General features: G+C 35.8%; 3 protein-coding genes across 4 annotated transcripts in view; 1 reads left to right on the plus strand and 2 right to left on the minus strand.

Annotated features, from left to right (window-relative positions):
- Window positions 1–9,444: 9,444 nt before the first annotated feature.
- Window positions 9,445–23,949, minus strand: LOC113234081 (THO complex subunit 1). Of its 2 annotated transcripts, XM_026469326.1 has the most exons (11): window positions 23,900–23,949; window positions 23,095–23,769; window positions 20,524–20,783; window positions 19,795–19,967; window positions 15,478–15,607; window positions 14,930–15,015; window positions 13,969–14,132; window positions 12,648–12,740; window positions 12,539–12,559; window positions 11,402–11,482; window positions 9,445–9,857 (listed from the first exon to the last, which is right to left on the minus strand). In XM_026469326.1, exons 1-11 carry the CDS (start codon window positions 23,942–23,944, stop codon window positions 9,537–9,539), a joined length of 2,049 nt encoding a protein of 682 aa, XP_026325111.1. In that variant the 5' UTR covers window positions 23,945–23,949; the 3' UTR covers window positions 9,445–9,536. The 2 variants fall into 2 exon arrangements, with proteins under 2 accessions (XP_026325111.1, XP_026325112.1); XM_026469327.1 differs by lacking the exon at window positions 12,539–12,559 and having other exon boundaries at window positions 9,447–9,857.
- A 564-nt stretch (window positions 23,950–24,513) lies between these two features.
- Window positions 24,514–33,211, plus strand: LOC113234083. Its single transcript, XM_026469330.1, has 3 exons — window positions 24,514–24,672; window positions 27,290–27,464; window positions 30,731–33,211. The coding sequence occupies exons 1-3, from the start codon at window positions 24,653–24,655 to the stop codon at window positions 30,884–30,886; spliced, it is 351 nt and encodes a 116-aa protein (XP_026325115.1). The 5' UTR covers window positions 24,514–24,652; the 3' UTR covers window positions 30,887–33,211.
- Window positions 33,212–51,698: 18,487 nt separating this feature from the next.
- Window positions 51,699–72,089, minus strand: part of LOC113234032 (opsin-3-like) — a 42,916-nt gene continuing 22,525 nt past the window's right edge. The window contains exons 4-6 of the mRNA XM_026469257.1: window positions 53,843–54,036; window positions 53,492–53,593; window positions 51,699–52,465 (exon numbers count right to left, since the gene is read on the minus strand). Of these exons, the coding sequence (XP_026325042.1) occupies window positions 52,348–52,465; window positions 53,492–53,593; window positions 53,843–54,036 (414 nt within the window). The 3' untranslated portion in view covers window positions 51,699–52,347. The remainder of the gene's footprint in view (window positions 52,466–53,491; window positions 53,594–53,842; window positions 54,037–72,089) is intronic.

Raw genomic sequence — 72,089 nt, forward strand, 5'->3', positions numbered from 1 at the left:
TTTTTATTCTAATGACAATTGTCCATGTTGGCACTTAAGTTATACTGTACATTTTTGTTTTGATAATCACTACCTATAATTCGAAGATTCGATAACTACTTATGAAGTTGCTTATGTTGAGATGTTAGATAGTGTTTTAGCAACGAATGATACAATATATTACTATATTACCTATGATTTTATTATGAGGCTTCGACAAAGAACCTTCGGCGATTTTCGGATATAAAGGTACATACCTAAAGCACGAGATTCGCTGTAAAAAACCTCTTCAATATCTAGCTCGACAGACAATAATGTACCTATTGGCGAGGGAAAATACAAAATAGGTTCGATAAGCCTGTTCAGTGTTCACGTAATATTTGTCTCTATGAATAAGCATTTAACTACTTAAATATTATGTATAGGTGTAATCTTTGTTTGTCTATAATTTCGCGTTTGAAAAAAACTACGCTGGGTGCACTATAAGTTTCCGGAATGAATAAGAAAAAAATACTATAAATGGTCAGAAATGAATTTATTATTTCTCAAAATATTCTCCGTTAGCGTTAATGCACTTTTTCATACGAATGAACCAATTTTGAAAACATTTACGCTACTCCTCCGTGACAATCTCTGAAACATATTTTTCATATTCTTCGACAGCCGGTGGCGATGAAAATCGTTGACCGCGTTACTGGTTCGTAATCTTTGGAAATAAATAAAAGTCACAAGATGCCAGGTCGGGACTGTACGCGGGATGGTTGATAAGGTCAACGTTGTTCACCTTCAAAAATTCATTTGTCTGTCTGGCCGTGTGAGAACGGGCGTTATCGTGGTGCAAGATGATACGGCGTTGACGGTTATTTTTACGGAGTTTGTCAATAGCTTCCGGCAAACAAATGGTCGTGTACCAATCACTATTCACGGTACAAAGATTCTCCAAAGCAACAGTAGCCACGTGTCCAGTTTTATTAAAAAAAAGAAGCAATCATCCGCTTAGAGGTACTTTGCACGAGCGCCACTTTGGTTGGTTTCGGCTCATCTCAAAAGACCCATACGCTCGATTGCTGCTTTGTTTTGGGATCGTAACTATAAATCCATGTTTCGTCATCTGTCACTATATCCCACACCAAATTTGACGCCCCTTCGTTGAATCTGGTAAGTATGGCATTGCACCAAGAGACGCGATCCGATTTTTGAGCCTCAGTTAAATTGTGTGGGATCCACCGAGAGCACAGCTTATTCACACTCAAATGTTTGTGTAGTGTTGATTGTACTTGACTCATGCCTATGCCTAAAGATGCCTGAATCTCATGGTATGTCACATGCCTGTCTGTTTTGATCGTATGGAGCGCACAGCATCGATGTTTTTGTTGTTCACAGCAGTGGACGGGCGACCGTCACGAAATTCGTCACTGAGATTCACACGACGCGTTTGAATTCTGCAAACTATAAATAGTCGTCTTGCATGGTGCTTAATCGCCAAAAGCAGGTTGAAGCCGAGCGAAGCTCCGCTGAGCTGTTAATTTTGAATTACACTTGAAGTTGTAGAAAATTTTCACGAGTTAAATCCATGGTGATGTAGACAACCAATTTCTAAAATGACGGCACAATGTAAAAACAAGTGACAGTCAGATGAAACAAACTGTATTCTACAGCCAAAGGGTTTATTTTCAAATGTTGTAATTACTTTTTAAATATTGTTTATGTAAGTGGCCAGTTCCGGAATCTTATAGCGCGCCCTATGTAGATGTTATTCCATTTGAGCAAGTGTCAAAAACCGCTTAGTTCAATAAAAAAAATCATTCCGCTGTTCTTTGAAATGCTTGACGATGTTAATTTTTGTACGAACAAAGTAGATACTCGTAGATTTGTGTTGTAGGTTTTTATTTGCATTCGAATGAGAGACAAATCGTCTCCTTACTTTCTTAAACTCGTATCTTAAAGCACTAAGCTACTGAAATGCAACTATAAAAACATGTACAAATTTTGCAGGCTGATTTTATATCACATTTCCTTCATGTTTACACACTAGCTTTTACCAATTCTTAAAGTAGGTAATGCATCCAAATTAAGACCCTTGATAAGAAATTGTAAATAAACAGTTTTACCATCTCCTGAATAATCGCTCTTTATAAGATACGAGTTTGAGAAAGTACTGCCAACCCGGCCGGGAGAAATATTTGTATGACCTACAGTTATTTCTCTCGTGAGTTTGGGTGTAATTTGTGGTTGTCTTTATGTGTGTCCGTGGTACTCGCAACACAGGGTTTCTCTAGTATGTTGAGTGTGTGTGTTATTATTATTATTATAGTAAGGCATCAAAATGTTGTTTCGATTTGAGTATGTTAATGTTTCGCATTAATTCGTAAAGAACATAAAAAATAAACAGAAATGGCCCCAAATGGAACCCTGCGGGATCCAACGACTTCAATTTATAAGGTACTTATGTGATATTGTGTTGTTATATGTACCTTGTATTTATAATATAGATAATGTATTGTGGTAACCGAATATGACTAGAATTTAACGAGGTTCATACTCCGCCTTTCAGTTACTCAATTGTTTTGAATTACATACTTTCTTTAAAGCTCCGACAGCATGGTAAGTAGGTATTATTACTTTATGGCCGTTATAAAGTATTATGAATGATGAACAGTGACCAGAATTGAAGGAGTTAATTTAGCTAAACTAAAGAACAAAGTGGACATTCCCTTTTACATAAGTGATCATAACGGAACATACGAATTATTTATTGAAATTTGAGTACAATGGCGACAAATTATTATTTCCTATGACGTATTGCGATGCCTTCAAACTCGTATCATAAAGAGTGATTATTAGGAGATGGCAAAACTTTTTTATTAAATTTCTTATCAAGGGTGTTGTCAATTTGGATGCATTATTACTTTAAGAATAGGTAAAAGCCTTAAAATTAGTATGTACATCCATTTTTTGCATTTCAGTAACTTTGTGTGTTAATATACGATTTTGAGAAAGTAAGGCGACGATTTGCTACAAATTGTTGTCTCAAAAAATAATATTGTAGCTGTGTTTCTACAGATACTCACGTATTTAAATACATATTTCAGCCATTTAAAAAATATACATGAGACAACCTATATATTTTGGAATGTTTAGAATACAAACAGTAAAAAAAAAAATTTTATATGCATTGATGGCGAAATCGTCCATACTAAGAAAATGTTCATAATTTAAGTAAATTAAATCCTTTAATTCCGATCACTGACGACGAAATAAAGAAAAACCTGAACACATTTTTTTTAAATACACTTATTTGCGCGTTTGACCTAAATCTCACCTGATGGAAAGTGGCGATGAGATCGACGACGGAGCATGCACACCTAAGTAATGTAAATGTTAAATATATTCAAATGTATGTTTATAAGAGCAACCCTAGTTTCTTGCTCATTCTCTTCTCACTTCTCAGGCTTGTCAAGCTTCTCTGCCTTACGAATGAGCAGTAGAGTTTAAATAATATGACGATTTTAAGTGTAATTTGCTTACCTATGAAATAACAGTTGAATGGAAATCATTTATAGCATTCAGGGAATAAATTTGCAGGCACGGATTTAACCATACCCATTCGACATTTAAATGGTGGAAGCGTAACGTTTCGTGCGAATCGTTAAAAAGGGGAAGAATTAAATCATGCAATTCCATTGCACATTAAATAATAACGTGATACATCCTGTACAATACCGGTAAGTAGGCAAATTTACGGCGATGTTCAAGGCTCTGCAGCTTCGCCTCTACTAAATCTGAGCTGCTAAAGTTATGCTTGCTCTACAATTGTTATCTATTCTCATCTATTGTCCATCGATGTTTACGACGAAGTCGTAATTTCAACATAGCTTCCCTTAAACATAGTGACTAGAAGAGGCGGTACCTACCTACATTATACATAAATGCTAACCTAACTCAATACGTTCAGGAAGTATCAAAAAGGTTCAGTTAAATATTTATCTATCTTTCACAAATTTTAATTACCTATATTATTTGTTATCATAAGAATGATTACTAGCTGAGGCATAGCTGAACATTTTGTATATTGTTAATTAATATTCATAGCATTTAAGTTCATTTGAAAAGAGCAATCCTTACAGTTTCTTGCTTGTCCTTCTCAGGGAGGTCGGCGTAGTGAACGAGCAGTAGCTTTTTAAAAAATGACGTTTTGAATTGAAAAAATTTTACCTATGGAAAAAATGATTATTTGATGAAATACAATTTACGATCTTAATCTAGAATGTAAACCAAGGACAAGTACGAGTGTAATCTGTTTTTCTTTACTACCAACTTAAAAAGTGGAAATAAATAGGTATTATAAGTCTGACGATACTTTTCCCACTTATTTGGGAAGGCAAAGGTCCTACCATACAGCCTCTATATATTAGTACTTTTCCTTGTTTTGATGGAAAAGGCGTCAAGCACCTGTTCTTATAGAGTTTATTTCATATGTCAAGGTTGTTGCTATATAATTGTATAGAACATGTGACGGACGAGTTGAAATGGTTGAGGATATCAAAATATAGTTGAAGTTGACCGTCAAATAGTTTCTTTTTCTTAGTTTCCCGGTGAGAAAGAGATAATATTATACAAAAGAACGTGAGCACTTTAGGTACAGGGCGGCTTTAAAGACCAACAAGGATATCGAGTGCTTAGGTTTTCGCGATTGTTACACATAGGAAATGAAACAATTTTTCCGGATTTAAATCGCGTATATTTGTTTTTTCAAACAAACCGATGTTTCGGGCCCTTTACAGGCCCCATGGTCATAGGACCTGTAAAGGGCCCGAAACGTCCGGAAAAATAGTTTCATTTCCTACCAACAAGGATATTTTCGAACGGTATTTTAGAAAATGTGAGAAAATCTGCATGTCGTCAAAGATTTATTACTGCTGTAAGCTCTGCATCTGTGTTACAAATTAACACTCTATTTCTAACTATTGTAAGAATTAAGATTCACATTATTAAAGAGGAATAATTTATAGTTTCTTGACGAAAGATTGGTGAACTAAAAGAAACTTAAAATTGAGGTGTTTCAGTTGGAAGAATGATCGAAAATAACCTTGTTTTGTAAAGCTTGATGGATGTCTATATAGTCTAAAGTTGGTTGAACGTAAATCAAAAACTTTACCCAGGCGTCTAGGCATGCGGTACGGGCTGCGAAGTGCGAATCACATCGTCGTAAAAGTTTATGGTCGGAGTTGGCATACCATAATGCTAAAGGGTGTAAAAATAGCATCACTCCTTTGGAATTTTTGTCTTCGAAAGAAGAAAATTGCAGGGATATATACACACTTTTCTTTCCTAAATAATATTGAAATTAGCCCAAGTTCTTAGTTCGACAATCAACTGGCATGTTTTTGTACAGTCAAGAGCACATCAAGCTTGACACTTTGAATTTTGGACCGTTCTTATCGTAAGCGGCATAGAGTTAAATTTAAATTTTAAGTGTCAAGCTTGACGTGCTCTTGACCCTGTACATTATGAAGAATTGATATTTAGACACATAAAGATGTTATTCTAATGCGGGGTGCAATTCATGATATGAAAAAAAGTTTGCTAAATTAATTGACACAATGAAAAAGACAGAGATGTCTGTAAATTCTAAGTTGTTGTTCTTGAAGGACACTATCTCTTGTTAGAACATTAAAAATCACGCATATTACACACAAAATCATACTTACGTGCAAGTGTACGCAATCCAGTGCATCCTTTCCATAGAGCTCCACCCCTGCGCGTAAGCACCCATCGTCATGACGCCAACTCTTCCTTGTTATATTTTTAATATTATAAAAAAATCTCGCGCGTATCGAATCATAAAAATATACATATTCCGGGATCGACCGCGCGCGCACTAACTCTCGCCCCGACTACCCATTGACGCATTCGTTTCGAACTAATTTCGGTGCAGCGACTATTCCACGATTCTGTAAACACACCAACAGTATCACTCGACCAGGGAAGCTTGGACTATCCCCGAAGGGGAGCTTCTGCGGCTGCCTCTCGACACCAACTGTGAGGAAACACCGGTGAGGATCTCGCTTGCCTGGTTGTGGAAACATCTTGGCAACGACAGCCGTGCGATCAGGGCAGACTTTAGACGGATACGTTTAAGCGTTATATCGTTCGAGCAAGATTTGTGTTTAATCTTTGTATGTAATAAGCTCTGTTTTGGGCACGGCGTGACTCAGCGGCGATGAGGAAATGCTGCAGGTTATAATTTCGGCGCGGCCGACATTGTTGGATGGTTGAATAAATCTTGCGCTCCCGACCGTTCCTGTGGAAACCTTTTTTCCTAATCTTTAGAATGGAATGTAGCATGTAGAAATGCAATAAATTTTGCAGTTCAAATTTATTTTGCATGGATAAACATATTGCACGACAATGAGATTCTTCAAATTCTTCGAGGATGTAAATCTTAAACGCTGCTAATAATTGGAGTTAATTATTGTGGATTCACATAAACCTTCTTCCAAATCTTCCACGGAATTCTCGCGCATGTTCGAGAATGCTCGCGCATTCCGCGGAAGATTTTGGCTCGTATCTAGTTTGCACGTTACACAATTGACCACAAACTTCATTATGCTATGTACAATATCGTTACAAAAATTTGCTTCCATTCCGTTCCGCCCAACATAAATTGAGCTTTATGGGCAAAATAAAACATGCACATCCCAAATTTATTCAGGAGTACCTAGGTGCCTGCGTCAAATATTCAAGTGGGTTTGAAGGAAGTTTTACTTCTTAGATAATTGTTAAATGGGTTTATTTCGCGTAGGTTGATATCTTACTCCAGCGTGACCATGTTCTAGTTTTTGAACTTTGACTGGTCAGGTTCTAGCTGCAAAAACTAGATTTAGTGGGTGCTCCGTTTAAAAATTGTAATGGTCTTATACTGTCCACGCCGAAATAAGGTTATTTCAGCGGCAACATTCCTCAATCTCGAAAACTACAGCACCTAGCTTAGATCTGCTTGAACTAAAAGTCGTGATTTAGTCGGTTCTAGTCGTATACAGATTTAGTGATTACGCCATTTTAAAATTATAACGATGTTTCACACTACATATAAGCTTATTCCGGCGGCACCATTTTTGAATCACGAAAATCATAGCTCAGGATCTGGATCAGGACCAGGGCTTAGATCTGATTGCGCCCACAAAAAGTCGTGAATTAGTCAGTTTTAGTCGCAAATGGAATTAGTCTATCCTTTGTCTAAAATACAACAGATTTATTATTTGAAGGTTATACCCAGTGGCGGATTTGCAGTCTTGGCCACCCTAGACACTGTAACATATCTATATTTTATACATAAAATGTGCGAAAGTGATTTAGGAAGATTATTGTTATACGATGCGGTGCAGTCCGACCCGCCATAATGTGCGTGAGCCTTTAGAATATTTAGGTATACTTTGAGTTATTTCTTGTTATCTATCATCAGTGAATTTTTTGTCACAATTGGCCGCCCCTAAAATCTGGCCGCCCTAGACCCGGACCTACTGGGCCCCGAGGCAAATCCGCCACTGGTCGTTGGAACCCAAAATACTGTCGTAAATCGAAAAAGATTGAATCGAGGAAATACTATTTGAAAAATTAAAAAAAAATACTTAGAATATAGTGCGGTGTACTCACAGACCACATTGTACTCGTGTTGCATAGTGCGGGTCGTCGTAATGTGCTATTAATTATATAAATGAAGCGATCGATCGGGCTTCAAAAAATTGATATCAAATTACCTACACGTGTTTATTGTCGATTTAGCGGCAGTTTGAACACGAGAGCCTCAAATTCTGAATTATTCAGTATTTGATTTCTATTTCATTATCATACTCCACAGTAGAGCTTCTTGTGAAAGCTTGTCCAGCAAAGCAATGCCACCTTACCTATTACTACCGCCAAGCAGTAATGTGAGCATTTCTGCATTCCAGTTTTGAAGAGTAAGGGTGCTGGTGCAGTTACAGGTACATGGGACTTTGTAACTTATGTTTCAGGGCACAGTGGCAATGCGCCTAAGAAAAACTCTAAGTGGCACTGCAACTGCTATGGATAGGCGTGTCGCTTACCATCAGGCGGACGACTTAATTGTTCGTCCCGTCATTTGGTATTACAAAAAAAAATATCAATACGTAAGTACCAATCGCATTTAATAAAGGTTAATTCAATATAGCACGCGAATACTGTGAAGAACACATTATTTTTTTCAAAATATGATTACATCCTGTAGGTACATTGACCTACCAACAAATGGACGTCGGGTTCGCGCTAAAAAATTAATTAATATTTACAATAAAGGCAGCTCCATTACTCTTGTGTTCAAGTACTTGGCTTGGTGTAACGGGCTGGTGTCCGCAAATCGACACCAAGTACCAAGTACTTGAACACAAGAGTAATGGAGCTGCCTTTATGGTAAATATTAATGAATTATTATTTTTTGTGTTCAAGTAATTTTCAGTCGAAGCTAAATATGATGCATTTTATTAAGTTTCCAGTAGAAGCTGAATATGGTGTTTTTGGGCCCGTAAATTGTTGCAAGCAAAATTAGGCAGCACTGCAATGACGTCACAATTAAAATTAAATGTTTGTTTTGTTTATATTTCGTTATATTACTACTACCTTTGTATAGGTTAACTTCGGACATTTTTTCATGGTTTTGTATTAGAGCCGACGTCCATTTGTTGGTAGGTCAATGTGTAGGTACAACTAAAATAATTATGCAACAACCATACACTCCGAGCGAAGTGTAGGTATATAAGCGCCGAATCGGAGGGAGTTGGCCTACTTGCTCTTATTATACTATGTTATTATTGTAGTGCACGGTTTAGTTTTAACCAAAGAGTGTAATAATACAGTAATGGAATGAACTGGAACTATGGAATGGTTTTAACTTGGTAATGTGGCCAGAGCATATAATCATAGTAAATGACAAGTAATGCAACAGGGCGTTTATATCTGCGCAACGAGATGCGTCGTTCAGTGTGTAGGGTTGCCACATTATTCTACAGGGTGCAAAATATAATTTGGAAAAATTAAGATATTCCTGTCTTACCGTGCTATACTGATATAATCTTTGTCAAATGCAATACCGATATTGAATTTTTATGAATACTAGCATTGCGTATTAGTATCTCGATTATGGAAGTATGATCAATAAAATATAAATGAAATACGAGTTTGTTTATACATAAAGATATATATCGATAAAAAAATATAAATTTGACACAGAAATATTTTAAACATCGTACAAACGCTTCAATTCTATAATGAATGGCGCGTGCGACCCGCGCTTTGCGACGCAAGTGCACCGCGAGATTGTGCGAATGTGTGTGTCTGCACACGTTGAGCAGCGTGCGTGCACACATACAAATCGCGCTGCTACGTTTGTATGGAATTATCATGCTTGTCTTATTATTTCGCTACAGTCAGTGTTGGGTCTTGTAATCAAAGAAATAAGAAAGAAAAAAGACTTATATATTATTTTTATTACTAATACCACTTGTCCACAGAACCAGTCGCTTGCAACGTTTAGCCTTTCGTCATTTTGCGTTCTTGAGGGCCTCGCATGCATCCACCAATTTCAATCCCTCCATGATGTACAGAAGGTTCTCTACAGACGCGTCTTCGTCATCATCGAACCATAATTGTAGCAAATTTTTAGCTCTGGCTGGATCAGTAGCGTTCTCTGTCTCTATGAACTGTATTTCGTCAGTCTTAAAGCCTAGTTTGGCGGCGAGTTTTTTCCAGTCGGTGAGTTTGGCGGATACTGCTTCAAGCTGTGATGATGTCAGCGTTGTGGTGATACGAGATCGGGTTGTTTTGTCGTAATCGTCTTCGCCGGCGTGTGTTGAGTCGGGTACCTAAGAAAAAAAGTTAATGAATATATTTATTAGCAGTCCTCACAAATTTGGAAAAAACCTTTAAAGTACCAGAACGCTATGATGGCCGTTTTGACAGATTACAATAGTGACGTGAAATGTCAATTCATTATCGAAAAAAATATAATCAAATGCGAGTCGCATTTATAAGTTTTTAGATTTATAACTAGCATTACAAGGGGTAGCTGATTGAAAAGTTTTAATAAAACGAAAATAAAAATGTATACTTATAATTTTCGTATTAGATTTCATTTTCAAAAATTTCGAATTTCGAAAAACGATGCCGAGTTGTGTCGTAAAATTATACATTCCATAAATTTTATTCCACGTCGCTATTGACAACAACTTACAGCAATTAGCTCCTTCAACGTAATTATACGAAACTTGAACGGACAAACGTCAAAACGGCCATCACAGCGTGCCGGTACTTTTGGATAAAAATAAGGGCAAATTTTATATAGATTTTAAGATTTTCGTGGTTATTCACTAAATGAATAACACTAATATCAGGTTTCTTACCACGGTATGACTTCTTTTTATTTTCCCGATATTGACGGGTTGACTCTCAACCCGTCAACCCGTGACCATGGAGCGTGCAACCGTTCCGAAATATCGGGAAAATAAAAAAAGTCGTACCGTGGTAAGAAACCTGATATTAGTGATAATCATTTACGGGCAAATTTTGTAAGTTATCTACGTCGTTGGTTTTAGACAAAGTAATTAATATTCCATAGCATATTGCGTAGCATCTCTTCTCATTCTCTTTTTTGAAATCGATACCAATCGTCAAGAATATTACTATGTTTTTGTATGGCGTTTAAAATTTGTGCTTTATTCTAAATTTACAAAATACAATACTCGAGTTTCCCACGGTTTTTTGCCTTGATTTAAGTATTAATACATCCCACTGCTGGGCACGGGTTTCAGCTGACGACAGTTTTAAGCTATAATCCGCCATGCTGGCCAATGTGAGGACTTCACACGTTTTCTGAGGGTTGTAAACTTCTTCAACGTGCAGGTTTCATCATGATGGTTTCCTTCACCGAAACACCAAGAGCTTTTCGGTGGAGGAAACCTAAAGGAGGAAAGGAAATTTCAAATTAAATTTCGCACCCCGAGAAACTCAGAGGTGTAAGCCCGGATTCGAACCCACGGCCTCTGTTTGAGAGGCGGAGGTTTGTAGGTCAAACCTTTAGGCTACCACGGCTTCTATTCTATATACAAAACTTGGTTCTTTGCTTTGATTTAAGTTTTTTTTATAATAATAAGTGACGGGACAAACAAGTCGTGCGCCTGATGGTAAGCTAAACGCCTGTCCACAACTGTTGCAGTGCCACTCAGAGCTTTAAATCGCAAAGATCTGAGGGGCACTGCCACTTCGCCCGTCATCCTGAGACATAAGTTGACAAGTCCCACGTGCCTGTAATTTCAATTATAAAGAAAAACAAAAAAGTTATGTGTATTAACAAAAATTGTAAAGTTCAAAGTTTTCATGTCAATTTCTTCAGACATTCTGGACAGCATACCTGTTCAATATCGGCAGTGTCTCCCTCCTTTATGAGGTCAGCTTCCATTTGTTCCTCAGTAATCTCTTCTTCGTTGGGCTCCTGCACAAAGTCATCAATGTAGATATTGATAATAAAAGTCAGAAGACAGAGAAATTAAATTATTCACCGCCAGGTATGTCACCAGTTCTTCTCTACCAATTAAGTTATTTTACAATCGTTCGTCAGTACAAGTACAAAATAAACAGTCAAACTTATAAAAAATAACTACATCCAAAAAATATTCATACTCAATACGCTTAAAATATCTGCAATCGAAATTTCGACTAAAAAGAATTTAAAAGTGCACTTTGAACTTATCAAAACAATTTTGTAGTTATGTTGTAGTTTTGTGTGTTAATGAAGAATTTGTGGTTGTATTTGTGATTTCGTAATTCGTCGCTATAGAGTAAAACCGTTTACGCGTTTTCACATAGTTCGATTTTACTGATCCCTTTTTAAGGAAAAACTTATGAACTTCTTGCTCAAATATATTATTAAAGTAATATAATATCTGAAAGAGGTATAATTTAACTAACTAAAAAATGCTAACTACAAACATTATTGCTTTTACTACATTTTAAACCACATTTTTATCTTAGTCCTGAAAAATAACAGAAATCACATACAAGGTATTCACTCTAAAACGACGATTTGTGGGTTTGGCACAACGGCACACCACTCGGAAATATCACTGTAATTGCTAATATTTATCTTATTGAACCACAATGTATTTACTAGGATGCTAATAGTTAATTTTTTTTTGTGAAAATACTCCACTAGTTTGTTCATCATCAAATTCATTCAGTCTGACCGGACTCGAACCAGCCTGTTGCCATACCGGGGCCAGCGCTCTTACCACCTCAACTACAGATCGAGTCGGCAGATTTTACGGCAAATGAGATAAAAAAACCTAGAGAGAAAATTAAAAAATAAATAATGTTAGTTTTGACAGTTGACCTCTTTGGATGTGCAGATATTTTTGACGTCTAACACCTTGACAATTTTGAAGCTGACTGTACAATGTATGCTACAATTACCAGTTAAATGACAATTCTACGTGGAATGTTAACATACTGATATAGAATAACTACAATACATGAATTGTTAATACATTACAGAATTCCAGGAACCGATCTTCTGAAATTAATTTTAAACAAAATGATAATGATAACCTCGAAAAAAAAAAATTAAAAGTTATTCATATATGCAATAAGAGTGAATTTACCTGTTTAGAAGTCTTATCCGATAAGTTGTTTGAAGATTCCCCATTGGAGCTGGCTTCAGCTTTCATTTGGGCTTCGCGCGTGACACGTTTCACCTTTAGGGTATAAGACATAATACCCAAATTACAAAGTCACAATCATTACACTGCAAAGTAAGGAGCAGTGGGAATGCAGGTGGACCTCAACTGTCGATTGTTTGTGCTATTTTGCATCCAAGGAACGTAAGATACTGTAACAGCCCGTTCCCATTTGTCGGCTGCCTGACCCGGATTTTAATCGGATGTTCCAGTGGCAGAGCATTTTATATGAAGCTACACACACTTGTCTAAAATCGATTTTGGGTCGGCGTCGACAAGAAATGTCAGGTGTTTTGCTCGCCCTCTACGCCCGAAAAAAAAAATCGTGTTGGATCTCGCCTATGAGTAAGTATGACGATGTTCACATTTGTCGGATGTTGGGGCCCACAACCCGCTCTCCGCTACCCATTGTTTTTTCCCTTAGGATTAGGTGCACCCAATATTTTCTTTCCTTAACTGTCTTTTGTCATTTTCTTCTCAAATAATAATACATCACAACAAGAACTTCGTCGACATCCATCGCGCACAGGCGCCTAGCGTAGTGTTAAAAATTGGCACCAGGTTCGACCGTTGGCGATAACCCGATTAGTGTGTACAGAGGCGCCGACACCCGATCAAGATCTGGGCCCGACAGCCGACTAGTGGGAACGGGCTGTAAATCGTATTTTAGCGGAACAAAATTTTAAACAACATATAAAACCCACAACGTCATTTTCGCTCTTAATACGTGGAAATAAAGATTTGTGACTGGCTAAATGCTACTATGGAGTCGACACTCTAAAATGTGTTCTGAAAACTTAGTTCCATGTAGGCACAATTTTAACGAGAAGCTTTGAAAGGGACAATTTCAAAGGAAAGCAAGTTTAACAGGATACTGTTATAATTCTAACGGGAGAACACTCAATACTTTATTGCGTACCATAATGTTATGTACGAGGTCATAGATAACATTATGGTAATATTAATTAATAATAATTATTATGTAATATCCAGAGGGACATAATTTTAACGGAGCTCTGTTTCTAATGGACCATTTTAAAGGTTTACGTACAATTTTAACAAGACGCTGTATGAAAGGTGTACAATTTTAACGATTCGAATTTTCAAAAGGACACAATTTCAATTAGACTGTCTCAAAGGAACACAATTTCAATGGGATACACATCGCTGTCATCAAATACAAAATATTTGTCGGCGAGGGATCGCTAGTGCTATTAAAATAGCTAATGCAATAAACAAATCTCACCATGTCATCCAGATAATCAGGCAACCGCCCAATAGGGTTGTTAGTGTGTACGAAGAAGTGCGGCGACCTCCGGGCCAGCAACCGCAGCGCGCGCCAGCCCCAGCCGCCGTTGTTGGTGCGACGCGTGCCGCCCACGGTCTCGGCGCCCGTCACCATGAACGATTCTTCAGTCAATGCACAATTACTCACCATCATCATCGTTAAGCCGGGTTTTCATAATACGAGTGCTCTCAGACCGAGTGCTTTTGTATGAGCTAGATCGTATAGGAGTCCACGACTTTTAGCTGCGATGCAGTCGCTAATTGTCTACCTTGACACACGCGCGCGATTTTAAGCAGCGATGCAAGCGCGCGATTTTAAGCAGCGATGCAAGCGCGCGACTGCATCGATACAAACGCGCCATTGCATCGCTACTCTTGGAATCTAAAGGCGATTGTATCGCTACTCTTGGAATCTAAAGGCGATTGCATCGGTGAACTGGTCGCGACATGTTTACGGCAGTGGGTCAGGTATCCGGCGGCCGGATATGCCGTTATCCGGCCTAAGTGCTCGCCGGATATCCGGTATCCGGCCATATCACTATCCGTTTCGTCACTAGTATTGTTTATTCATTTGAACTTTGATGTAATCAATGTTAAAATGTTCTAACTTTTTATTATTTTATATTTTCATTCTTAATTGTTCCATTAAATGTATCGGTGTGTATATTTATATAATATGTATATTCTGGAGACTATTTTACAAATTTATCATGAAGCTCTTGGCATATTTAGGTATATTCACCGCCCCAGCACAGAATACATCTTTGTCCACTCCGCTTTGGTACAATCAACAGCATATATATACTTTTGTTCGAATATCGCTTCCAGTGCAACGGAACAAAATCTGTCAATGTGTAACCCGATGTGCTGCCATCTGTACATAACGGGCCTAAGACAAAATTTAAACAAAATATACTCACCTAAAGATGGCATGAAATCCCTCTCTTTGGTTTTGCAAGCTACTAGATTATCTGGACATAGATTCCATAGCTTCGTCAGTTCATTACTGTAAAAAAAATTGTATTTCTATGGGAAATTTATTAATGACAACAGATTTAGGGATATTTCTGGTGGAAATTAAAATACCATGCATAAGTAATCAATCACCATGCATTAAATGTGAAAAATGAGCTTATAATACAATATGTCATAAACCGGACATTCATACGATTTGAAGGAAAATGTGCACAATCACTACACCGGAAGTTCCCAAACTTGTTGCCTCACCGCCTACTTACGCAAGATAAAAAATTTCAATGGCCACCACCACAAAAAATAATTAAAAACACGTACTTTTTTATATTAACTTCACACAAAAAAATCACAATGAAAAAAATGTAGTGTAGTTTTTATAGATAATTCCATTTTTTTTTTCAAATGCGGTAGCATGAGTTTTTCACACCCATGGTTCGGAAATCACGTGATTTAATTGGTGGAGATGTTGACAATAAGATACATAGGTACATACTTTCCCATATAGAATTTGTCTTGACTCTCGTACTCCTTAACAATGTCTCCGACAGGTCGTCTGCGTTTTTTTGATTTCTTCACTTCCTCTTGAGAATCTGACTGTGGCGGTGGCTTTGGTTTCTGAAACTCTGCGGAAATAAAGTTTTATAGAATAGAATAGAATAGAATAGAATCGTTTATTTCATGTTATCAATGTCACAATATTACAATTGGAAATACAATGTCAAGGGATAACTATGATCGTCAGTAATAAAATTATAATAATAATAATGAATATAAAATAAAGTAGTATAACTACTGCTTGTCGAATAAAATAAAATTAAAATTGTTTCAAAAGAAACTCATCGACACTGTACAATTCAATATCCAATAAAAGGTTTTTTAGTCGGGTACAAAACGTTGCATCGTTTCTAACACTTTTCAGGTCTGTGGGTAGATGTTCGTAGAATCGGGGACCTATTACCCGCGGATTTCTAGTTGCAAGTTCGGTACGGTGGGCAACGGATTTTAGTGTTCCCGCGTTTCGTAACGCTCGGCCTCCGCCTGTACGTCGCTCATAAGTAGCCAAGTTTTGACGCGCATAAACTATTATATCATAAATATATTGTGAGTACATGGTCATTATATTGTATTTCTTAAAAAGGTTTCTGCAGGTCTGACCCTTTTTTATGCCTACTATTGTTCTTAGTGCACGTTTTTGAAGAATAAATACCCTAATCGACTCAGTTGAATTACCCCACAGTGTGATGCCATAAGACATCAACGAATGAAAATACGCATAATACGTCTGCCTCAATACCACATTGGAGACAAGAGGACGCAGTTTCCTCAGTGCGTATGCAGCACTTCCAAGTTTTTGACATAGAGTTTGTATAATTATGTGACTTCCAGTTCAAATTTGAGTCTAGCGTTAAACCCAAGAATTTACAGGTGTTACATAATGGAACAATGGAGGTGATAATTGGCTTTGTTATAGAATTTCTTCCTGAGAACAACATAAGGTTTGATTTCGATTCGTTAAGAATAAGTCCATTCGCAGAGAACCACTCACACAGCTGCTCATACGTGCAGGCTAATTTTTCTTCCAACTCGTTGTAGGTTTTAGCACACACTATAACGGTTGTATCGTCCGCAAATAGAACCACAAGACCCCCTGATATAAAGTATGGCAGATCATTGATGAATGCCAGGAATAGTGTATTACCTAGGGCAGATCCCTGTGGGATGCCAATGGTGACGTCACCAGCCGCTGACCTAGTTGTTGTACCGTTTGTACTGACCTGAACCGTTTGCCGTCTGTTTGATAAAAAAGACTTTAATAGGTTATGGGCGACTCCGTTGACGCCATACACAGCTAACTTTTGAATTAATAAATCATTTTCAATTACATCGAACGCCTTTGTTAGGTCACAAAAAATGCCTGCAGTTTTATACTTATCATCTATACTATATACCTATAAGTACCTTCATAAGCCGGGATCATTTAGCAGTTGACTGTTGATCTTAAACTCCTCAGGATCGTCATGGGTAACGTGACCATACGTTCCGCTTTGAGTGGGATAGTCCCGCTTTTATCTTAGTGTCCCGCTGTCCCCAAAATACTTGAGAATGTTCCGCATTGACAAAATAATACACATGTGAAATTAATCTAAAAAAATGGTCATATAAAGCCAGCCCACCAGACTACAAAAGATTTTTTTAATTTTAAACATTATGTAACTATCCTAAACGTGTATTTTATTTTTAAAACCATAAATGTACAGGCGCTAGGCGTACCGCTCTGAGAGACAAAAATAATGGTCACGTTCACGGAAGAAAGAAAAGAATGGAAATGGCATTAAGCAACATTTATATCAAAACCAGTGTCGCCACACGCACACATTTGAAAACGTAATCTTATATTAGTACTAAGATAACATAATTTTGATTGGTTATAAATTATCAAACGATAATAGACAATAATAAAAAGCTTTTGGTAAAAAAAATAAACTTATTTGGATCTAATAAGGTTTTATTATTACTAGTCACATAAAAGCTAAGAATCCTATGGACATAAACTTCTTGGAACAAAAGCGAAATGTTGACAATCTACAGATAGGGATGTGACATTTAATTGATATCGACATTAAGAGCTCTCATGCCAAAAAAGTTTTGAAATTGGCTCCGCCCAAATTTGTGAAACAAATATATGCCTGAAGTTCGTGCGACATGCGACAGGAGATGTTGGATTTTGCGCATTAAAAGTACCACATTCGTTTTAGCGGAATAACTCTAAAACTAAAGGGATTTAAAAAAATCCGTAGTGACAGTTGTCGATCATGCATAATATAATTAATTATCTAATTTTTGTCCTAATAACCTGTAGCATTTCGAGGATAAATCGAAAAAATGTGAAAATTAGAGGTCATTTCGTGATTTTTATCTATCGAGGAAACTTTATTGTTTTATGTTTCTGATTAATGTCTATGCTTGAATATATCGTGTAGTTACTCATACAATATTTTATTTTTAACTTTAAAGTGGATATACCCCTCTAAAATCAAATTGAAGATTAGGAATATTTCCTCTGCTCCCTCTTAAGTTTTATAACTAGCGGAATATTGAACTAGGCATTGCTTTAAACTTGCTATAATTAGGGTTAACCACGGAGTATATGGAAAGGGCATTTAAAAGAATTTCTTCGAGAACTAGCGTAGCTGATTTTACACGCACACATTTGTTACCAAATACGCGTAAGGTTTTACTACACGCAAATATTAATTGATATTAGATACGCAGGCGTGCTGCAATCACAGTATTAATGATTTATTATACTGTCGTCATACTTTCATTAACCTACTAGATTTCAAGTCATTCCGATCACTGGAAGGGTTGAACTATTAAAACACAGTGATCATACAAATCTTTATTCTCCCTGAAATAATATTATTTCAACAATTAATATTTGTTCAACAATTACCTCTTTCTGAACTGACTGAACATGACTACACCGATAACGTCGACGAGTTTGTCAAGAAAATGAAGATACTTATTTCCGAAGGCGAAGAAGCGAATCATTTGTTTCATGAAAACTTGACGAAAAATAACTGACAATGCTTCAGAAATGTTTTCACATTTAGATGTGGTCTATAATTTGTGAATGCGACTCTGAGTTTCATGTCATATATTACCTGATTAACCAAATAATTTATTTCTTAATGAATTTTTCGGTTGTTATTCATATGTATATAATTTAATGTGACATCACGAAATACCTATAGCAAATGGTGCTAAATTTAGTAGGTACCCAGCTTTTGTTGCCTGATGCTTCAGCCCATTTCTCCTTTAAACAGGATCCGGCGGGAAACTAAAAAACATCAATACAAAAACTGCAAATACAAAAAAAAGCTTGTGATAAAACTAAGAACTCAAGCGGACGAAGGTCACGTATAATAAGCAAGTAGGGAGATAGGAATCATGTAGATAAGGAAAAGAAAATCTCCAATCTTATAAAGTCTTCATTTGATACTCCACGAACTTACGTGCATTTTAAAATTATCGATACTGTACGACCTCTTCTATCTATATTTCCTTTATTTCCATTAATATATCGTTTTTACTTAAATTGAAAATTTTAAAAAACTATTGCAAGTGTTGGGTGCAAACATTTCAGTAATCAAAATTGTTACCTTTTAAATATCTGTAAACAATTTATGTTTACACAATGGTACCTACCGCTATAATACAAAAAAATTTGAACTAAACCAAAACCGGGTTTCTAAATACAGAGTTTCTACATATCGATAATTTGATTACAACACGCGGACCCAGTACCAAGTGTAATACGACACTAGTGCAAGCAATTCATTGAGCGTCATTCGAATTGTTCTTTTGCCGGTGGCGATGGCTAGCAACCGATGTATATTGTTATTACCGAGTTGCAAGAAAATAGTTTTGTTTAGAAATTATAATATTGTATTGTTCAAAATATTAGAAAATGCAGAGTTTTAGTACTTACCGATGAAATGAAGTCACTCCCGGAGTATTTTTTAAACTTAGGCTAAAAACGCGACATGATATATTGGCACAACTATTTTATTTCTATTTTTTCCACAAAATAATCAAGTATCACATTTAACTGACGTGCTGTTGACACTCATACCCTCTCATACTCGCCCGTCTGGTGATAAGCTAGGTAACGCGGACCCCGCCCACTAACCAGTCTATTACTAGTATTTATGTGGTCTGTGGTCACGTTAGTAATGAGTCATAACATAAGCCAGAATTATTATTTTGATCTGGCTTTAAAGTACTAATAAAGGGAAAGAAACTTTACCTGGGCAGCCATCATTCTTCCAGCTATTCCAATGCTCCTCTCTTTTCAGTATGCGCTTAACACATTCGCCGAAACGTTTACCGTCCGGAGGCGTTTCACTAAGAAGACGGTATATCAGAGATGTCGTCTCTTTTACCCATTCGGCTTGGTCCGCTTTTAACTCTTGAGATTCCCTGAAATGAATTTTTAACAGAAATTGTTAAATGCTTTAACAGTCTTTTTTTTATAATACCAAGTGACTGGTCGAATAAGTCGTGCGCTTGATGGTAAGCGACACGCCTATTCATAAGTTGCAGTGCCATTGAGAGCTTTAAATCGCAAAGATCTTATGGGCACTGTCACTGCGCCAGTCACCCTGAGACATAAGTTGACAAGTTCCATGTGCCTGTAATTTCACCAGCATCTTTACTCTTCAAAACCGGAACGCAGCAATGCTGACACTACTGCTTGGCGGCAGAAATAAGTAAGGTGGCAGCACTGCCCTGGACGACTTCTTTCTCTCTCTCTCTACTGCTACTAAACTTAGAATCGATTGATTGGCTTCAGAATTGAGTTAAGTATATTTGGAAGCGGCTACTGGAACCTTTGACGTATTTGCAGGCAGCCCCGTCATACAGGCTATACCTAATCTGAATTTCTATAATAGATATCATACTAAAAATCACCCAGCAACAAAAATTACTACATTTTGTTGCATTCGGAGTTGTAGTATTAAAAACATCAACTTACATTTTAAACTTTACAGTAGAAGTCAAGTACTGGAATAATATTAGGAACTGTATGAGCACACATCTCCGGAAATTAGAATCCGACAGTTGTAGCTCCAAAAGTTTCTGATTGGTAAGAAATTTGGCAAAATAATGTTGTTCTTTGGACTCGTGCATCTCAATGTCGGTGTTGACAGCTTTCAGTCTGTTCAGCTTAGATTTCTGTAGCTCGACAGCTTCTAACTTGCATGATGAGAATGCAGACAGTACACTACCAGAATGCTGAAAATTTTACTTAATGCGAATTTTGGAATACTGACGGCAACATAGAGTAACAAGTTATCTGCAAAATTACATTTTACAACAGAGAATAATTTGTATAAAATTCTGAATATCCTTCATTAGCTTTTTATATTTCCTGATTGCTCAAAATGTTGGCCAATTAGACATCGCAAAATATCAAGTTTTCGCTTTCAAAATGCTCTACTGTAAAGTCGTGATTTTGCAGACAACCGGATACTCTTTGCAGCCATCGATACATAAAAATTAATGTTATCCACAGCATATAAAAATTTATTGATTTAGGACAGTGTAGGTATACAGTGTTTTTTTTAAATGGGATGGTAAGGGGAAATCTGAAACGAAAGATGCAAAGAAACTGTCCTAATTCATTATTCATTGCATTCCGCCTAGCCATCCGCCGCGTAATGCGGGATTATGAATATAGTCACAGCGTATATGAAAAATCCTTTAATTAAATTTGACCAACATCTGCTGTCCCGATATTTTTCGTCTCATACAACGAAATCATCCTTATACGAAGCTAAGTCTATCAGGATTAAAATAGTCAATTTTATTAATTTTGTATGAAATTCAACAAACTTCTGCTGTCTCGATTTCTTTCATTTCGTACAATGAAAAGATCCTGACATAAAATAAATCGATCAACACAAAAAAAATTATTAATTTTACTCATTTTCATGGACAACTCATGCTTGACAAAAAAATTGACAATGTTAAAATTGTTTGCACAAAATAAATACTAATGGGTCCTAAGACAGTTTCCTTATATCTTCTATGGTTCTGGATTTCCCCATACTGTCCCATTAAAAAAAAAACTCTGTATATTGTGACCTTACAAGATGTCTATGAAATTTTTCAAGATGAAGATAAAACATGGTGTAAAATATAGTAAACACATGATATTTGTAGTTAGCAATTTAATTCGTTAAACTATACCTCTTTCAGGTGCTATATTACTTTAATAATATATCTAAGAAAAAGTCAGTAAAACAATGTAAATACGCGTGTGAAGTTTTCACTCTGAGATGATAATGTCAAGTAAGTTTTGATATTACAACCAAGAACTACTTATTGATGCATGTTGGGGTGCAAGATAGGAGTCTCCCCGCACGATTTACTATTCCCTTGTTGTACATCTGGCGCATCCTGGGCACAACCGACAAGTACATTACGCCCATTGACAAATTCTTTCACCATGATGGCAAGCATTATAGTGTATGCCATCAAAACGATAACAAGTAGACTGCTTATTGAAAATAAATGTACTTTTACATAAAGCAAACTTGTAATAGTACATTTGTTTATACACAGTGCTGCAACTTATTGTTAACAGGTTGTTACAACATAGCTTTGTTAAGAAAGAGTGTAGTTGGCATGGTACCAAAAATTTATAATAAATTACCGGAAAACAGAGTCACCACCATTAGTATTATACAAAACGAAACTGACATCGCTATTGATTGACAAGTGTTATTATGAGGGACCGGAATAGGTAGAGTTTTTTTACCTAAACTTTGAGGAACATAGACAGAAATGGAGACTGCCTTGCGACAAAATCTTTTAGGTCTTGGACCTTTTCGGGGTTCGGGAAAACACTTAAGAACATTAAAATTTTACGTAATGGGGGGCAGGCAGGTACACTATATTTATCTTAACTTTGCGACGCACAGTAGGTCGGTCTTTGGATTTTTTTTCACGATACCTCTATAAAAAAAATGCCAATCGAGAGATCCTATTGTCCTAACTAAATATTGTCATATCACATTTTGCCATAAATCTAATAATTTAGTAGGAAAAAATAAAATGGACCTAAAAATATTGTCGTAAGGCAGTCTCCATTTTCCATCTATGTTCGTCGAAGTTTAGGTAAAAAAATCTGCCAATTCCGATCCCAGGTTATTATAATAATAATGTTTATCTACATGACATCTTTTAATGACTTCATTCAATCACATTTTTAATATTTTTAACTACATCTGACACAAATTCTATTTTTGATAGAAATTTATTTGGACATTTTAACGGAATTAATATTATTTTAATATTTCTATGCCGCTTGTTGGCAAAAAACACTGAACTTGTTTTTAATGTTGTAAGATCTAATTTTACTATACCATATTTGTCAAAAATAAATGATATTTTATTCTTAAGCATCAACTGCAATTACACTTTGAGAAAATGGGAAAGCAAACCCTCAGCACAATAAAAAGTTATGTAATGCGAGTTTCAGATACAATCAAAGAGAAACTTCATTTACTGTAAAAAATTGTAAATGATCTTGTATACTTACTGCAACAAAAGTTTTCCATTGCAACTTATTGTAACAAGAATTGGGACTCCTGAAAAAGTCTTGTAGGCTCCAAAACCTACAGTACAAATTGTAATCTATGGTCAGCTTTTTCTCCTTGTCTACGACCATCTCCTCATCTAGAGCATCTTTCAAAGTACTTTTGTTATCTCCTCCAAATTCTGTTATATTTTCTAGATTGAACTCGGAAACAATGTTCAACCCAGATCGTTCAGAAAATGGGAAGAATTTAGCCAAGAATAACAATATACGTCCACAAAAAACTGTATTCTGTGATCGTGATAGTCGTCTTAGTAAATCGTTGCACATCCTTAACAAGTTATTCTTACAAGCTACGAAGAACAATTCTTCTTTCCAAATGTTGACTCCATTCTCAACATACGTGAACATTTTCTCGCATTTATTTAGTGTTAGAGCATCAAAAATGTCACCTAGTAGAACTACTGGCATGGTTGGGGTTACCATATGTCGTCTACATGACTCTATGCAGAAACAAACGTAATTTTCGAGGGTATGAGGTTCCTCAATTAACAGCTCTAATAGTTTGTCTCGAAAAGCCTGGTCCATAGCTGCTTTCCTATCATTTTCATTGGTCGTCTTTGAAAATGAATCCAGCAAATCGATGTTGTTTGTTGCAAACGCTTTCGAGAGAACGTCCTGAAAATGTTTAAATTAAAACATATGGTGTAACGTATTGGTTTCCGCAACTCGAGGTCGTAGCGCCTCTTTGTATTTAGGGGATATAATAAAATAACTTTACGAATAGTAAGGTTAGAAACTGACAAACCTTGTACTTTGCTCGTAATTCTTCAAAACCGAGTTTTTCCGACATTTTTGGGGTTTTAAGTTTATTCATATGGTTAATGATGTTCCTACTGTTTTGCAAACATAATAACTTTCAAGAAATTATCAAATATCTCCGCAAAATTATCAAAATTATGAAAACAAAAACAAACATGCACCGCTGACGCCAACGAGAGAGCTTTTTATAAGAACAGGGCGCTTACTGCGCCTCGTGCAAAAAGAAAAGTGTTATTTATTCAATTACATAAGCGTTCCTTTTTTATTATAATATAATAGGCTTCAATGCAACAATAAAAACGCACTGGCTGACTTTAGATGTGTGTTTGTAGCGCTTGTGTCACGATTTCACGAAATACTGCAATATATTTTTTTACGTAAATGAGAAAGATAACGCTTTTCGTAAATATCTCGGCTTTGATTCGTTTTCATTGGTTGCTATTGTTTTACGCATGCTGCATTACTATGACAGTGATTGGTGTATAACATGTACATACTAACCGCATAACCAATCAGCATTAAGTTCAATGCGCGGAAATCGGAAATTGTGCAGCTGGCAATTTTGACAGTTGTCTATCGTGTCTTTGTGGCGTCCTGTGTATTATTTATCTTTATTTTATAGGATTTTATGTAATTTATTTGAAATGAAATAAGGTTTGGCATTTGTCATAAGTTAGATTATACGATTGTGTAATTATTGGTAGTGTTTGTATAAAAGATAAGGGTGTTAGATCGAAACATGGACAGAAATAATATGAGGTGAGTTTTCTTTATCCTTTGGCTCCACTTTCACGATTGCTTTGTGAGTGCAATCTGTGATAAAAGGTAAACAATCGTTCGCGTGGATCAGGTACCTCTTAGAATAGGTGCTACTGAAAAATACTGTGTTGAAAAGCAACATGATGCAAATTTTTAGTGGTAACAATGTTTGATGTCGTTATAATGATAATGGTTCACGATAGCGTTTTCAAGTACGTGTTGAGCTGTAGTTAGCTCTCACAATGTTTTGATACGGACCGCGCAAATCTAGCGCGTCGTTTTCACGTATCGACGTGATTCCTCAATATTTATGTTGTTATCTTGCTTTTGTTTCAATTTTAAAGCACCGAGAATGCATATTGCTGTAATTTTGTGTATATATAAACGACATTTAGTGTTGACTATTATTTCTAGATGATTGATATTTGTTGCGATTTATAAGTTGTTGGCATAGGTTTCTGTTTAAAACTAATATGTAGTATGTTTAAGGAGGTAATAACTAACATATATATAATAATATGTTTGTAACTCCTTCTTTTGTAATATAAATAATCAATATGTAATAACATTATTAGGAAATACATGCAAAGTAAGGCAGGTATAAAAATAACTTCAACTGAGGAAATTGATGAATCATTTGTAATTTGTGTGTGGTATATCAAAATTAAGAAGAAATTGTGTTGTAAATAATTTTGTTAGTATACACATCGATTGGTCCTCCTCACCCTGAAATGACGGATTTATTGTATTGTGTTTGCTCTATATTTTTTATATGTAACTAGCAATTACATTTCTACAGTAGTATTTAGAAGGAAAGTTTCATAATTGTAAGTTAAAATATTTTGTTGTTCATAAACAACAAACTTTTATTATTAACTTTTTATTTTTAATCTGAGATTTTAGAAAGAAGTCAAGTCAAATCAAAGTCAAGTCAAATCAAAGTCAAATAATAATTTATTCTATAGGTAAAATAAATTTATACTTGAAAATGTCACTTTTAAGCTACTGCTCATTCAATATGTTGACTTCCCTGAGAAGAATGAGTAAGAAACTCTAGGGATTGCTCTTTTCAAATAACCTTAAATGCTATGAAATGAACTTTGAATCAAATTTGTGTGGAATCTAGAGCCATGTTGTGTTTCCATACATACTTACCTAACACATAGTTTTCAAATTTGTAATATGACCTTTCAAGTAAAATATTTTTAATGTAGGTTTTAAACTTAGGAAATAATAATCTTAGTACTGGAATCCTATTGTAACTTACAAATTGAAATTGAGATGTATTCAGTTCCCAACAAATGAGTTGTTTACCTTGGGTAAACAAAATCATGGTGCCACAAGTTTGGACTTATCTCTAAGGTTAATATTAGGGATATAATATATCTTATTTCTAAATAAAATTATGTATATATTTATGGGCGTATATAATATATGAGTAATTGTGCTGTGATGATATGGTCATGATACCACTGTCCTTAAACTTTTCTCCGAGAGAAACCCGAGAACCTAAACAGTGCACTAAACATATAGCTCATTTTGCTATACAAATATGGTTTGTATCTATTCTATATTGTATTACTTACACTTGGGTAAATATACTCTGCATATTCTATTCTATGGTAATAAGTGTTTTTATTCATAGAGTGTGAAAATGTTTAAAAAATGTGACAGTGTTATTTTCAAAATATAAAAAAAAAAGTGTGTATCAGCTTTTCACTCAAAATTGACAATCCACCGAACTATAATGTCAGAACATTTTAAAAGTTGTTATTAACAATAATTACCTATTGCTAATGTGCAGATTATATATTTATTATTTATTTGGTTATTTAATTAAATCATATACTTTGTAATTGTTTTTTTATGACATTTATTACTTTTAGGTATATACATTGTTTCTTTTTGCTGGTAGAGCATGGGGAAATCTGAAACAATAGAAAGCCGTTTTGTTATGTAAAAACAGTTTTTTGGCATTTTCAATTTCTTGGTCAAGTATGAGTTCATGAAAGTGAAATAAAATGTGAATTGAATAATAACAAACAACGAAAATATTGACTAATATTTTTTTTATGCCGATCAATTATTTTTATTGATCAATTAATTCTATTAGAACAAGTTGGTAAACTTTAATATTTTTTTTTGTAAAAAACAGTTACTAACAAAAATACTTGGTTCCTAAAGGCCGGTTATCAGACTTTTCAAACTGCTTATAAAACCTCATATATTTTATGCTAAGACTATTTAAATAAGGCATAAGTTTCCGACCTCGCATCGCAGCTCATTTCTTCTCTGCGGTTAATGAAGAGCAAAGAATACGGGAGGCATGTGGTGGAGTCCACTGGTATGCGCCAAAAACTTTTTTATAATATCAAGTGATGGGACGAGTAAGTCGCGCGTCGGATGTTGAGCTACACGCCTTTCCATAACAGTTGCAGTGTCACTCAGAGTGTTACATCGCAAAGATCTGAGGGGCACAGCCACTGCGCCCGTCACACTGAGACATAAGTTGACAAGTCTTCTTTGGATTTTGCCATATTTTCCAAGTAAAAAAAAATTGCATAGTTTCTGTAAATAGAATAAAATATATAATTCTATGTTAATTTTCAAATTCCAGATCAAGCTACGTAAATAGCGGCCCGCGCTCCCTGCCGCACATGGGCAGCAGCAAACGGCACAACGGTAATGGCCACAATGGAGCCCGCCTCAGCCCACCTGCGCAACCGCCTCAGCATAACAATACCAACCCCCAAGATGATATTGTAAACTATGTTTATGATTCTTGGAATAAGGTTAGTTTTAATATTTTTTATATTTTTCTAACTGCCTCTATACTTGTTGAAGGTTTTTTTTAAATCTTTAGGTTGACATTTACGCGACCACTTTTCATACAGCATTTTCAGTTGTTTTTAATTCCGTATATATTAAGTTAGTAATAAATTGAGTTTTGCTATTTTATTTCTTAAGTACTGTGTTCATATATTATGTTAGTGCTGAATGTTAATAAGAAAATATAAGAAAAATAAAACCTAATTAGATTTATAGTAGTAATAGCACAGAACAAAAAAGTAACGTAATACTGTAAATTACAGTTACGCTTAAGTTTTTGTGCAAAGAACAAGTTTTTTTTAACGCACACACTCGACATAGCCCCGCACTAAGTGTTAGGAGTAGTGATGTAACTTAAAAAAAATAGGAATAGGAAATGAAACTATTTTTCCGGAGTTACATCACGGTTGACTGTGACCATGAGATCTGTAAAGGGCCCGAAAGTTTGGCCCGGTTTGTTTGAAAAAACAATTATACGCGATTGAAATCCGGAAAAATAGTTTCATTTCCTATGTGTAACGACCGCGAAAACCTAAGAACTTATTTTTTTTTTGTAAAAACATACCACGCTCGTTTTTTATAAAATTGTTTTTTCAGGAAAGGTTAAATAAAATAACGGGAATGAAATAAGACATTAATCATGATTATTTTACTTTATGAATACCGTAATATGAATTTACGATTTAATAATCTCTACATTGACACTCAACAACAACGAACAGTGCGTTGCACTGCACCCAATTCAATGAAATAATAAAGTAAACAAAGATTAGAGATTTCTGTTATTGGGGAATTTCCCCTCCATGGACATAAATGTCAGTGAGTGTTGCCCATTTGTTTTGAGCAATTTATGTGTGAAGAATAATATTAACAAAAGAGGTAGCATAGTGCCAAATTATAAAAAAATATAATATGCTCCTGTCATATTTTTATTTTCATACATTTAGGAAAGAAAACTACTACTTCCGAAAAAAACCGTTTTTCTTTAATTTTTTTCAATGTTATTTTCACTTAAAAAAAATGTTTTTTTTACAATACTTTTCATAAGTCCCATGTGCCTTTAATTTCACCATTTCTTATTGTTCTTGAATTCCCAGGAAAAATCATTTGTACCATAAATTGGGTTTAGTATGAACTTTTAGCTTAAAACAGTGACTGATTTTGAATAGTGATGCAACAGATCTCTGCTTCTGTTTCCGCGACTGCGAAAGTTCCCCATGCTTTTTCACATCTGTTTCCGTTTCTGCTTCGGCTACTTTTATAATGGAACCTTAATCGGAAGGTTACAACGTTTGCGATGCATCAGGTGCGAATTGAGGTCAGAGGTGCAGTTGAGGTCGCGATTTTAGTGTAGTTTTTTGTTTTGTAATCATTACACATAAATTATAAAATAAAAAACAAGTCCTGTTGGGAACTATTTTATTGAGGCCTTTATAGTATTTACACTTCCGTTTCCGCATCTGCTTTTCTTTGACATCTGTTTCTTTTCTTTCTTTTCACAAATTTTTTCTCACGATTAAAAAAAGATTTCGTGAAAATTAATATAAGGAAAAATAATTTCCTGGTGACTTGTAGCACTGGTGTTAAGTCTTTAACAAGCACCATACAAAAATAACTAAGATCACTTAAAAAAAAAACTTAAAATTACTAAGTTCTTTATGGGCTTATTATTTGTATTGCGTGGAGAAATAAACATTATTATAAAAAAGTCTCTTGGTGCATTGCAGAAGAAAAAAATTAATAAAACATTTAAAATGCTATATAATAATTTTAACCTTTTAAATAATGGAATCTTTTAATAATCTTCTGCCAAAAAAGACTTATTTTGTGTGTACGGGATGTAATTATAATTCCATCGAGACTCGTTCTTTCTAGATGACCTTCTCTTAAAGCGATTGAAGGCATCTTGACATCTTTACATGTTAGTATTCCATTGTCTTTGACACGTTATTATTAATACTTTTCATTTGTGTTAAGAATGTGAGAGTGTACAAGGAGTTTATTATATTTATAGGTGCAACTGAGGAAAGATGTGGGGTTTGTCTTTCTTTTTCGTATCGATGGCTTACACCATATCGCGGCCCAAACTTAGCCACGCTGATCACGTCACAAGTAGCCGCCATGTATGGGATATGTTTGCCATCGTGGTGAAGTCATAATTCACTGACGGCAAAGAAGTGATTGCCTAGACAGGCGAAAATCAAGAAAGTGTTGCCACCCTTAGCTGTAGCGGTATCCGCTTAGATTTGAACAGTAGGAATACCGCATAGCGCTTCGCTAACCACAGCGGTAGAAATATCGCGTGTATCTGGACAGAACTTAATAGGAAGTGCTTTCCATAGTCTGATTACATCAACTCTTGTGGGGGTCATCATCAACTCATTTATACATCCCACTGCTGGGCACGGGTCTCATCTCAGGCGAGGGTTTAGGCCATTGTCCGTACGCGCTGGCTCAATGCGGGTTGGGGACTTCACACGTTTTCCGAGGGCTGTGAATCTTCTTCGACGTGCAGGTTTTATCATGATGTTTTGTTCACCAAAAAGCTCATGGTAAATTTCAAATAAAATTTCGCAAGTAAATTGTGAGAAACTCGGATTCAAACCCACTTGAGTGGCAGTAGGTCAAACCATTAGGCTATCACGGCTTATAATATATCTGTGGGGGTAACTGTATGAAATTAGACGCGAATACCATAGAGTAGTCTGAATTAATAAATAGTTAATTAAACAACTAAATCAATAATGCGAAACAGTATATTACAGTTTGTTATAATTATTAATACAAAGATCGGACACTCAGAAACAATTCCTTCGATCCGGCCGGATTCGAACCGACGTCTTCTAGCATACCAGAAGCTATACCAACAAAGCCACGGAACGAACCAGCGGACCTCACGAGTTTTTCTATGTGCTTGCGTCGTATCTTTGTATTTGGTCTTTCAACGACTTTTTAGTCGTAGCGCCATCTATGAGAACTCTATGATATTTCGTCACCCAGTTAGATACCTTTACAGCTACCAGCCCCGGCTAGAGATGTCGCTATTCATTGTATTTAAATTTTTGTTGAATTGATATTCAATTATTTTTATGTGAAACTCTCCAATTATAACTAATCATTAATACAAAGATCGAACACTCAGAAAAAATCCGTCGATCCGAAACTAGTGGAGTAATTTCATATAAAAATAATTGAATATCAATTCAATAAAAATTTAACTATGTTACAGGTGACACGAGAACTAGAGCGCGGCAGTGAAGACGCGAGATACTATCATGAGGTGTTGCCGCCTCGCCAGCTCGCCAACTTCAGACCATTCAACCTGGAAGAGTGGTGGGCCCGGCGGCTTCTCCAGAGCTTAAACTACAACAAACGGCGATCTTAGTTTCCGACGAACCAGCAACTGTGGTCCTGGTCCCGGGCAATAATATGTCTCATCACTACTCACATGCCTGCAAGTGTCGGCCTTACGATCATAATTGCTCTAGAAATATTGAAATGGACTCTCAATTATTACAGAACAAGAAATAATTAATTACATTACGTTGTTAGAATTCGAATGTTATATTAACTACGGTCGCGCGCTTCTTACCATACCTACCCACCAGTGGCGAGGGGTGGATATTGTAAGATGACAAGCCGATATAGACGGTATATGTATATCAAATGCAATGCAAAACATTTTCCATTCAGTATCAGCTACTAAGAATCGATTTACTGCAGAATGGAATGGAAGTGAACTTTGTAACTAATTTGTACGTGTCATAATGAACTTTATGTCAATTATGTAACGTACAAACTAGATACGATAAGGTGCGGAGATTCCCAAAAGGCACGAATATTCTACGAAAGTTGCCTACCTGTTTTTTTGGCTTGTATCTATGTTTGATATAAAGTTCATTATGCTATGTATTTCAACATTTGCTTCCATTCCATTCCGCAGCAATATAAATTGAGTCTTAGTCAGGGAATCAAATTCTTGTAAACCGTGTTATATTAGAAACCCTTCGCCACTGCTACCAACCGAACGTACAAATATTACTAAGTATCCTTAATTAACATCGTAAATGCGTCATCATAGAATCTACATCATTTATAATTGCCTTGAATCCCCCCTACCTTTAATTCCAGAACACAGTAGTGCAGATACTATTGCTTTTGAAATAAGCAACGTAGTATCATGTATTCAATAAACTTTATATTAGAAGAGGCACAAATCTTTATGATTGATTTTGGAAGTAGAGATATGAATCTGTAGTGCATTTCTGAGAAGCGCGCGAACGTCATATTGTGACATATAATACATCTTTACTGGAATCATCCAGTAGTTTAGATGGCTCATTTTTAAATAATACTGTGACAGGTTTCTATGTAGTGTCAATTGAGTTTCTGTTTAATTGTGTGACATTTTAATTATGGTAAGTCGACAGCAATCTTTTTGAAAACATTTCATCGGGCCTGTGGCTCCAATTATATTGATCGGTCGAACAAAACAACGCAATGACCAACAAAAAACGAGTCCGCACCTAAGGGCCCAACGCGGACGTCAAAAGGTGCCCTGCTTAATCGGTCATTGTTTTGATTTTGTATAACAATGACCAATTAACAGTGATCTTAGGCATCGGAACGGTGGGAAAGATGTATGTATAAGAAAAAAAGTATGTAGAAATGCCAGTGTAATCGAGGCAAACAGGCATTCATTGCTAGGGTATGAAGGACGGTTGGAAAACTCTCATTTTACAGTTTCCCTTCGTTATGTTCCATTTTAAAATTTACTCCAAATGAAAATTTCATGTTATTTTTTTAAATGCATATTATTTTGTGTTACGTTTCGTCAAGTCTGTTTCGCAAGTTCACACGTATTGAGAACTTCTTTTAGAACCCTCTGCATATTATACAAGGTTATTTTGTAAAATACTAAAACCTTTCAATACTATATTACTCATCACAAACAACAACTTTTGTTCCATGACTTCATCAGGTTTTACTTTTGTGCAAAAATAAAATTAATTAGATCACTCTAAACGATACTAACTTACTCGGTAAGAAAAGAAAGGGCTAGCTACTTCTGACACTAGATTATTCTGAAAATGTTGTCACCCTTATTGCACTATTGGTGTGAAAGAGAAGAATATATTTTCGATTTATGAGCAAAATTTATTGACTCCCTATTAATCTTGCACTGTTATTGTATTTTAATATTTGTGTTTTAAACATATGTAAAGCTGGTTTTAAAAATGAAACATCTACTCTCTACAAGACCGAAAATTGCATAAAGCGGAAAATAACGAAACCATAAAATAATTTAAAAGGAACAAGCGGTAATTCGATTGATTATTTTTAACGATTAAAACAAATATAACATAATAAGCGTCTTTTGTATAAATATTAGTAGGACTGATAGAGTACAATCAACAGCATGATTAGCTATACAACTGAAAATTATATTCGACTATGCATGTATAATAATAAGCAGAGAGTGCTGTTTTAAGTTTTTCTGCACACCAGTGTACTTTGTGCAAAACAGATTTGACGTTAATATTTGTGTTTATAAAGGCTGTTAAGTCAGGTTTTGGGGTATATCTTCTGTTGACATAAATGTCAAATGTCGACATTTATGTCAATGAGGGTCAAAACTTGTCACCTTTTAAAATGATAACTCTAAGGTTTGTCTATTAAGAAATTGTTTTTTCAATTTACAAATCGATACAAATATCATTTTGCGGTTTGAAAACGACGAGTACAAAGGCAATGGTAAATTTTTCTTATAATTTTTTTTTGTATAAATATGTTTTAAATATTTTTTTTTAAATATGATAGTAAAGATGCATTACCATATTGTACTATACTGAGTTAAGCGTATACGTCCCACAGCCAGGCACGGTGTTCTGCGGATATATACGCAATATAAGCTATTAACCCATTACCACGTAACACATTTATAACTAATATATATACACTCCCGGACACATAATTCGAGCCACCTCGCATCAGTATTAAATGCCCTAAGCTTAAACAATATTCGATTGATCAAAAACTATCCTACGCAATTCTGAAACTAGTATATTAAACGTCTTTTCCATAAGTTCTTGTTGGAAATTTGGACTTGCAAAACCGGGGAAAACCTTTTTGTTCGATGATAACACTAATTTTGTATTCTAGACCTTTAAGGCAAAAACGTGTCCGGGAGTATATATCTTCGCCATACACATGCATCGCATTTGTACAATAACGCCGTATTGCAGAATACGATGAACTAAGTAGATTAAAGCACCCATTATCATACGGCAAAAAAATATATGTTATAAGATGAGTAAAATTACAAAAATATATGTTAGAGCCTTCACGCTAAAGTTTCGCAAACTTTTATGTTTAACTCAAAATCAGTATCCTGCGTATTGCGTCATTGTATAAAGGCAGCGACATATCATCACGCTTGTCTTTTTTTATCTAAGTAAATAACTGCGCATTTGATGTCCAACTCGCCTGTTGTAAAGCGACGATGTAGCATGCATACTTAAATAGTGCCTATTCACTCTCGCCTTGAAAAGGCCCAAGTTGTAGCGTTCAGGGAACAAGTCCGCAGGCAGCGAATTCCACTCCTTTGCCGTTCGCCATACAAATGTAGAAGCGATACGCTTCGTGCGAGTGTTTGGAATATCCACAACATTGTCTCTCTATGGGACAGGTAAACTATGGACCGTCATAATGCCAAATTAAAAGAAAAACTGACAAGTCACACCATTGGTGTAATAATGCCACATCTGCAAAATGACAACTTTCAGGAGAGGTTTTGAGATTTTGTGAACGAATTTAGTAGATAACTTTTTTGCTTATATAGGAGAGTTATAAGTTTTCATATATCGCACGTCCGGTGAATAGTGATTTAACTCGTATTTCTATAATTTACAGAAAATGAATTAAAAGTTTTGTATTTACGGCCACTGAGAACATTTGAAGAGTTAAAAGTTGAAATATTAACAATATTTCAATACGTACTACGTCCAGTATAGAAAAATAAAAGAATGCATAATGAGTCTCTGTTATTCCGTATAATTTGCATTTTAATAAAAACCGACCTCAAAAGTTCGTGGTCACACATCTATTTGCCAAGTTTTATTGAAATCAGTTACTGAAAAGTGCGCGAAACCGGATACATCCCCTAGCTTGCCACTCTTACAGGAATAGTTTCTTCAAATTTATATGGGACTGTGGTACCCTCTATTCAACAAAAAAAATCATCTCTAAATCGGTTTAAATAATACCGGACTCATCGCGTAACATACATACAAAAAATACAGACGAATTGAGAACCTCCTTTTTTTTAAAATCGTTTAAAATCTATTATGATTGCAAATATAGGGTTTGTAGCATCTGCAGACCCTAATGATACTGCCAAAAGGTGTTTGTAGGTTTTGAGTTTGTATTTTTGTTATTTCTTTTAATCTCAACAGATAACTAATTACATCTATTTGATCTTATTTTAATATTATTGTATTCATAAAGTCAGGAAAAATGTTGTTTGGGGGTCACAATTTTTTGGCATAAAGTCTGCGTTTTACTAGAGGTGCGATAATGTAAATTGTTTCATGTAGTTAGTATTATTTTTATGACTTTACTAGTTAATAAAAACTACGCTTCGGAGAATTCAATTAAAATGTTTTCTAAGCTTGAATTTTAATAAATAGCACTTTTTATTCTGCCAGCAAATTTTTATGATTCGCTCAAGACCCGTGCCTCGTTGTGGTATTTTAAATAACTATACCTTATTTAAGTTAGCGACCTAGTGCTGAAAAAACTCAGCTGTACGTGATTGGTTACAGATAAGCCATTTAAGCCGCATTCATAATGGCAAGTTATATTTGGCGAATTATTATTTGCACCGATTCGTCTTATCGAGTACCGTGTAGAATAGGAAAAAAAAGCGAACGTGCCATCTGTATAGGGTAAACAACTGGTTTAAAGACCGTTACGGTACAGATTACTTAATAGTTACTACGTAACAGATACATCACTCTCATACAAAATCGAAAACACCTACGCTATAATAGCCTACTAAATCTGACTAAAGACACCAGGCGCTGGCTACGAGGAAAAAGGAAGCACGCGCTCTGAGAGGTGAAAATAACGTTGCCAGACGCGGAGCCGAAGGCTCATAAATGAAAGACTTGTATGAGCGCTTGCGCCGACGTCAGCGCACTCAGTGCTAGGCACTTCTTGCGTAACCTTCAGCGCCTTGTGACAGAGCCTTGGTTACGGTATTTTACGAAGTACCTTAAAAAAAATCAACGCGTTGAGCAAAGAAATAATTCAAAACTAGAATTCAGAAAAAGCATTTAGCGCTTTGATGACTCGTTCGATGGACCAAGACCGTTAAATTCATGTATGCTTTATGTAAAAGAATTGTTAATGGTTTTATTACCCTATTGTAATAGAAAGATAGAAAGGATAAGCCGTTCGAAGAGATGACATTCATCGGTACAAATAATATTTCTTCAATTATAATTAGTTGGCTCTCACATCTGTGCAATTCGGACGCGTGTTGTTGCTACTCATCTGTGACTCTTTACCTGCGACTTAGACATTTTTTATCATACTTTTTTATTTATTGTTAACACCTTTATGCACGAGCCCTTACTATTTTAAAGCTTGTTTACCCTTGTACCTCTTATCTTGTCAATACCTTCAATGAACAATACGCCATGTCAATTTTTGGACCTGTTCTGTTTTTATTTTGTTTTTTGTTTCTTTTTTTCACAAAATTTGTTATTTTGTTTTTTTTCCGAATTTTGTTTTTTGTTTCTTTCTTTTCACGGAATTCGGGAAACATAATACTTATTAGTAAATAAATTTGTCTGTTTACAAAAATAAAAGAAAATTACCAAACATTAAGTTGGCGTAGTGTTTTCATCGGAGGTATAATTATGTCCTCGTAATTTTTATGAAACAGTGCGAAATAGAGCAGCCTATACTAGGTCGCTAACTTAAATATAGTATAAATACATCTACTCAGCTATTTACTATGGACATTGTTGTTCAATGTCAATAGATGCATCACCGTTTACCACCTTTTTCTATCATATCAAATGAGTATTGTGTAAAAGAAGTACAGGCAGTATTTAATAACGTACATTAATTGACATTTGTTGTTGAGATTGTGATAATTATTTAACTATAATAAACAAACAACTTTCGCAAAGCAATAATGCTCTTTACATTTGAAGGGGAAACGATGTTTTCTTGATAGGATACCATCACTATGTAAATAAGTTAGTATGAATTCTATTTTTATTTATATTGTAAGTGAATATTGTTCGACCGAGTAGAATCAGCTAGATGTTTTCTTTATTTTTTTTTGTTTATTTTTTTTAAATCATGACTCGCATTTTAAGTATTTGAGATGTTGACCTAGGCTTGTCTCCCCGACTGTATGCACCTAGATACGACGGAGCGTTGTGTTATCTTTACGCCTATATATAAGGGTCATAACACACGGCGCGTTTACGGTACGACAATGGTATGTTATTTAACCTTCTACTCGTGTCATGACCCAACCCAACTCGGGTTTCATTTGTATCATTTTGGCATAACAGATGTTTGATGCTTGCAATTATGATGCTAATTTAAACGCGAAATATGAACATTAAGAAAAAGAAAAAGTTGATGGCAAATTGTAATCAAAATTCGTTACTAAATTATTTCAGGCCTTAACAAAGCAGCATTTTAGTGTTGTCGTACAGACTAAATACAGAGTCAATAGCTCGTTAATTAATGTCCACTTGCACTAAACTTAAGTATATCTTAAATCAATGCTTGGTTAACCTATCATAAACTCGATTTTTTTCCGAAGTAATGTTTGTTCGAATTTTCATTACACCGAAAACCGAATTATAACGAAACCGTTGTTCTTTCAGGATATGTTATATGTTAGGTTAAAAATAAAAAACATTTTCCTTCAAAATTACTTTCGAGGTTATGAAAATTCGAGCAAACGTTATTTCTGGAAAAAGTCATTTCGGACTACTGATAGGTAACCCAATGCTTGAATTGGTTTAAGTCATATGTAAGTTTAGTGCAAATGGACATTAAGACTTGAGATTTAAATTCAACTCTGTGCCGCTTACTATAAGAAAGGTCCAAAGTCAAATGTGTCAAGAATTATGTGACCTTGACTCTACGTGTAATGAATTTATTTTTTCGGATCCAAATTGCGAACAAATTGTTTTTTCGAATAATCCAAAGTTTATACCAACTATAGTGGGATGGCTTTGATGGTTGATGATCTCAGTCAGCCGTGACCATGGGACCTGTAAAAGGCCAGAATCGTTGGTTTGTTTGAAAAAACTACTATACGCAATTTAGATCCGGAAAAAATAGTTTTCTAATGTATAACAATCGTGAAAACCTAAGAACTGAGTATTGACTGTGGGCCGTTTTATAACAAAACAAGGCAATTCTTCAACACTGAAAACCAATAACATTCTTGTTGTTAGTACAGATATCGAAAAAAACATCAGTCTATCTTTACCGTGTTCATGTGAGTTGATTGACCCAATAAAAATACGTATGTGAGTAAAAAGTCATGATATCGCGATCATTTGGAACGCGGGTAGCGACTAACGCAGCAATTATGATAAGCGACGCCATCTTTTTTCCGTAAATAATATACGCCAAAATGATATAAAGTGTTACTTCGCATTGTGGAAAAGTACAATGTCATCAATTCCGAAATTGACGATGTATCTGGGCCGTATGGAGTCGGGTGTGCCTTAAAATTTCAGAATGAAACTGGATACATTCCATTTCGCCTGTACTTAGCATTTGTTTGAAATGTTGTAAATAGGTTTTAAAGTTGTGCAGTGCTGCCAGATTATGGATTTGAATAAAACATTTTAATATAGCATTTGTTTTCATTATCACAAACCTCGGTAAGATTTCTTCTATATGTATAATTTTTTAAATTATGTAAAAAAAAATAAGTTTGTGATTTAGGGCTGGTCACAGATAGACTACAAGTTTGCAGGTAATGCGTGCAGTCATGATCAATTGCATGCAGTCGATGTGAACGTCCTACAGTCGAAAGCAGCAATTGACATAACTAGAGAGTTTTTTGTTCAGTAATGGCAAAAGGTATCGATTGCTTTAGGGTTTAATCAACATAATGGTAAAACAAAATGAAAATGAAAATGAAAATTTATTTGCTTAAAATATGGTGAACAAAAGATGGAACACAGTAGAGAAAAAGAGCTCATATTTTACCACATTTGGCATGCAAAATTATACTTATAGTGATTGAGTTAAATTGATTAAATTACAAATAATGTCAGTAGACATGCACAAAACAGTTAAAGTTCTCATTTTATTTCAATACATAGTCAATATATATAATACATTACAAATCTCTTTCCTTTTTATACAAATTTTATAAATCTGAAGTTTAAAGAAGCAAAAATCACTATTGATGAAAATTTTCTCGACGGATTTATTTAAAATTCTCACAATTCTTGAAGTATATATAGGTATGTTTTTTGGAATGGCACCTTTGTTTACATTTTTTAGCACAAATTCCATTTCAGAGTATAATCGGGGATTACGGACATGAGGTGTGGCGTGATGGTTGTTTTCCTTGATTTTTTTTAAATTTGGCATCACAAATGTTCTCAATACATTAATAAATTAACAAGTAACGTCTTCCATTTCGACATCAACATATACACTAAGCTCCTGAAGTAGGCATGCGGCGATAACTGCTTAAGTCAATGTTGACTGCATGCAGTTGTACATAGGGCGCACAGTAACAGTTGTATATAGGGCGCACAGTAACAGTTGTACATAAACAATATTTAAAAAGTAATTACAACATTTGAAAATGGAACTCTGGCTGTAGAATACAGTTTGTTTCATCTGACTGTCACTTGTTTTTACATTGTGACGTCATTTTAGAAATTGTTTGTCTACATCAGCATGGATTTAACTCGTGAAAATTTTCGTAGTATGATTTTCTACAACTTTAAGTGTAATTGAACAGCTCAGCGGAGCTTCGCTCGGCTTCAAACTGCTTTTGGCAATGAAGCACCATGCAAGACGACTATTTATAGCTGGTTTGCAGAATTTAAACGCGGTCTTGTGAATCTCAATGACGAATTTCATGATGATCGCCCGTTCACTGCTGTGAACAACAAAAACATCGATGCTGTGCGCCGTATGATCAAAACAGACAGGCATGTGACATACCATGAGATTCGGGCATCTTTATGCATAGGCATGAGTCAAATACAATCAATACTACACAAACATTTGGGTGTGAAGAAGCTGTGCTCTCGGTGGATCCCACACAATTTGACTGAGGCTCAAAAAACGGATCGCCTCACTTGGTGCAATGCCATGCTTACCACATTCAACGAAAGGGCGTCAAATTTGATGTGGGACATAGTAACAGGTGACGACAAATGGATTACGATCGTTACATGAGTTACGATCCCAATACAAGGCAGTAATCGAGTGTATGGGTCTTCGAGATGACACGAAACCAACCAAAATGGCGCGCATGCAAAGTGCCTCTAAGCGGATGATTGCTTCTTTTTTTAATAAAACTGGACACGTGGCTACTGTTGCTTTGGAGAATCGTTGTACTGTGAATAGTGATTGATACGTTGACCATTTGTTTGCCGGAAGTTATTGACAAACTTCGTAAAATTAACCGTAAACGCCGTATCATCTTGCACCACGATAATGCCAGTTCTCCATACGGCCAGACAAATGAATTTTTGAAGGTGAACAACATTGACCTTATGAGCCATCCCGCGTACGGTCCCGACCTGGCACTTTGTGACTTTTATTTATTTCCAAAGATTATGAACCAGTTACGCGGTCAACAATTTTCATCACCTGAAGAGGCTCTCGAAAAGTATGAAATATATGTTTCAGAGATTGTCACGGAGGAGTGGCATAAATGTTTTCAAAATTGGTTCATTCGTATGAAAAAGTGCATTAAGGCTAACGGAGAATATTTTGAGAAACAATAAATTCATTTCTGACCATTTGTAGTATTTTTTTCTTATTCATTCCGGAAACTTATAGTGCGCCCCACAGCAGCCTTACTGAGTGACTAATAATGATATTCAATAGCTTCGTATACCAGTACATTTTTTCTTTTTATACCTAACAGTTGATGCGTCAATAGTTTTCCAGATAATCACCAAAAATCGCCGTAAATTACGAATTTGCCTGTAGTAACACAATTAATTCCTTGGGCACTACCCGGAAAACTGAAACCAGGACAAATTTTGAAGTTGTTTTTTTTAAATTCTTTTTTAAGCTCCTACCGTAAATCGAACCCGGGACCCTCATGGCAAACGCACATAGTAACTGCGAGTCCTCTGAGGTTAAATTTCTTCAATGTGTGGTATGTTAAAAAGGGTAGAAAAAAAGCTCCGAAAATTTTTAAGTTATTAAAATTATGAATATTACTGAGTTACCAAAAGCTCTTGAGCAAATAGAAATAAGGAAACAACCGGATGAAATATCGAAATTTACGAAAAATTTTGCTGACATTATGTTACTCTACCAACCTAATTTATATTTTACCGAAAACTATTAGCCATTTTTAACGTAAATCACCTATTAAAAATTTAAAAGCTACCTTATTTCCATAACCTTTGGTACTTGTTTAACTATTCCATCATATAATATTAACTGCCTCCATAGCCGAACGGTCACCATACTGGACTGCACACGCAGAGGTCCCGGGTTTGATTCCCGGTCCGGGAAAAAGATTTGTATGGCCTAGATTTATTTCTGTCGTGAGTTAGGGTGTAATTTGTGGTTGTCTATGTGTGTGTGTCTATGACAACCGCGATACAGGGTTTCTCTTGTGCGGGGCTACGAGTGTGTGTGGCCGAGAGCACGTCAATTCGACTCTAGAGACGTTTGCAATAAGAACGGTCCAAAGTGTCAAGTGTACTACTTTTATTATATTGTTTTTATTTATGATACCCAGCTATTTGACGAACAAGTCGTGTACTTGTCTATAACGGTTACAGAGACACTCAGAGCTTTAAATCACAAAGTGAGACAAACTGCCACTGCTTCCGTCACCCTGAGGCGTAAGTTGAAAAGTCTCATCTGCGTGCAATTTCACCAGCACCACTTATCCTTCAAAACCAGAACGCAGTATCGCTTACATTACGGCAGATATAGGTAAGTTGGCAGTTCTTCTTGACTTTATGACGTTTGCGATATGACCTTTTAACGTCCGACTTTGGACCGTCCAAAGTGTCAAGGGTAAAGTGCACTTGACTGTAAGTTCTATTTTGAAACATGCATACGTTTCGTATAACTTGAAATTACGTCACCACAAGTACAGAGTTACACGTGTTCCAGTTTCCCACGAGGCCATAATAATCAAACCTCATCAAACATTCGTATTTGATGTCATATACTCCGACGTAGTTGGACGCTCATCTATCCGCCTCAGACAAACACGTCTGTTCTCAAAGTGTTTGTAGCTCGCCCTACGCCCGCAGGCGTCCTGCTAACTACATCTAATGAGTTCTACGGACTGCGTGTTTTGTACCCCTAGGGGATTGTAAAGTAAGGGTTAATTGATGATTTAACATTTTAAATGCTTCTTTCTCCGCTCAGTTCCGGCACCGGTCAACAAGACGCAGCTAAGAATTTCATTCGTTTCGATGATGCACCATTTCGTACAAAGCGTTTTTCTTCTACATTTGTATGCGTAAAGTAAATAGTAGCATTGGAGCCCTTTTAAAAGAGTTTGTCCAGGAAAATACTGCGACCTTATCTATTTCTATCGCCTAGCGGTATGGTAAGGGTGCTGGTGAAATTACAGGCACATGGGACATAATAATTAATCGTTTAATCCTTGTACCTACAGTTATATTTTCCTCATTTGTTATTGTTATTGTGATTACACCCAAACTCACGAGATGAATAAATGTAAGCCATACAAATATTTCTTCCGCCCCGGGAATCGAATCCGGGAACACTGCGTGGCAGTCCGGTATGGTAACCTTTCGACCACAGAGGCAGTTAACACCCTAGCATTTGGCGTTATTCTTCTAGATGAATGTAATTAAATTTTATCCGTTTTGTTTGAATCCCGGGCCTTTGCCCCTCAAAGTTGGACAGCTCTTTATTAACTTAAACAACGAGGTTATGGGATAAGTTTGTTTTTTTGGCAGTCTAGTTATACTTTTCGACGGTTCTTTGTCTCGGGCTTGGGTAATTATAATAACTGTTTATTTTTAGGTGTTTCTTTATACACAAGAACAGGTTTTACGGTTTCCAATGAAGAGTTCGCTTTTAAACCAACTCTTTTAAAATATTTCTCTATATTCAGTGAAAAATGCGCTATCTCTACTTATATTAATATTAGTTTAACCTCCTAAGACCTAGGAAACTATAATAGGAAAACCGCTAAACACTTGAAAGTACGTTAAAATGCACTAATTATACAAATTCAAGCAAGTATGCCCTCAGTTTTGTGTGAAAAAAATTACTGTTGTAGATACCCTATGGTCATATAAAATATATACGCTAAATTTGAATGCGATATTTTTATTACGCGTTTACGTGATCTTAGGAATAATATTGTCTGCGTCTGAATCCCTTCACATATTGTGTACATTTAGATGTTCACGGGGCCTTAGAAGGTAAAACATTCGTCATATGAGTGAAATTATAATATTAATAACGAGGTGCCATATAACGGCAACAATTGCCTTGTCTGAAACTAGGAAATTCTCTGCACTATTAGTACCAGAGCAACGAAATTCATTCTGGGGCACTTCCTAGAACAACCAAACCAGAACCAATGTTGAAAAGCACATTTCCCAATTGGTCTTCCACTGGACCTCCGCACCCAGCGCTCACAGTACCTATAAACCGTTAGGCCACTGAGGTCGTCACATGATGCGTCTTTCTGTCTAATCACCAATGCTCTAGCTACTTTAAAGATAGTTGATGGTAATTTTCGTATATAATTATACATATAGATATATATAGGTTGCTTTTTTCTTTTGTCATATAATAAACAAATACTAATATAAACAAATATTTTTATTATAACGCACTGCTATTACAATGGTGTTGTAACTCAAAATATGTGAAATTTAACATTATATCATTACTGAACGTAAAATTTGATTCTCTACTCGTTAAAAAAACCGTCGTTAGAATAGGGTAAGAAACAATCAAAAGATATCTACTTAATTCAAATTGAGACACACTTTATGTGAGCTATTTCAGGACAAGACAGTCCTTACTCAAAAATACGAAAATATTTTTTACTTTTATTTTTAAATATACTTCTAATTGGCAAGTAGGGAATCTAAGGCATTATTTAGTTGTGTGTGCTCCATCGGCGACTTCATCGTCACTTTCCATCACGTGAGATTTTTATTTATATATTACAACTTTTTTATTAAAAAAAACTCAAAACTTTGCGGAATTACATCTATTTGCCAAGTTTTATTGAAATCGGTTACCAGAAAGTGCGCGAAACAGAATTCATCCCCTAGTTTGCCATTCTTACAGCTGAAATATTTGCTTCATGTATAAATAGGACCAATACTGAGGTACCCTCTTTCCAATAAAAAAGAATCATCAAAATCTGTTCGCGAATGCCGGAATAATCTCAGAACCTACACACAAAAAAGTACAGTCAAAATGAGAACATCTTTACCACCAAGGGCACGACTTGTTCGTTCCGTCCCTTGGTATCGTAAAAATAAAGTTTGAAAAGCGAGTTATAAAGATATTAAGATAGAAATTAGTCGATAACTTTTTATGCTTAAATAGGAGAGATATAATTCTAACATACGTAATTTGTTTCAGGTACCTAGTTCGTATTATTTTTATGACTTTCTTGTGATAAAATGACTTCTGACATATAATCATATGTGGCTTTATTACCAAGGGTACGAATTGCGAAAGCGTTTGATTTCAGTGAATCACAAACATCAATGGCGCCCAACAAGGGTCCACACAAATTCATTTCCCGAACCTCCCTCATTTGTCTGTGTGTTCACTTGCACATGATCGTAACTCATTCGAAAGCGATTAGCGGTAATCTTTCCCCGGTAGCGAGTGGGAAATTTAATTAACTGGTAACTAAGTGCGAACGACGGCGGCACGGTGACGGAGCTGCCGCGGTCGATGTAATTGATCGCCTTGGAAATTGCAATCGCTCGCGAGGCTTAATTTTATTAATATGCTTAACGCTTTTTTACAGAGTACTTTGATTGTAGTCCTGAATCGGGTTACTCGATAAAAAAGATAAAAAACCCGTTAAAATAAGTTGACTAAGATATTACTGCCTCTGTGGCCGAACGGTTATCTTGCTGATCTGCCACGCAGAGATCCCGGGTTCGATTCCCGGGCCGGAAGAAATATTTGTATAGCCTACATTTATTTCTCTCGTGAGTTAAGGTGTAATTTGTGGTATTCTATGTGTGTGTCAATGGCACCCTCGACACAGGGTTCCCCAGTGTGGGGCTAACAATAAACACCTAACCTCAGAGTACAGAGTACAGAGAGTACAGAGTACTAAAAAACCAACCTCAAAAGTCGTTCATCCAGGCCGAATATTTTCTTAAAACTTAAATCGTACCACTTTTGAGGTCATTCCAACAAAAAGAATCATCAAAATCGGTTCACAAATGGCGCAGTTATCGCGTAACATACATACGGAAAAAAAACAAACATACTGTTGAATTGAGATCCTTGTCCTTTTTTGAAGTCGGTTAAAAATTAAGCACGACTTTTGTCTTTAATATTTTACAGGCAATATACTTATAGATATTTATTTATTCTCATGAGCACATCTATAAATAGGATATTAATGTAGTGTAGAGTTCGCGTTTTGATCTCTGTAACCGCATTTCTTGGTATTTCCTCGTTATCTGTGACGTCGTTAAGTAACTCTCTTAAAGTGGAACCATCCAAAACTCATGTCATAAATTCTGAATATATACACAGTCAAATCAGTGGATGTTATTACTGAGTATAGTCCATCTTTTTTGAAGACAGAGTAAAGTGACATACAAATAAAAAAGGGTTGCCAGTTTTCATAAAATTTTAATAGTTATGTTGTTGTTATCGATAGTTTTATCGATGGATTGTGAAAGAAGATAAAATTTTGCCAAAAATTACTGCATTGTGAAAGTTACGGTGTTCTAATGATTACTATTTATTTTCTATTTATTCTAATGATTATTATTGCGTTATTGCCTCCTTTATTCTTATTTTGACAGTTGGCCTACTAGTATCGAGATCAATTTTTATTCATATAGATTTTAACAAGAATAGCCAGATTTTATTATGTGTATTGAATTGAAATGAAAATCTTAAAATATATCTCCTCTTTGTTTTTTCATAAATATAGTTCTAAATACAGTGTATGTGTGTATGAACTTACAAAAATTGACAATTTGAATGAACTTGTGGTTAGTACCTAGATGAATAAAGGGTTGAGGACGATTCAAATAAAACAATTTTGGCTGTTTATTAAATAAGCGTGACCAATATTTAGTCGATAGTATTTATCGACTGTAATCACTAATTGCTTGGAACTGAATTGAATGAACTGTCATTGTACACCGTCTTAAAAAAACAGACTTTAATTTATTATATTCGGTATTATAATTGTGCTGTTGTACAAAGCAACAGTATATAAAGCCAATATTTTGTAATTCTCTACTAGTTCCGCGCATTATCCTCCACATGACCTAAGCACGTGTGACCTATTTCACCAGCACAACGTAACTCAAACTGTGTACGTATTTAAGTGATGATTTATACTCTTACGGAGATACATAACATAAGTGATCGAGTACTTTTTCTATAGAAGATACTAAAAAGGGAAACTCATCCTTATTAGGTATTTAGCAAAAACTGGTTTAACTTATGTTTTTTATTAAAAAAGTACAAAAAAGCCTTACGTTGTACTTTATCTAATAAATCTAGATAAGTTTATACAATTTCTTACATATTTCGCACATACGTAGATAACTTCAACCTATTTCTGTAGTTGACAGATAATTTACTTGGAAGTAGCGTTCGAAGCGAAAATATGTTTCAGAACAAATAACAAGCAAAACTAAGGGATCTAACACAAGTAACAAAGCGATGTCGCAACCACAACTAAACGGTACCTACGTTTGATTTTGCCGTAATTGGTTAATGTGTACGATACCTGGAGATTTGCTCGATTTTTGACGATTGTAACTATCACTTATTAACAATCGATAAATACATTAATGTTACAATCGAAAAAATGTAAAGGCACCTACGTCTAAAATTCCACAGTGTCAGGCATTGTCTACCCCAGTGGCCGAACGATTACCATGCCACTTCCACGCAGATGTCCCAGGTTCGATTCCCGGGCCGGGAGAAATGTTTGTATGGCCTTCATTTATTTCTCTCGTGAGTTTGAGTGTAATTTGTGGTTGTCTATGTGTGTGTCCATAGCACCCGCGATACAGGGTTTCCCTAGTGCGGGGTTATGTTGAGTGTGTGCGTTATTATTATTATTGTCTCAAGCGATAAAAATACGTTTTCGTCTGTTGCTTACACATTTATAATTTTGTCTGACCCCACGTGTCGAACGTGATCAAGCAAAGTTTGTAGCAATTACTTATGTTTGGCGAGTAATTACATAAACAATTCTCTTTGTTTCTCTACATACCCAATGAAAAACGAACATTAAAATCGTAAGAGTAAAAGGCAACTTCAGAGAATATTAACAGTGCATTTGAATCGTTAAAAAGGGAATGCTGTCATAAACCTTCTATCTCTCGCCTGACTGCTCATTAGTGCTCAAACGGCCCGATAAAATGCTGGAAGCTCTTTTGGACCCATTTCGTTTTTTGTGTTTTTGCGCCTTGCTATAACCATTTTATAATCTAACTGGCGCGTTGAGACTGCATAATCTAGCCCAATTTAAGCTACATTCTATTTAGGTATTGTATTAACTATTTCTGTTATATGTAAAAGGCGTGCAATCGAAATTCGGCGTTTCCAATGTTTAGGACAGATGAATTTTTTTTATAATGTCAAGTGACGGGACGAACAAGTCGTGCGACTGATGGTAAAATGCCTGTCCATAACAGTTGCAGTGCCATTCAGAGCTTTGAATCGCAAAGATCCTAGGCGCAATGTCACTGCACCCGACACCCTGAGACATAAATTGACAAGTCCCATGTGCCTGTAATTTCACCAGCACTCTTACCCTTCTAAAGCGGACCGCCGCAGTAATGCTAATACTGCTTGGCGGCAGATATAGATAAGGTGGCAGTACTTCCTTAGACGAACTCTTTCACGAGGAGCGGCTCTACTGCTACTAAATTGATTACGTACATACAATAGTGGATGATAATAAATAAACAATTGAATGTTGCCTACTCACTTTTCAGTGCAGGTATTTTTTTTTAATTATAACGTTGATATTAATATGACAACCGACTCTGAGCGACCTCATTCCTTCTAGTTCAGCGTGTGATTCGCTCCTATAGCACGTCTGCGTAGCGGAAGTGCCCAGTGGCGTCCCGAGAGCCGCATCCGCTTCCGCGCCCTCGCTGCTCAAATTTTTATACGGGTTAAGAGCCTTTGGTTCACCCTTTTGTCTGGAGGCGCAGTCAAGGCCACCAACGGGCAACTGTGGAATATCTTTCATAAAAAAGAAAAGAGCAAGCTCATTTTTCAGCTGAGTGTCGAACAAGTGACGACTCCTGAGGATGCCTGGAAGGGAGCCTAAACACTTGGGAAGTATACTTTTGGTGGTGGTATTTCCGACCGTAGTTGCTTTTGTGTTATTTTTTTGTATGAAGGAAAGGTGGGAAAATGAAGTGCATGAAAAAAATCTTCAACACAAGCGCAGCTATTTCGCACAATTTGACCTTCGCTGAGATCGCGGAATAGCAAATTAATTGACTTCCTTTGATATTGCTTCCCATTTTCTTTATCAGAATTCGCAATTTTGCCATCTAAGCTCTTTGACAACAATAATAATCACAGATCTGATACGAGAAAAAATGGCGTACGATGAGTATCGGTAACTAGCTACATAAGCTTCTTTCGGTCCTTTGGGTTTTTAACTAATGAATGAAGAAATTTCTTCTTTCTAGTTATACAGGGTTGTTTGTAAAGTACTAACAACCCCACAGGCACAGGATTATATTATTACTAATATCATAAACAACAATTTTTGTTCCATGACTTTTCATTTGAGTTATTAATCAGATTTCACTTTCATACAAAAATAAAAACATTTAAATGTGCCGCTCTAAATGGTAAGAACTCTGTGCGGTACCTTACTACCGAATACAGATCTAAGAAGTGACAGTACAACTTCTTCTTCTTCTTATCATATCAATGGCATTCATTATACTATGTAGCCCAGAAGTCAGTCACGTCACTAGGAGCCGCCATTAAATCCTCAAGCGTTAGTTGCATGCTATGAGGTGCGCTATCGATTGAGTCGCACCGCGCAAGCAGTCCAGGTTAGAACCATTCGAAAATCTCCACCTGAACAAATTCCCCTAACTCTGACCAACCTGAGTTCGAAGCCTATACAAAGACATCCAGATCGGCCATGGCAATTCGTGTCCAGGAGGAAGACTCTCAGAAGGCGGCACAAACGTAGATCGTAGATCATAGAAGGAGAAACACAACACTTACAGCAAAAACTGAAAGTTTATTTTTGGAAAATTTGTTATTTTTTTTTAAAGTTATGGAACGATAAAAGGTTGTCAGTATTTCACAAATAACCCTGTATATTTTTCTTTTTCAGTCGTTGACCGTGTTTTGATTTTAATTTTGGACAATTTTTGGTGCTTAGCAGCTGTTTGCCAGTTACTTTACTCCACCTGTTCGGATTAAATCATTACATACCTACTTAAACGGTTGCTTCAAAAATTATCAAGGGAACGTTTCCTACTAATGGGTACATTAAATTTTGAATAAGTTAGCCAGCAATGAAGAAAGAATTGATGAGGCTTCGTCGTCGAAACGTTCTGCCCGTGACAGATGGATTCAATGTACTCAAGGACTTTACACCTATATACCAGACTTCGTGTTTTGATTCACAATCTACTACTTAAGTATTCTGGGTATTGTAGAGTAAATATATTGTTAATGAAAGTAGTTATCACAAGTTTACAAGTAGTTAATAATATATAGAGATTCACAAAGAATTAGTAGTCTGTGTATTTTGATTTCAAAGTTATTGTAATATTTTAAGCATCTTTTTAATATTCTACAAGGCTCCCTCGACCTATTGCCACCCCAATTTGTGTCAACAGAGTTAAATGACGTCGTATAAATAGGAAGGTACTTTGAAGTTAATTCACAGAATATCGTCTTCTTCGTGTTATATCCTCTGGTACAAATTGCTGTATCGACTATTAGAATACTTTTGTATATCCCTGTTCGTTATAAAAAGCAACTTCACTAATTGATTTTAAGAGTCTATACAACCTCAAATGGCTTTGGTTTGGTTCTGCATAACAGTGAAAGTGTTGAAAAAATATTAGTATATATAATAGTGAAATTGAGGATATAAACCATTGACTTACAAATAAATGGACGACGGGTCTAATACAAAAACCACGAAAAAAATGTCCCAAGTCAACCTATTTAAACGTAATGACATGTAAAGGAATATGAAAAAGCTAAAACGTTGAATTTAAATTGTAATGTCATCGCAGTACTGTCTAATTTTGCTTGCTTCGCTGTCAGTCGAACAAACGAAGACTAAAGCGTGAATGACGCTCTGTATACGATTTTAACGCCCTATAAGTTCGGACACTTTTTAACGCGGACACGACGTCCATATAATTGTAAGTCAATGATATAAACTGATTTACTATACGGTGTGAAAACATGATTCCTAAAAATGTTTTACGAGTGAACAAAACACAAACTTACCTCGACATTTTACAAAAGAAAACCCGCTGTATTCAATAGGTACTTTTCATGTACCAATGATTTTTTTATATCAACTGAACTAAATAGAACATGTGTAGTATACGATATACATTTTTTAAATTGATTTAATTTAGTTCGTAAAAAAATAAATTCTGAAATAAAGCCAGTGTCCCTACCGCTCGACCCAAGCAAAATGAACCGTATTAAGTAGCACGGGCAAAATTTTAATTCGATCTGACGTAGTATCGACTCTTAAGGGAAACGATAACGAATGTCTGTAAGGTATTCGACTACGTCGTCGATAAAAAAACTTGATGCAAATATATTGTGCTTGTTGCGGATCAAAACGGCTTTTCTTTGCCGTAGCCACGTTGAGGCAACGGTCGCTGGTTTGAGTCAAGTCGGGTTGAAGGAATTTTCCAGTCGGGTGGAAGGAATTTTACTTTAGGTTTCTTCGATCTTTATATTGATAACAATAGCAAACCAGTAGAGTCTTTTCACAAAAAGTAGATGAGTATCATTTAGTAAAAACATCATATTCAATACAAAAAACTATGCAAATTCTGTTAATTGTAGAAAGTAAAGAGATAATGACAGACAGGGCCGGATATGACTGTTTCCAATTAGACACGGTACCCTAACAAACTCTCTTTATTCGTTGCCAACTTAATTAAATTTAAAAAGCTACGAAATTACTTTATTTACTTAATAACAAATTGAAAATAGCAGAAAAAACCCGACATGGTTGCACCGGCAGGACTTCTTTACAGTCTTTGAAACTTTTAATCAGAGCTTTGAGGTTTTCTTGTGTGCAAAATAAACAACAGTGTAACTTGCGTCATTTAACTTTATTTGCTTCAAAATAAAGATACTTTGCCGTGGTCGTCGGGATCAAAATGTATTTTTTTTGTCTTTTTATATTTTGCTCGTCGTGATAAAAAAATACTAATGTAATATCAGTGTCCTTTGCATAGCCATAAGTCGTTGTCTAGCTTCATAATAGAGTTAGCTTTGTTAGAAATTCAGGAAAACCTGTCAAAAAGAAATGTTTTCACCGAAAATTGTATGTTATTTACTCCAATTCTTTTGACGCAATAATCATAAGTAGATAAGTGCAAAATCTGATATTTCTAAAATCCATCGAACAATAAGTCCTCACACTATAGTGACCGACAAGCCCACTGTTTCACATCTTTATAGCATAATCTTTCTTGAGGATTATATATATATTATATACAATGCTATATTTAAAATAACTTTTTGTTTTTAAACATATACTTCCGGATACATAAATCGAGCTACCTCGCATTTTTGTCTTCAAGGGCTAGAATACAAAAGTTGTGTTATCGTTGAAGAAAAAGATTTCCCCCGGTTTCGCAAATCCAAATTTCCAACAAGGATTTATGGAAAAGCCGTTTAGTATACTAGTTACAAAATTGCTTAATGGTTTTTGATCAATCAATTGCATTGTATTAAATGCTCTAAGCTGAAACATTGTTCCAACTTAGGACATTTAATACTGAAAATGCGAGGTGGCTTGAATTATTGTCCGGGAGTGTATGTTTAAAAACAAAAAGTTATTTCAAATTTAAAGACACTTCCATCAAAATGTCGGTCATTGGTACCATTACCCTAAAATACTTGAACATTTACCTTACTTTATCGTCACAAATTTATGGAGCAGCTAATCAAGTTTGGAGAGGTAGGTACTCCGGCATTATTTAATTTCTTTAAGGTTATCCTGAAATTCATACCGAGCCAAATCGAAAATTTCACAGTCATCCACAGTTACAAACTCCAGTTTTCTCATTCACATACACTACAATAAACTAAGTGCAATGCAGTAGAAGTCGAATGCGATGGTTAACGCTCATTGTAGTCGAAGCCGGTGTATTATTTTTAGGCGTCTATGGATTGGGCCTGCGACTGCGAAGTGTTGACACTGGTAGTTGTGGAAACCGCATCGGGATCTTGTTCGCGGACGCCCAACCATGGAATTCTCCTTTGAAGTTCCGCCCTGGTTCAAAACAAAGAAATATAAATTCAATGATCAAAATAATCTCAAGTATTTTCTTTTTAGTCTAAGTTGAAGTCATTTTCCATAAAACTTGCTGCCTATTGAAACCCTCTAAGTGATAACTCGGTCCTATACCATACCTCCTCGTTCCTATTTTCATAGTGTAATAAGACAAGTAGTGTAACCTCGTACAAACTTAGCAGAGCGGCTGGTATGTGTGTACGTCCGCTGCGCACCCCGTATAGGGATGTACACATTCGCATAATCTCGCAGTGTACTCGCGTCGCATAGCGCGGGCTCGTCACACGCGCCGTTAATTGTATAGAATTGAAGCACTTGTTCGGTGTTTAAAATATTACATCAAATAGACGTGCTTATTGTTGTTTGATCAAAAGTGCCTCAAATTCAGAATTGTTCAGCATTTCATTTCTATCATAAAATCATACTCTCATAATCGACATACCAATCCGCGATGTCAGTATAAAAATATCAATACGTAAGTACCGCATTTAATAAAGTTTATTTCACTGTAACACTGTGATGAACACAGTAAAGTGTTCACACTTTAATTTTTTCAAGTTATTTACTACCTGTAGGTACAACTAAAATAATTAACTGCTTCCGTGGCCGAATGGTTACCATGCTGGCCTGCCACGCAGAGGTCCCGGGTTCGATTCCTGGGCCGGGAGAAATATTTGTATGGCCTACATTTACTTCTCTCGTGAGTTTAGGTGTAATTTGTGGTTGTCTGATGTGTGCGTCCATGACACCCGTAACACAGGGTTTCCCTAGTACGGTGCAATAAGTGCTGAAGAAAAGAAAAAAAAACATAGCTACAAACTTAGTGGTTCTTTATCATCATTAACAACCCTACGCTTCAAACTAGCGTTGACGCGCCGAACGGGCGGGAGTTGTACTATTTGTCTTATTATGCTATCCTACTGGTATTATGTTCGTGGTGTCACACATTTTTGTGCAGTCGACTTTGAGTGAGTTGCGTAATCGGTGTTTATCATCTTCACTGACCTGTATCTGGGATGACTGATAGCATATACCCAGGGGTCGATGCAGGAGACCACTTTGCAGCAGACGGCAGGTATCATAGTTGCCAACGGAGTTAAAATACCCCTGATCATGAAAACAACATTAATTGGTGATGAAATGTAGTATTGTATTAGATGCAATGTTCGCTAGCGAACTACGCAATAGTTGATACTAATTAGAAAACTTCCAGTTTTAAATAAAACTCAAAAAAGGCGTCTTTTAGACAAACGTGTTCCGTTCTCGTCCGCATTTTTTGTTTCCATCAGGACCAAAGTGAGCTTATCTTGAATAAATGAAATAGAAGACAAAGGTACATTGAGTTTGTTCACTGACCTGTCCCCAAAAGCACCCATCATAGCAACTAAACCGTACGGCGTCCAGGCACATATAAACAGGAAGAAGATGGTGAAGGCGACCTTAGCGATGCGTATCTCCACACTTTTACCAGCGTCCTCTTTGTTCGCTGCTAAGGATTTCACATTCATCTTCTTTGCCTGCTCGTGTAACATTCGCTCGTGGAGTCGTACCTAACAACAAATGTAAGATGCTAGAGTAAGTATTTGTAATAATCAATAAAACCTGATGGACCCTGTATTTCCTAAATGGTACTGGCCGTAGCAGAACGGTTACTATGCTGGACCGCTACGCAGAGGTCTTGGGTTCAATTCCCGGTCCGGGAGAAATATTTGTATTGCCTATATTTATTTCTCTCGTGAGTTTGGGTGTACTTTTTGGTTGTTTATGTGTGTGTCCATGGCACCCGCGACACGGAGTTTCCCTAGTGCAGGGGTATGAGTGTGTTATGTTTCTGGTCAGAATAATAATCTATGGTCTGGTAAACATAATTTCTGAGCGAGCGTGTATCTATCATCTAGATCTTAATTATTTTATCAGGTGTGATTTTTCAAAAACGTAATTCTATTTTACATAATATAGCTCGCCTCCTTAGGCATAGGCTAACCGGCCGTGTAGTAAAGAACTCGTAAATGTCTAGATGTGACATTTAGCTTGGTCGTATCTGTTTTCTTTGTAGTCTACATGTGCTTTTATGTTAGCCTCGATCAAGGGTCCTTGAAACCACGAATTTCTGGTTTACCTAGAACTTTATCAAGAATATCACTTGGAAATTTATTAAGCGGTAATAGTAACGTGTATTTCGCTCCAATTATGTGGAGGAAGAACATAAAAATGGAAAAAATGTAGTAGTAACAAATATTTTTATATTAGTTAGGCCACTAACCTACCGAATGAATAATGTACACGTAGAATACAAAAAGACTTAGGAGGGGCTAATTGTTTTAATCTTAAGTGGCATAGAGTTAAATTGTAAATGTTATGGACAGGCGTGTAGCTTACCATCAGGCGCACGACTTGTTCGTCCCATCACTTACTGCCTCTGTGGCCGAACGGTTACCATGCCGGACTGCCACGCAGAGGTCCCAGGTTCGATTCCCGGGCCGGGAGAAATATTTGTGTGGCCTACATTTATTTCTCTCGTGAGTTTGGGTGTAATTTGTGGTTGTCTATGTGTGTCCATGGCACCCGCGACACAGGGTTTCCCTAGTGCGGGGCTATGTTGAGTGTGTGCGTTATTATTATTATTACTTGATATTATAAAAAAAAAATACTTTAAGGCCTAGCGAGCGCGATATTTTAATTATACTGATAATGTAAAGTAGTGACGAAACAACCAGAGTATATTCCAGCCAAAACTAACTGACGTCACAGTTTTTCTGGTCTTAACGATCCCCACACGGTAACATTTTCCTAATGAGTTTTTTTAGCCGCCGTTTTTGCCCACCCGGTGAAGTTTTCGAGATGTTTGTTCGGTATTTCGGAATGCTGAGGCGAATCACTTTGATATTGGAATTAATTTAATTTCGTGCGTTACCTCGTACCTTCAAAGGGATAGGCTTAAAATTAGCCTCTGGGCTATTACAATATGAACTCCGTAATGGCCTGGCAATCGTACAAAAATACGATTTCGACTTGTGGTTTCAAAAAATGGATTAAAAGCAGATTTAATATATATATTTATCATTATAAATATATCAAAGTCAAATAATCACTTTTTCCATAGGTAAAATTTTTACACTTGAAAACGTCATTTTTTAAGCTACTTTTTAAACTAGTGCTCGTTCACTACGGTGACCTCCCTGAGAAGAACGAGCAAGAAACTCTAGGGATTGCTCTTTTCAAATAAACTTAAATGCTATGGAATACACTGTAAATCATAATTGTGGGGAATCTAGACTAATGTTGTCTTTCCATACTTCTTTATCTAAAACATACTCTTCAATTTTGTAGTATGACTAATCAATTAAAATACTTTTAATGTACGCTTTGAACTTAGGAAATGATAATCTTAATATTCTCAGGAATCTTATTGTAAAAAACGTATATAGTTCCCCATAAAAAAATCGTTTACCTTGGTTAAACGAAATCGTGGTACCATGAGTTTGGACTTAGTTCTAAGGTTAATATTATGGATATCTTCTTTGTCAATGAAATTATGTATATTTTTACGGGCATACAAAATATTTGAGTAAATGTACTGAGATGCTACAGTCATGATACCAGTCTCCTTAAACTTTTCTCTGAGAGAAACCCGAGAACCTAAATGGTACACAGAACGAATCGCTCGTTTTTGCAACACAAATATGGTTTGTATGTCTGCCGCTTTACTGCACATGAGAATCCCGTAGGACATTATACTATGGAAGTAACTAAAGTAAATTATCTAGCAGTAGCAACATCGGTAAGCTCACGTATTCTGCGGACTGCGTATACAGCAGTGCTTATTCTGCTGGTTAATGAAGATATATGTGGAAACCAATTATAAAAATTGAAGTTAGTACTAAGGTCACTCCCAAAAAGATAGCTTTATTAAGAAGGTCTATATATATTTATTAATCATATCCGAATAACAGACTATCCAAAATTTCATTAAATATCTGTAATAATCTGAAATATAAAACTTTATGACGATTATTTCGATTACGTAAAAAATCGTAAGCATAAAGCGTAAAAAGGTTATTAATATGTGATGAAAACTATGTTGAACGGTTGAAGGTTTACCATCAAAGACATCTACATATCTGTAAAAAGATCGATCAGTCACAGGCGCAAACTCCTTAATAGCGTGTCGTTAAAAACTTTATTCCATAAACATTTAAAAATTATGGTAACTAAATAAAGTGAAAAGTGACACTACATCGGTGTACAACTGGTGTTCAAGGAAGTGCAAAAAGATCCACAAATATACAAACACTGTGATCAAAAGATTGAAGTCAATATTTAGTAGTATCAAAACTAGGGTTGATAGTTTATATTTTACTGACCACCTTTATGTCGGATATATTTTTGACTTCGAAATTCGAAATTCGTGTTATTTATAAAATCCTTTGCCACCCTCTCTCCGCATAAAATTAATAACACAAGCGCAACTACAATCATACGCTTCTCTACGAGGTGTCGTCCTCAGGAGTTATTGATTGTTCAACACTCGGCCTAAGAAATTTAACTGCATGAAAAATATTCAACACAAGCAGCTGCGCTTGGGTTCGCGGAGTAACAAAGTAATTACTTCCATTATTATTAACGTGGATTTCTGCAAAGTAACGCTGGAATCTATTAAGTGTTATTTTAGCAACCCTGTTGGATGGATCCATTACAGAATATGTTAAATTATCGGGATCAAACATGGGGAATTTGCGTTTCAGTTGGGTTCACATTTGGTATTCTACAAATTTAATTATCAAACGCGGCAATCTGCGGGAATTATATGTTCATCATGCCTGTAACTGTGTGTTAGGCCACAGTTTATAATTAGACTCGGTTTAGAATTTCCTTATGTTAAATATATTAAATATAACATTCTATTAGTAAATGTCATTAATAGTAAATACAAAACACTAATATTATAAATGCGAAAGTTACTCTGTCAGTTTCGTTTTCGTGCATGTGCCAAATTTGATGAATTTTGGCATAGATAGGTTTGTCCTATGAGAAGGACATAGGCTGCTTTTTCTCACAAAAATAAATATGAAAGGTGGTGAAATAGGGGATGAAAGTGTGTATGGAGAATCAATAATGTCTCAAGTAAGTAGTAAAGCAGGCTACTGAAAGTACTTATTCTACGTAGATGAAGTCGCGGGCACCGGCTAATATGTTATGATTCCAACAGTTCGGTCGAAACACAGAATCTTTAAATTATACGACCCATTTGCGCTCGTAAAATTAAGTTGGTTCGGCCTTTCTGAAATCGACGAGTTTTATTCGAACTAGTGTTTAGATCATAGGTTCCCAAACTTTTGGGATCACTTAGGCAAAAATAAAAAAAATTCCAACGTACACCACCACAAAAAAATATTGAAAACACGTATTTTTTGTACCTATTAACTTAACACAAAAAGATCACAAGGACAAAAATATATACATATTTAGTGCAGTTTATATAATGTATGTATATTAATTTAGGTTTTTGCGATAGCACGCCCTGGACAGCATCAATGCTCCCAATTGCTTCCGAGGACTCTTCAGCGACCACTGAGGGATAGGGACCACTTTGGGAAAGTATGGTTAATATCTGAGTTACTAATAGGTACTGTGTCATTTTTACGCCTGTAAATTTATATTATTCGTAACAGGTTGGTATTATTCAATCTCCACGTCAGTGTGTATTTTCTTTTGTGAGAATTAAAAACTTTACTCAACATCGATATTTAGAATTTAGGGTGCATGAAAGGTGGCGCAAGAAGTACTATCAGGGCTATGTAATCTGTCGATGATGTGGTTGATTGTACAATTGGCTATACGGTTATTCTTACTATTTATAACTCAATTTGTACAATTGTTTATCATGCCTCAATAAAATAAAATAAAATATGTACTCCACAGTGCTTGCTGTTGTCACTGATCCATTTGTTTTATTATTAATGAAAATAATTAATGCTTTTTCTTTTTTGTTGTATTACATGTTTGGAAACATATTTTGATTGATTGTAACATGAATATCAAACGTTACTTTCGTTGACTTGAAAAAATAGACTTTTTTATTCCTAAATTATCACCACGACGGTACAAGAATGCTCATTAATGATAAGTAAGTCAAATTCAGTATAAACCAACCGCTCTAAAACCCTGAATGATAAAAAACTTCACCGAATTCTCTACTTTTCGAATAAAACCGGTAAACCGCTTTAGCTCGCTACTTTGTACCTGCAAAGACTGCAGAGACTTATTCGAACTTTCTGCTTGTATGAAAGTGGTTTTAGAACATTATTTCTCATGGTTATTTACATGGGAAAGTTTAAAACTGCCATTTTATTATATCATTCAAATTGACAATATGCTTATTATTGTTTTTTAATAAACGACGAACAGTCCCGTATCTTCGACCCTAATCCCTATCAACCTCTAGGTTATGCGGGAAGGGCACTTTAACCTGTGCAAGCACTGGGACCTCCTAAGTTCAGGTCTTGACCCCGGATCAGCCCGTGTACAGGGTTATCACAGACCGTTGTCACGGTTCGTCCGGTTCTCAAGAGGCTAGTGCCTGGAGTGAGTCGCCTCGGGTGCACGTATGTATAGCACCTTCCCTATTTTTCAGACAGGTACCGGAGCTGTAAGCATGCTCACTTGCCGTTGTGCAACGTGCTTTGCAGGTCTAACGGTTGCCACCGCTAAGCCATTAACTCTAAAGTCCACTACCAAATCTCCTCTTTGCTGGCGGAGTCGTAGACACGTTTCTCTACATGAACAGTCCCATATCTTTCTATATAAGTTTTGTTTATAGTGCCTCTCCCTGTCAATCTCTTGGTTACGCGGGAAGGGCATGATGAGGGAACATCTAAGCCAGTCTTAACACCGGATCAGCCCGTTTACACGGACTTCATCCAGTTCTCTGTAAGGCTAGTGCCTTAGGTGAGCCGCTCCTGATGCACATACAGCACCCTCCCTATTTTCCAGATAGGTACCGGAACTGTAGGCACATTCACTTCCCGTTGCACTCCGTACGACTAACGGTTGCCACCGCTGAGCCACCGACTCTAAGCCGACTACCAAATCTGATCATTGGTGGCGGAGTTGTAAGGCACGCTCACTTCCCGACGCCGATTAAACGGCGTCTCTCCAGTTCCCAAATTCCTACGCGGCCGGAGGTATTGGAAGATATCTAGCTCATCCTCTACTATACCTATTTCCTGTTCTTTTCAATAAAAAAGGCAATCTTAAGCAGTAGCAATGCAATAGTCGCAATCAAGTTATACCTGTGATAAGAAAGCAAGGGGTGCACGAAAGGAGGCCTCCCCGCACGACGTACCATTTTTTTCCTGTGCGAATGGCGAATCCAGGGCAACACATACCCTTACGCCGATTGGCAAATCCTTTCATCACTATAGCAAGCACTACAATATTATATATATATATATATATAAATATATGCCATCGATGCGATAAGAAGAAGAAGCAAGCGAATGTAATCTCAAAAGGCACAGTAGTAAATAATTCCTGTTTTCAAACAACTCGTTTCACATATTTAATAAATGATATCGAGTCTTAGGTTTTCGTGATTTCAACATGGTCACTGATGACTGACATTTCCGGTAGGTTCCGAAACGATGGTTTGTTTGAAAACAAATATTGAGATCCGAAAACATTGTTATAGTTGGTGAAATATTATTTGGACCGATTCCTCATATCGCTTCATCTTTAAAATACAATTGGACAAAAGAGTGAATCGCCTTGGTAATGCACGTGCCATCTGTATAGATCAAGAGTGTAAACAAGTAGTTTACACACTTATACACATTGGCGCTTAATTCTAAACTTGATGATCTTTGTACGGAACTAACTTTGTTGAATTAGTAAGTAAAGAGTCGGCCAGCGATATTTTACGAAATAGTTACAGATTTAAAAAAAATGGCCTGATGAGTAAAGAAAGAATTCAAAACTAGAATTCAGAAAAAGCATTTAACGCATCCATGACTCGTACGATGGACCAAGATCATTAAGTCGATGTACGCTTTGAGTAAAAGACGTGTTAATGGTTTTATTACCCTATTATAATAGAAAGGATAAGCCGTTTCAAGAGATAACATTTATCAGTGCAAATAATATTTCTTCAATTATATATTTGTATATAATAAACCCTAATTTGCTACCCTTAGTGATGGAATATTTTCTTAAAATTTAAATGGGACCACTACTGAGGTCCTTTCCAACAAAAAAAAAAGAATAATCTAAGTTGGTTTACTCAGTGCCTCCATGAAAAAGGAAATAACTCAAAACCGACACTTTTCAGGAGAGTCAAAAAACTATACTTTTATTTATTATTAGTACTTTTTGTGATTTCTAGCTTTAGGTATACATCTAAGCTTTCATTTAATGGGTATCGGTTAAACATTCAGTCATATATTCTATATTTTTTAAAGTTTTGCGAGTTGCGTCTTGTTTTATGTTTATTACTTAATGGTAATAACACGACGTATGTCAACAAACTTTCAGATATAATTCGACTTATTCCCTTAACTTCGCAGTTCTATAGTAACAATACTTATAATATACAATACTTATAATACCTACTAACCACATTGATAAAAAACATAAGATCGTTAAAGGAATAGAACGACAAGTTTTCTGTTGCGAACTATTAACCAATAGCAACACAGTATAGTCGCGGGTATGACCAATCGTGTCCAGTGGAACAAACGGAATGTTCTCAGTTATACCTTTATGTACGCTGTGGAATAAGGCAATAGTTGCTTTTAGTCCTACTTTTTCCCAGTCATTATGGAACAATACGAAAAGTATCTTTATGTAAAATATATCTGTACTTATTCGATAAACGTGCGTGTATTTTTTGAGTGAGAACACTTGTACCTTTAGACTCTAAAATATGCCCGATAACTAAAATTATGCCTTTAAAAACAGTGAGTTATGCCGTTAGTGCAATAAGAAAAACGACGTCAGGAGACTGCTAGAGAGATGTCCTATTGATAAGTTATGTAATCGGACGTGCAGAAGCCAATGGTGCAATAAAAACAAAAAGGCATAACTCGTCTTATTCCGTTTTTCACTAGAGGCTAACTAACGTCGGAGTAGTCGTTTAACACACACAAAAAAAAACAGTCGAATTGTAAACCTCCCCCTGTTATTGAAGTCGGTTAAAAATCCAAGTGTATCCGCAATCTTAGATGGACCAATACAGGCTTGTTCGGAATTCCTTCTTTTATAACATTCCCCAGCCATTCGCTACGGCGGAATCTGGAATTTGTGCATCTGATTCAAACTCCGACGAAGAGGAGAAAAATTCTTAAAAAGCAAACTTCGATTTTCAACCGGGCAAGTTTTATTGAAAAAGTTATTAGGTAAAGTGTTATATCAACTGACAAGAGTCCTACTGCAACCAATCAAATCAATAAAATTTTGTCAATCTTCTCAGACATCTAGGTTCTCTAATTCGCCATTTTATACAAGTTATAATTAATATTCTGACATATATTGATTTTTAAACCTGCTTTATAAGAAAATCACATTCTAAAATTTGTTTTTATTAAATTATTATCATGAAATTGAACTTTTTATTGAAAAATAACATGAGCTTTTCGGTGAGGAAATTAGAACGTCGAAGAAGGTTCATAACCTTTCGGAAAGCGACTGAAGTTCCCAATAATTGGGCCAGTGTGGCGGACATGGTCTAAATTCTGGGAGTCTTCATCTGACGTTAGTCCGAAACACTTGCTGTCAAATAAGTAATATTACTTATTTAGTAGGCTAGAGTAGTAGCCCAGGTGCGGCAACAGACGCTGGTTCGAATCCAGTTATTATTTGTAGGCACTAATAAAAATTACAGATTACGGAGCTGGTGAAATTGCAGGCACATGGGACTTGTCAATATATGTCTCAGGGTGATGGGCGCAGTGGCAGTGCCCCTCAGATATTTGAGCTCTAAGTGGCACTGCAGCTGTTATGGTCAGGCGGGTAGCTTATCATCAGACTTGTTAGCCCCGTCACTTGATATTATAAAAAAAATCACATACAGTGTTTTAATTTCTTCAATTTGCAATTTTTATCAAAGATACTGATAATTCTTTTCTCTACTTTTCTCCTTTAATCGTAGAAAAGAGGTCGCTATAAATTTTATCAGTCAGTAACAAGCATCTAAGTATCCGGTAATTAAATGAAATGAGTCCGGTGTCCGGCGTAAATTAATAATTACGGTACGGGATAGAGCTCCGTGTGGTTTGCGAGAGTTTTAAACGGGGTCGTTATGAGTTAAAACAATTCCGACAATGTATTCTGGATCCGAGTTTATTTCGCTATTTTGGGTCGTACAAAATTATTACGTCAAAGATGTTTTCAATTCGATTTTCAAAGCTCCACTTGGTACGATACCGACATAGCCACATGTCCTAGAGAAAAGCCTGGTAAAATGTGTCCAGAATTAACGAGTGAACATAACAGATTGCTTTTACCCACTACATAAGCAGACTGAGACAGCGCGGATAAGCCTTTGATTTAACATATCTAGTTAAGTACACATTTTTATGTACAACGGTCACCATGATTGTCTGAAACGAGGCTCTGCGGGCCGCGAGAGATATTTGTATGGCGTACATTTAAATTTCTTGTGTTTGGGTGTAACTTCTGGTTGTCTATGTGTGTGTCAAGGATACTCGGGATACAGGGTTTCCCTAGTCCGGGGCTATGAGTGTGAGCGTTATTTATTGAAATGTTATGCGACTCTAGATCCTGCCACTCCTCCCGCTTCTGAGCCTGCTCTTTCCAGTCTCTATTACCGAGGGGCTACAGGACTTCATTGTCCCAGAGGTACGTAGGATATACGTGCTAAAAACTTGGGTAACAAAAATATTTCATAGATTACGATAAGCTATAAACACTTAAGCGATTAGACAAAGTTCACAATGCTTACTATCATATAAAGTGGCTCCTGAGCAGAAAAGCTTAGAGAGACGGCCGTATAAGCAGGAGAGAAGAAAGTTACTCCGTGAATGTAGTATTAAACATCTCTACAAAATTCCGTGGAAGTGGAAGACCCTCAGCTACACGGTGGATCAATTGAAAAAGACCTAAACGCACTGAATAAGTCACCAACGACAACCCAGGACAGAGCGCACTGACTCCAGTCGAAGTCCGACCCAAAATTTTTTTAAATTATATTATACAAACAGAAAGCGATGTAACATAAACCTTATTGTTTCACAACTCTTAAATAAAACAATAAGTTATTTTTCTGCGGTTTTGCGGTAGGGTATTCTTAAAGTTTAAACGTGCGATTTATTTATGAACTCGTCCGCACAGTGGTGTGCGTGCATATATGCACGAACTACTTAACTAAGAAGCTACTGGATTCAATAATAAAATGGGAAAAGGGCAGGAAAAAGAATATAAAATAACTCATGTGGCAAAATGTTATTCCAATACTGCCACGAGCATTGACATCAAAATTCGACACTAGCACCGTTGGGTAACCTTTAGAGTAGGTAAGTCCTTTTGAAAGAGTTCGTCCAGGGTAACACTACACATCAACGGACAACGACACATCAGATACACATTTTTGTTCGAAAATCGCCAGTGCAACGGAACAAGAGATGTCAATGTGTAACTTCACGTGCAGGCGTGATACATTTTTTTTTGTAAACAGGACAGTATGGGCGATACCATAGAACTAGATACCGTAGAAGATACAAGGAAACTGTCATAGGAACCATTAAGTCTTTGTTTGTGAAAACAATTTTGGCGTAGTAAATTTTTAGCCAAGGGATAGCATTAGAGCTCCTTGTGAAAGAGTTCGACCAGGGAAGTACTGCCACCTTACCTATTTCTGCCGCCAAGCAGTAATGTCAGCATTATTATGTTCCGGTTTTGAAGGGTAAGGGTGCTGGTGAAATTACAGGTACATGGGACTTATCAACTCATGCCTCAGAGTGATGGGGGCAGTGGTAGTGCCCCTCAAATCTTTGCGATTCAATGCTCTAAGTGGCACTGCAACTGTTATAGACAGGCGTGTAGCTTATCATCAGGCACACGACTTGTTCGTCCCGTCACTTGATATTATAAAAAAACCCTGTCAACGATTACTTATGTAACATCGTCTGGTTCTTTAGTTTCGAAAGTTTTGGACATCGTCCATTACAAGTCGCACCTTTAGAATGAAAGTGACCTAATTAAAAAAATATTTTATACCGTAAAACGACTTTAAAAATATTATATTTTTATATTATTTGCTTTTTTTAATAGATTCATTACGACTCGAGTAGCACAGACTTTCTATGTGAATCTCTATCATATGTTTGAAATTCAACTCCGTATTTACGGTATGTAAACGCCGCATTTAGTGTTGAATCTGTCTGGCAAAAAAGTGACGAATTAGCAATTGATCCGTTTTCATTCCGAAAATCATCATAATTTTTTTACAAACGCGACTTTTTTTATTACAGGACTTATTAGGTCAAAGACAACAAAAAACTTCAGTAAACAAGTGACTTTATAGCGACATATTAAAATAATAGAAAAAAATTTTTAGAATATATAAATCTGAATGTTTCAACATTATTTTCTAGGACTAACAAGAACTTTAAGTACTTCAAGAGCAATTAATTAAATAATGTGAAAATATCACAATTTCAAAACGTGTTTTTCGTATTCCCAAAACGTTGGAATTTGGTATTGGGTCACTTTCATTCTAAAGGTGCGAAGTGATCTCCCAAAAGTTTATTCAACACAATCCAGTGGTACTGATTCTCGGCAAAAACTTTTACAACACTCGGTGTCTTAGTTGTTCGATTTGCATTTCACGTTTTGCAAATCCTGTTCAAACTCAGTTGCAAGTGCTTTTAATGGAATTTCAACACGCTTGAAATACAATCTCTGAGATTATCTGCTGTAAAAGCGTTATGGTAACCTTTTAGAAGTAAAAATAATTGGGAATGAGGATATATTTAATTTTGTTCAGATATCTATGACCCGTGTAAATAAACTATGCCTCTTAACATGTTTGTAAAATATACGGCGGCTAAATTCGTAGACCTCGTAACCTACATTAAGTAATGTGAAAAGGCATAGGCACAAAAAACAGAATTACTAGAAACAATAAAATTGTACGACACTACATGATTAATTGACCTTTGAAAAAAGGTCCTACAAATTATATTTTAAGCTTTGATTCCCGGATAAAAAAGGTAAGTCGTCTGAAAACGAGTTATGAGGTTTTCAATGGTATTAAGAAAGCAAAGGCCTTGATTGCTTTAGGTGCTAAGTTCTCTTTGTGAGTGAATGAGTATTGTATTCGTATAGCTAGTGGTAGTAACTGTAATTCAATAAGCAGAATTATAGAACGTATGGAAGGAACCACCACCCACTGGTGGTTCTGGCGGTGACAGCGGCCGTTTATTAAAAAAATTAAGCAATCATAACAACAAATTTGTATTCCTTTGTCACCGCTCGTTACGTTGCTCTTTGGCTTTCATTTTCTGGTGAAATAAAAATTTCCATAATGACAAAATTAAACAATTTTCGCATTTTTATTATATTTTTTTTGCGAATGGAAATAAAAGGACGAGGTTAATAATCGCCCGGGTAGGGCTGGTTAAATAGACCGGAAGCGGCCCTTTCGGGGGCCGCACGGCCCGTAACAATCGGACGGAAGTGCCACACGCGGCCCGAAATTATATAACGTGTTACTATACGTTCCGACATACTGTTAAAGTGTTGAGTAATTAATCATGGGTAACTGTTAATCAGGTCGAAGATAAAATTAATTACATCATATTGATGCAAAATATTTACTGTATAAATTAATTGTAAGTTCGTGTATTATTATAGGAAGCCCCAACTAAAAGTCGAAGTTTGTAAATACAAAGTCTGAAGTTCTCTTCAGGGTTCTTTGCAAATTGCACAAAGAATTCCAATTTATGAAGTGGTGATTTAAGCCGTTCCTCAGTCGTCCCGCTACCGTACAGTCGCCGTTTAAAAAAGAAGTTTCAAAGTATTCTTTGCCCACTTTATGTAATGATTCTTTTTGTTTGTAAACAAACAATGTTGAATAATATCGTTAATAGGTCAAAAGAGCTTGCTAAAAGTGTTCTAGACAATTTAATTCTAGGTATTGATTTAATGTGATCGTGTAATTTATAGTGAAGAAATGTCCTCTCAATCCATTAAGGTATTACTTATATAAATTTTATTGTACTTTTTAACCGACTTTCAAAAAGGAAGAGGTTCTCAATTCGACTGTTTATTTTGTGCATATATATCGCACTGTTAATACAATAGTGTATCAACTCAAAAAGTGTATTTTTCAGAATCGATGAAAAACAAATTACTCACTTCCAGCGACATATTATTAAAATTTATATATAGGTTAAAGTTTATTTATTACAGACATCTAAACAATTTCCTACTTGTCAAATAAAAGGAAAAAACAACTTAATTTAATATTTTTTAGAAACTTATTTAGTAAGACTGTTTTATCCAGAACTAGTTCGCAAAAAGTTTGTCTCATTTTGAATTAAACAGATTTATTTTAATTGTTTTTTTACAATATTTTAGCTACGGTTCTTAACGTTCTTAACGTGCAGAAAATCAAATTTTACGTTCAGAAATAGTATAGTCGTGAATTTCAGATATTTTGAGTTACAATACTATTGTAATAGCAGTGCGATATATTACGCGACAAAAGACAGCATACTTTGGTATTTGTGAACTGATTTCGATGATTCTTTTTTTTGTTGGAAAGAGGGTACTTGAGTATTAGCCCCATTTAAATTGGAAGAAAATATTCCACCTCTAAGGGTGGCAAACTAGGGGATTAATCGAGTATCGTACACTTTCCGGTAACCGAATCGAATAAAACTTGGCTAATATATGCAATTCCACGAACTTTCGAGGCCGGTTTTTTAAATTATTAATATACTTAAACATGAAGGTACTAGCAAATTTTTTAAAGGGAGTTTAATTATTTTTGGCTAAAATTTTTTGTTATAATAAAATTAGTCGGTTTTTAATCGGTAATTAATCAGTAGTCCGAAATGACGTCTTCCAGAAATAACGTTTGCTCGAATTTTCATAACCTCGAAAATAATTTTGAGAGAAAAATGATTTTTGATTTTTTTTAAACTTTTTTTGTCAATGTGTTACGCATACCGCTCGGAGGAGCATCGAGTGGTTATGTGGGAATCCCGGGCGAAAGTGTAACGAAAATTAGAACAAACGATATTTCGGAAAAAAAAATCGACTTTGCGATTGATAGGTTACCCCTTGGCATAAATAAAGCCACATGCGATCATACGCTCGTCCCGTCACTTGATGTTATAAAAAAAAATTCAAAAGTGCTTTTTGCTCTGCCTTGAAAAGTTGTCATTTTGCAGATGTGGTCTCATTACATTCTAAATTGTACGCTATCTAAATAAAGTGACCACCGTAAGATTAACGGCTGAGTAACTAAGTTTGTTACAATACGTATATTTTATTTGAAAGTCGATTTATATTGGAAAAGGGCAACAACTTGGCTTTTTTTTTAAATATCAAGTGACGGGCAGAACAAGTCGACGACGATATACACGATTGGTGAAAAGGGCGGCTGCTGTGCACTATTATCAGACACCGTCAATGTCAAGTTTATTTAGTTAAGAAATGAAAGAGTTACGCGTATCGAGTTCTTAGGTTTTCGTGATTGTTATAAGTACATAGGAAAAGAAACCATTATTTCTAATCTATATCAGTCAACTGTGACCATGGATCCCTGTAAAGGGCGCGTAACATTGGTGTGTTTGAAAAAACAAATTTGCGTGAAATTACACTTTTTAATAATTAGTGATAAATACGCTACATGAAGGAGTGTACGATAAACAAATTGCTAAAAAAAAGTGTTTATTACAATGTTGTTCAATATTTACGTAAACAAAACCGCACGTTTTCATTAACAACCAAATGTTATTACGCCATTACATGAGATGTCGCCGTTGCCGCCTATATCAATATTGTCATATTTATTAATGAAATTTTGTAATAAAATAATTCCAATGAATGCTTTTTAAACAATATAAAAATGAAATAAAACGTTAATCTTATGCATATTTCGTTTGGGTGTTCTAGAAATTTTGTTTGAAATAGAATTCAAATGAAATAGTAAGACGAGTACGTTAATGTTTTGTTTGAAATAAGATTCAAATGCAACAATAAGACGGCGTTGTGTTTAAAACATATTTAAGTTGAGAATTTTATGAGAGACAAAGTTTTTAAATAGGATTCAAATACAATAATGAGACGGTGGTTTGTTTAATTAAAACATACATGTTTTAATTATGTGATTAACATGAGATTGTTTATAGAAATATTTGACCTGGCTAGATACCGATCGCCTTATTGAGTATCGCCTCCCCCAAGTTGGTTACGTATTGATGAAGCTTTTATAAGGTTAGTTATACACACGGACGCGTGTTTTTCGCCACGTTTTCGTCATCCAAAAAACGTGTGACCTCTATTTTAATTACTATTAAATAATTCAATGTATTAGTTGGTATGCATCGGGGAGTGAGAACTCTGGTTTGTTTGTGTTTTATGTAGAAAATAATATCGAACGCTGCTGAACTACGACAAAGAATCACGGAAGCTTTAGTAATTTACGACAATATGCACGACTGGTGAAAAGGTCGGCGGCTGTGAACTATTATTAGATATCAGAAGTGTCACTCTGCAGTATAACTTTGTCCAGGGAGAGTAAATTTCAGTATTTAGGTCATTAGGTCACCGAAGATCTCAAGGACAACCTGTATATAGAAAGGGAGCAAAGGTCGCTGGGTGTTCGCTTTAATATTTCTCCGGTTTATAATATGTTCCGGCTCACAGATATGCACGTTGTACTTTGTAATATAAGGTTGTACTAGACAAATAAAAATAAGGCTTTTTTTTTACTATCAAGAACGTGTGTGGGTGGCATTCGCGGCGGGCATTTAGCGACCTACGTGTCTAATACAATATCACGATTCTTGATGAGTTGTAGATGATGATGATGTTGATGAGATGATGAGTTGTAGTGCAGGGATATTTGCGGAAACTGATAAATTGTTTTCTTGGTCATCAGGAAACGGTGTCTATCTGGGCTGGGACGCCTCCAAGGGAGCTTTAACAGTGTCCTGCTTGCATTTTCAGATAGTGATGAAAGAGACTCTGTCTTTTAAGGCGTTTTCTAACGACTTGACTCCATTGTACAGGACTCGACTCTAAAATTAAGACTGGGGGTTCGAGTTTTTGTTAATAAGACTCAGTCGTTATACTAAAAGACTCAAAAGACTTAATGACTCGAATTGTTTTTAAAGGACTTATACTTATTTTATGTGCTATTAAACCCGAAGTTTATAAATAAAAATGACGTAAGTAGTATGGTAGTAAATAATCAAGTTTACTTACTTATAATAAAAACCGTAAAATAAATATCTTGTGGGTAGAAATGAAATCACGCCATACGGGTCATGACTCGCGCCTCCCGAGACTATGAGGCGCCAGTCGTTTTAGTCTTTTTAGCCGTTTTAGTCCTATAAGTCTTTTAAGCTTCCTAGGATTAAAAGACTTCGACTCGAATTAGTCTTCAGTTTTAGTCTTATGACTTAAGACTTAAGGGTTAAAAGACTAGACTAGTCGTGAGGCGTTTAAAATGAGTCGAAGTTTTTTGAAAGGCCTTAAAAGACTGAGTGTCTTTCATCACTATTTTCAGACCAGTGGGATTCGCCGCTCCTGCGGAAGTGGATTGGGTTGTGGATTTATATCATTGATATAGGTATGGATTTTAACTGAATTAAATAGAATTATTTTTTCTAAGTGTTCGATCTTTGTGTTGATAAATCTTCTTCTTCTTCTTCCTGTTCTTATCCCACTCCAGGTGGGTTCGGCACAACATGTATTTTTCTCTCACTTTCTTTGTATTAATAATTGTAATGATATAAATTAATTGAATTGAAAAGGACTTTTTAAGGCGTTGCCGTGCATGTGTTGATGCCGGTGGAAAACACATTTATTACATACACAATTATAGTATAAGTATCCATTAATTTTATTGAAATTCGTATATATTTCTCACTTATATTTACCATCGCCGGTCACACTAACTCCGACTATACTATGAATCTAGAATTTATATTTAGCCTAGAGGCACTGAAAGCCATTTTAACTCAGAATAGGTAATCTCTTAAAATTTCCTCCAGCTTAGAAAAACTTAGATTTTTGTTTAAGAAACAGGAATCGTCCTGTCCATAACAGTTGCAGTGTCACTCAGAGCTTCAAACTGCAAAGATCTTAGGGGCACTGTCACCCTCACCCTGAGACATAAGTTGACAAGTCCTATGTGCCTGTAATTTCACCAGCATCCTTACCCTTCCAAACCGGAAGGGTAGAGTAGAGTAAGCAGAAATATGTAAGGTGGCAGTACTTCCCTGGACAAACTCTTTCACAACGAGCTCTACTATGCTAAATATATATTTTTTACATTTATATGTGGTTACCCTAGTAACTAATTTATTCATATTATCCCTACTCTGTTATTGTATAGTCGGAACTCTCTGTTGCTTATTAATCGTTGATATTGAAGTGTTATGTCTTCACCGCACATCAATGAAACACATTGTGTGTATGGAACACCGCATCTAGTACGCTAGTACATAGATAACGTTGGGCTAAAACAATCACTTGACAATACTGGGCCTTTGTACGATTTTTGAAACAATCTGCTAGATAAATTAGAACCTATGCTCATGTCATGTTTTTAAAGCAGTCGTCCGAAATGCTTACGCGCAGATGATGACGCGCGTTCGCAGCGCCACTGAATTTACGAATGCCAAAATCAAAATAAAATGAAAACCATCTTTATTTCATAGCTAAGAATTATTACACTTGAAATCGTCACAATGGTTAAACTCTACCGCTCATTCGTAAGGCAGATTCCCCTGAGAAGAATGAGCAAGAAACTCCAGGGGTTGCTCTTTGTAAATAACATTTGTAAATAACTGTTTTTAAACATCAGAGATCGAGACTACCTCCATGAGCTAAACGGGTTACTACCACGGTATAATAATAGCCTTTAGTATAAAGTTTTTGTTTCACTGTGTTTCAACGTGTACAAAGATTTACTGCTTGCGACTAAATATTGTTTCAATCGCATTAACATACGCCATGTGTATAGGCTCTTGGGGTCACCTCAAATTGCCATGCGGCACAACGCCGTGATGCATTAAAACAATTAATGTAACATAAATTATCTATCTATTTATTTAAATTTTATCTACTATTACATAAGGTTACATTTCTTTTAACAAAATATATATATAAAGAAGCTGCAGCAAGCGGCGCCGATTTATGGATATTTATTATACAAGACCTGTTATTCTAGAGAGCCATCGATCCATTGAATTGTAAATAAATTGTATTCGTTTCCAATGTAAGTGCAAAGAACGCCCCAGACTTTTACTTTATTATTCTTTTAGTCTTGAACAAATTTTATCGCTTTGCTTTTCAATAATAAATTACTGCATATAGGTAGAGTTAATGGTATGAATAAGTAAAGTGT

The sequence above is a fragment of the Hyposmocoma kahamanoa genome, unplaced genomic scaffold (genome assembly GCF_003589595.1).
Source record: "Hyposmocoma kahamanoa isolate Upper Pololo Valley unplaced genomic scaffold, ASM358959v1 81, whole genome shotgun sequence".
NCBI lineage: Eukaryota > Metazoa > Arthropoda > Insecta > Lepidoptera > Cosmopterigidae > Hyposmocoma > Hyposmocoma kahamanoa.

What these genes read in the sequence shown, in the direction of transcription:
- LOC113234083 (XM_026469330.1), top strand. Translation starts at nt 24,653, where the DNA reads ATGGACAGAAATAATATGAG. An exon ending in ATGGACAGAAATAATATGAG is followed by an intron (nt 24,673 to 27,289) that starts GTGAGTTTTCTT and finishes TTCAAATTCCAG; the next exon opens with ATCAAGCTACGTAAATAGCG. An exon ending in TTTATGATTCTTGGAATAAG is followed by an intron (nt 27,465 to 30,730) that starts GTTAGTTTTAAT and finishes ACTATGTTACAG; the next exon opens with GTGACACGAGAACTAGAGCG.
- LOC113234081 (XM_026469326.1), bottom strand. Translation starts at nt 23,944, where the DNA reads ATGTCGGAAAAACTCGGTTTTGAAGAATTACGAGCAAAGTACAAG. An exon ending in GGATTTCATGCCATCTTTAG is followed by an intron (nt 14,133 to 14,929) that starts GTGAGTATATTT and finishes CATTGACTGAAG; the next exon opens with AATCGTTCATGGTGACGGGC. An exon ending in AGATCGGTTCCTGGAATTCT is followed by an intron (nt 11,483 to 12,538) that starts GTAATGTATTAA and finishes GACTTTGTGCAG; the next exon opens with GAGCCCAACGAAGAAGAGAT.